Source organism: Marmota marmota, unplaced genomic scaffold (assembly GCF_001458135.2).
Source record: "Marmota marmota marmota unplaced genomic scaffold, marMar, whole genome shotgun sequence".
Taxonomy (NCBI): Eukaryota; Metazoa; Chordata; class Mammalia; order Rodentia; family Sciuridae; genus Marmota; species Marmota marmota.
The window spans coordinates 47,087,862-47,159,950 of record NW_025999853.1 but is presented as its reverse complement, the minus strand read 5'-3'; the positions used below and the strand labels follow the sequence as shown (position 1 = coordinate 47,159,950).

Genomic DNA, 72,089 nt, shown 5'->3' with positions numbered 1-72,089 from the left:
CTTTTATTCTATACTATTGGTCTACATGTTTATTTTGGTGTCAATACCCTGCTGTTTTTGTTACAATAGCTTTGTAGTATAGTTCAAACTCTGGTATTGTGATGCCTCCTGCTTCACTCTTTTTGCTAAGTATTGCTTTTGCTCTTCTAGGTCTATTATTTTTCCAAATGTATTTCATGATTGCATTTTCTATTTCTATAAGGAATGATGTTTTGATTTTAATTGGAATCACATTGAATCTGTATAGAGCTTTGGATAGTATGGCTATTTGATAATATTGATTCTGCCTATCCAAGAGCGTGGGAGATCTTTCCATCTTCTAAGGTCTTCTTCAATTTCTTTCTTTAGTGTTCTGTAGTTTTCACTGTAGAGTTCTTTCACCTCTCTTATTAGATTGATTCCCAAGTATTTTATTTATTTATTTTTTGAGGCTATTATCACCAGCCCTCTTTGTTCCCTTAGTTCTCTCAGAGTCAGAGAGTAAAATTTCCCTTCTTGTATTTAAGACTCAACTCTTTATCTTAACCAGATTCCATTTTTCCACGATATTGTTCTCCATCTGCTAGAATCCCATCTCCATTTGCTTCACTCATGGATTTTTAACTGGCTCCTTCCTTTGAGCTTTACACAGTTGAGCAGAACAGAACATTCATCAACCATTGTTTCTCTCCTTCCCTTCACAGACAGTCCTTCTTATAGTGGATCATTTTCTGTCCCTTGGCTCATGGTGTTTCCTTGTCTAGAATAGCTTTCCTTGTGCCTTCATTTTCACCTGGATAGCACCTAAATATCCTGCATTGTCAACGCTTCTGGGAATTTTTCCACTGAATCTTTTACACTTCAGGCCTAAGTCCTCTGTTTTCTTCTCTCCAGTTTTCTCATCCCACATTGTCTTGAAGTTGGCTTATTATGAGATTGTCTCGAGGTTATGAACTTTGTACCCATAGATAAACTACATCGGTACCACAGTAAACATTTTTTTTGTGTAAATAATATAGCTTTATAATTCATAAAACATATATAAAGTAAAATATTTATTATGATCCATTTATAGAAATGTAAATTATCCTTGGATAAGTTGTTTTTTTTTTAAGCACTTCAAGAGACTGTTGTATACTTTAGGAATACCAATCTCCAGGATGATGTGCAGTATATCTTGTGGGATTGTTGGTTTTTAAAAGTTACATTATACAGATTAGCTAGGTTGTGTAGAATTCTTGAGTACACATGGTTTTTACTGTACATATTGTGTCTTACAGTCATATCAAACACATTTCACAATATTTCAATACATATTTTATCATTGGATTTTTAATAGTACTGTAACAAGGCTAAGTACTGGTTGCCATGTTATAATGTTGTGTTTGCCTGCCACTGGAGGCACTAAGTTGAGGCTAGATGACAGATTGTTTCCACAGGGCCATTCTCCATGTTCAAAAAATACAAATTGACCACATAAAAGTCAGTGCTCTCTTGGCTATTGACAGTGACCTTCTAGGAAAAGTTATTTTTCTGATATAGGTAACATGTAACATAAAACTGAAAGCTTTCATTTTTATTCCTTAAAATTACGAGTAATGATTATGTACAAAGAAGCCAGATTTCGCCAGGCATGTTTAAAGAAATTATTGCTTCATAATTCATGATTTTCCTTAGTAATTTAAAAAGATGTACCTCAGTTGTGTTTTCATATACTCTCCTCACGTCTTTAATGATTTGTTATTTAAATGGGCATGAATTAAAATACTGTGATGTGATCTGCCAATAAACTTGACAACCAAATGTCCCTAGTATTAGATGTTCTGTACTATGAAGGGCAGGCAGGTGTCTCTCTGTCATAGAAATGCTATTATTTATCGCTCACATTGTTGACACAGGCCTGAATCCGCAGATAGCACCAATGAGCATCTCCTGAACAACAGGTGTCACTCTTCCTCCTGAATCTGAATCATATTTGCTTTAGAAGAGCTAAGGAGTTTAGTTTTACCATTCGCTATAAATATTGTCTTTCTAAGTCAAGTCTTTTATTAACATAAACAGAAAATAGTTTCTCCCTTGTCACTTATAGACTATAATCACCCACTTCACAAACTGCTGATTGAAAAGATCATGGCCATTAACATTTGTTGAGCAGCCCCTGGGTACAATGGACTATAACAGAAAGAATAGAAAGGAGAAATGAATGGTAAAGTGAAGGGCAGGTTCCAGAGAAAGTTTTTTTTAATATTTATTTTTTAGGTGTAGATGGACACAACACAATACCTTTATTTTTATGTGGTGCTGAGGGTCGAACCTGGGCCCCACCCGTGCTAGGTGAACGCTCTACCACTGAGACACAATCCCAGCCCCCAGAGAAAGTTTTAAAGCTGCCACTCAGACATACTATATGTGCTAGGAAGGCAAGTAAATTAAGCAACTATTTATTTAGCATTGATTGAGGCACTGATATGGTTTAAATAATGATTTTGAAAGGCACAGATTTAGTATATCCCTTTAAAACGCTAATAGTCTCAGCTATATTAACAGAACATAAATAGATGAAAAGTAACCAATAATACCATTCAGTAAATTAGCATCAAATGAGCAATGAAAACCATAGCAATTATAGATGTGAATAGTTGTGCAAAGAAGCACCTAACTTAGAAGAAACAGGTTTAGGGCTGGAGGTGTAGCTCAATGGTGGAGTGCATGCACAAGGCCTTGGTCAATATCCCAGTACCAAAGGTGGGGGGTGGGAAGGAGGGGTAAGATGAAATAGATTTTGAATGCGTGTTTAAAAATGAACAATATTTGATGCATGGAAGAAAGACAGAGTGAAGCTATATAATCAGTGATAGGCTCCTACAACTTCTGTTCATGAGCTGAGACAAAGATGGTAGAAGTTACTGCAGAAAAATGGGAAGAAACCACCAGAAGATGGTTTGGGATATGACTATGGAAAAACTTGAATAAGAATAAATAGATTTTTCTTTAATGGATTCTTCAAGACACAATTGTAATGATGACAAAATATGTTTTTATTTTTCTTTCTGTGCTTGGAGATTTTATTTCTTCTGGATTTTAAAGAACTTTCCGATCACACTGACTTTTACATCAACCAACTCCCATATATTGTATTACTACTCTATGAAAAACATTGGGTAAAATGATATTAAAGAGTCTACTCTGGGTACATAGAGCACAAATAACTCTACTCATCTAGGACAGCATATACCTATCTACATAAAAGAGGTTTCAGGTGAGATGAGATTCAGATAAAGAAAAATCTGCATCTGGGTGAAAACATAACAATCATACAACCTAAACTCATTTTTTTTTTAATCATTGTGCCTAAAATGGTACTGCCTCTTAGGTTTGAGGGCCCTTCCAAAGTTTCCTTGTGCAACCATTAAGAGCTGTCGAAACCGAGGAGGTGGTACGATTTCAGGCTCTCTGGCCAAAACCTTGGGAGACATGTCAGGTCAGGATTATCTTCCAGACGCATTTCTCATCTGTTGATTGCCACCTGTGCAACTAGGCTGACTGGAGTGCTAGGAGTCCTTACATTATTTACTGTAAACAGTGGGTGCAGCAATTTGAGAAAACTCATGAGGTCATGCCCGCATGTGTCAAAGGGTCTGCCTTCTTTACCAAAAAAAAAAAAAAATATATCGATCATATTTAGAACTAAAAGGATTGATAAAATAATTTATTTTATTAAAGTTTATTTAAGTTAGCAAATTATTTTCTACCATTAATGTTTTTTTTAAATAATGGGTTAGTACCTATTATATTATGGCAACTGAAATTATCTGCATGGTGGTTTTGGTTGAACACTTTTTCAAAAAACTCATTTTTCCTGCACAATAACTTTACCTATACATTGGACAAATAGTCTCTATTTTAAAAAGTAAAAAGGACCAAAGAAATTGCTTACATACCATTATAGATATATATGTTTATACATGTGTAATTCTCTATATATAGTAATTCTAAAACCCATGCTCTTTCCAAACCATAACACTAAGGATCCATATAGTACGATGAAATATTATTTCCCAAAATTAAGGTTGATTAAAAACCTAAAAACTTACCTGCGTAGACATAAAAAATTAGTATTTTTTATGTCAGTGAAAAATGAAGGATTGGTTTAATAAATGGCTTCAAAATGTTGCCAAATAATCTGAAAAAAATAAAATAAAAATCAGGTCTCTTCTTCATATCAAAATACATTCCAAATGGAACAATAATTTAACTTCAGAAGTGAACCTCTGAAAGAGACACAAGAAAATAGACGTAGCCTATTTGTATACCTATGGTATGTAGATGACTTACTAAATATTACAGCAAAGCAGAAGTCATGAAAGAAGCAAGTGATATGTTTCATTACATAAACTATTAAACTTCTTTTAGCCAAATTGCTATGAACATAATTAAGATAAGCAATACACTTGAGAAACATTTACAAACTATATTATTAAATATTTTTCTAAGTAATACATAAATATTACTAACATATCAATAAAAAATGAACATTCTAAAAGACCAGTGAGAAAATATCTTGAATAATGTTTTGTGCACAATAAAGAAAAACAATAAATATGTGAAAAACTGCAATCTTGTCACACAGGGTAAATAATTAGACTCAAAATTAACACAATGCACATTCAAATTCAGGCTTCGCAACACGATAAAAATTTTTTTGACCCTGGGTAAATTATTTAGTTCAACATTTTAGGCCATGAGAAAACATTTTTCTTCTATGTGTCTTATTATCTTTGCCTGTATATAATGGTATTACTAGGAATATCTCATAGTATTTATATCATAGGGTTATTGCAAAGATCAAATGATGTAATGTCTTTTAAGTATTTTGTGTCAAACACTAAGCACTGAAGAATTTTTAAGTAAATTAAAGTAACAATGAGACTCCCTTTTCACATCTCCGATTGTCAAAAAACTTGTGGGCATCACAATACTCCCATCAAGGGTTGAGGAATTAGTTCCCCATATACACTGATAGTTGAGTGTAAATTTATGGCATCTTTCAAAAAGACAAAAATATATCAAGCTCTAAAAATACATATCCTTTGACTATACTTACTCTGAGCAAATTAATAATATTTATTAATGTGTTGATTTCAGCTTGGTGTGGTGGTACATGCCTGTAATCCCAGCTACTTAGAAGTTTGAGGCAGAAAGATCACAAGTTTGAGGCCAGGCTCAGTCATTTAGTGAGACCCCAGCTTAAAATGGGGTTTTGAAGCTGAGACCTTAAGAACATGCAAGAACTACTGAATAGACAGGGGACTTATCTTCTTCAAGAGGAAATAGCGTAGGTGTTAAGACCAGAGGATGAGGAAAAGCACAGCCAACTTGTGACTAAAGCTGAGTGTAGTGTACAAAGAGCAAAGACTGGAACTGAGATTACAGGAATAGATGGCTGAAAAACTCGCTTGTCAGATCTTACATGTCATGGAATTGTATAGCTAATATATCTAAAATATTTAAAATAGTATTTTATATTATAAATATAAATATAAAATATATTATCACAACACAATATATTTTAAAAGTAAATAATAAATTTTCCTTAGTTATTGTTTGTTAATTGAGGGTTTGAGCATGCCTGATAACTGACAATCAAAATATGTGGTGAATTAGGGTTATTGAAGTGCACGTCAAAAGTTAAGAAATTTTTAAATTGTTGTGAAACCCAGACACACTGGAAATCACTGATGCCCCTAATGAAAGTCACAATTAGCTTTGTGAACAGAAAAGTAAGCATAACTGCAATTCACAAATATGAAAAGTATTCATCATTTCGCAGATAATAGACCACATTATCTTCAGCTCCTCCTTAATAGCTCTAAAGTTATTACATCAGAGAGGAATTTAATGATACATCTATAATACTTGGTATCTTTAGTAGAAATATCCTAAGACCATACTCAGAATTGCACAAACACTCATCTATTCACATATATAGATATCCATAACTTTTTCAAGGAAGCTAGATAAAATGGAAAATGAAAAAACATAAAAATAAAACCAATTACACTCTTGGCAATATGAGTTCTTTTACTCTACTTAGGCATCTCTCTGAAAATAAGACTCTCTAAAATAAGACTATGCATTAGCATCAATTCAGAGAGTACTGTTTTTCAATACTTATGTCTCTAGAAGGTTTCTATCCTTCCCGTAAATAATCAATATCCACTTGCATATGAGTTCATCTGAGACTTTGGAGAATTAAGAGCAAATTAGACAGAGTAATGATACTCTATTTTTTTAAAAAAAGTCTTATGAGGTATATTCAAATTTTAAGTCTTCATATAAACCTAGTAACGCTGTTTTATTTATTGTACGGGTCCTGAAATGTATCATTGAGGACACTTCTTGAATTTTTGTTCCTTCAATGTAGTGTCAGTGTATCGGTATGTTCTCAGAGTTATGCTAAAAACTATGGAAAGTCCAAAAGGTAGCACACTGCCTACCTTTGGGAGATTCTCAGAGACAGCTGTGAAAACCAGAATTCTCTCTCCAATCCTCACTCAACGAAGGCAACTGGCTTAAGTCGAATAGGCTTCCCCAGATGGAAGAGAGGTCTAGGAGAACAACATGAATCTTGAGTGCTTCCATCATTAGCTATTAAAACAGTGGAAATTTTAAGTCACTGCACGCACGATATGCTGTGGTCTGTGGAGAGGGCAGGGAAGTGGTATGGTATGCCTCTTTTAATTACTCCTATGGAACTGAGCACATGTCTAGCCATGGTCTTTTCTTTTACTATTTTCCAAATAATGAGTCTTCTAATTGCTTCAGCTGGAGCAGCCCATGCTGATTGGTATAGTTGGCTGCCAGGATTCTTTCCCTTTCTTCCTTCCCACCATTCTCTACACATATTCTCTCTCCTTCCTTTATCCTACCCCCTTTTTCTTGGCCTAAATTTGATGAAGGTCTGGTTTTTACTCTCTAAAAGTTTAAGTAGTTGGGTTGAATCACAACTTGCTTTAGTCAATCACCTAGGGAGCTCTTTAGGAATTGGGGAAACATTTTATTTATGACTCAGCTTTCCACCTGTGCTGACATGGCATGGAATTTACAGCTATATTGAAAGCGTTATAACCAGCACCTCAGAAATTCCACATTCTCTTGAGCTGCATTATTATGGAACATTTGTCAGGCAGCCAATTGCTGTGTCAGCCCCTAATTGATTTATATTAGCATCTGTAGGACCAAGGTGGGGTGAGGATGGAGGTGAGGAGGTGAGTTTGGGCCAAGTTCTGATTACCCAACTGCTGAGTTTCCTGTAAACATGGGAGGTTTGCAAACAGAATGGAATACAGACATTGTGGCTTTTTTTTTTTCCTGTTTTATTTTTATGCAATATGCTTAAAATTACAGATGTTAAGAAAGCTAGTATAAACTTTTATTATTTTGTGAAAAGAAAAGTGAGCTTATCCTCTCCTTGCAACTATCACTTAATTCCAAAGAACACCTGGCTCTAAAAGGTTGGCTTCATTTTTCCCTGGGGTGGAGAGGTAATGAAATCAAGAAACCCTTCAAAGATTTCTCTTCTGACAGCCTTCATTTACAAATAAGAAAAAATGGTAGTTAATTTTAATGGCTCATTTTATACTTGGACCCCACTCCTCCTGGATTAGAAATAGGAATCTATATTACTTATTTAGGAACACCTGGTTTGAGATTAGGTCCAACTTGACGGAGCCTGGGGAAATTAGCAAAAGAGATCATGGTTAGAATGCACAAGACGCTCATTCACTATAATTTTGGTTCTTGGCACAAATAGTTCATGCAAAAGTTAGAGCTCCCAGAGTGTCCTGGTCAATGTGGTCATACTTGTAGGCATCTTTGATGGACATTAAGGTCATTGACACCCTCTGATGTAGCATATTTCTGGCCAAGTTCTTGGTTACATTATGAATTTGGCCTGTCGCTATGTGAGTACAGTGTACAGTAATTTCCACGCTGCCATCTTGAAGTTGCTGTAAGAGCTACAGGGCAGGGATCTGGGGTAATAGGAGATATATATGCATGTATGGAGATTACAGAGCTGAAGAAACAAAGGAGATACATGAGTTTATTTGGGCCTCTGGCTATAGGGTAAACACAGCCAAGAATAATTCTGAGGCAGGATCCTGTCACCAGAGAACTACTGGTCGGTCAACAGAGGCCTTAGTGACAGGCCTGGGGTGCCAGGTTAGTGTTCCTTGATCTTCACGTGTGTTGGCTACAGTACATATTGTTCACAGCATGGTTGTGTCTCAGAACTTCTTGGGCACCATATTCTCTGGTCAAAACTTGCTTAGTTATAGATGTCTCTGACTTGGCATGCCTTGGTCAGAGTGTACATTGATTACTACATGCTTGAGTCACAGCACTCTTTGGTCCCCATGCACCTTGGTCTCAGTATATTGTTTACTGTGCCCCTTTGACATAATATACCTTTGCCATAGCACAAAGCCATGGTCATTGATTACCTTGTCCAAGTGTGCTTTGGTCACAAAGTGTCTTAACTATAGTAAGCTTGCTTTCCCATTCCTATGTTTATATGGATGGATGACAACAGCCTTTGGTCACTGTGGGCCTCTGACTTCATGTATTTGGGTTACAGAGTATACTGCATGCTTTGGTCATCACACGCATGATGGTCACATGTGCCCTGTCCTTTATGCCTGGGTGTCTGTTCTGGGATAATGGCTCATGTGGATTACAGCATGATTTGACTCTAATGTGACTTCTGTTTGCAATAATGGTAACTAGAAACAACCTCTTAGAGTTTTGGCATTCTCATAGGATATGGAAGAGAGGGATGATGAGATTCCAGAAGTAAAGCAAAAGAGACACATAGTCAGTGCCACAGATACTCAAAATCATGTTGATATGCCTGTGGTATAGTCTGGATATTAAATGTCTCCCCAAAGGCTTCTGGGCTCAAGGCTTGGTCCCCAGTCTGTGGTGCTATTAGGAAGTGGTGGAACCTTTAAGAGGAGGTACCTAGTGAAAGAAAGTTAAGTCACTGGGGATACACCCTTGGAACATTGGGACTATGGATCCTTCCTCTTTCTGTTTCCTTCTATGAGGTGAGCAGTTTTGCTCCCCAACATGTTCCTCACTATGATGTTCTGCCTTACTACAAGTCCCAAAGCAACAGAGTCAATTGACCATGGACTGAAACCTCTGAAACCCTAAGCCAACATAATCCTCTGCTCATTTTAAGTTGATTTTCTCAAGTGTTTTGTCATAGCAATGAAAGTCTGACTAATGCAATGTGGTAAAAAGAATTTGTGTTTCAAAATGTTAAACTGAACATTTTAGAATTATGTATACATACACACAGAAGATAGCCAAAGGACATACACCCAGATATTAGCAATTAGTTTCTCTGAGTAGTGGTACTATGACCTACTTTTTTTCTTTATTCTTTATGTTTCAAAGTTTTATGATTATTTTAGGGAAAGGTCCTTTTTTCTTCAAGGCTCACTTTCCACACACTGGAACATGTTGCCAAATGGTTCACAGTCAGAATTGCTCATTCGCCCCTCTGTCTTCTGGACACCATCCACTATGAACAGCATTAGATAGTGGTAGGGATGGGCAGAAATCTCTCTCTTCATCTTGTTCATCTTCATCTCTTTAAAAGCAAACTTTTCCTTTCCCAATAGAATGTGACTGCACATTTCTATGCATAAACAGCTCAGTGAATCTTTGTTGGATTATCTATGGCTGACTATACTCTCCCCAACTATGTGGAAATTTCATAAATATAGAAAGCAAATCTCTTTTTAAATAGTTTTCTATTTTTCTTGGCTACCTGTTGAAATGCAGCTATAAACTTCTAGAGGAGCAAATCACATTACCTGTTCTGAAAAACCTCTGCCAATCCCACAAAATCAAAGGCCAAATGTTTTCTCTAATATGTGGATGCTAATTCACATAAGGTGGGGGATACTAGGGAAAAATAGCATTACCTTAGATTAGGTAGAGGGAAGTGATGGAAGGGGAGGGGTGGGCATGTGGGCATAGAAAAGATAGTAGAATGAAACAGACATTATTACTATATGTATATATGTGACTGCATGACCAATATGATTCTGCAACATGTATACTCAGAAAAATGATAAATTATATTCCATCTATGTATGGTATGTCAAAGTGCATAAATGCATTCTATTGTCATGTATAACTAATTAAAAAATAAATTAAAAAAAGAACCTCTGGAAAAAGTGATTCTACAACATTTTTGGCCAACTGCATTTGATTAAGGGTTGTCTTTATAATCAATTCTCAAGTATTTTGTCATAGCGATGAAAGTCTGACTAATGCAACATGGTAAAAAGAATTTGTGTTTCAAAATGTTTAAGTGTTTCTTCAGTAAAGACCTATTCCTGATTCTGGGAGCAGTTAAAGGACTTGCCCCAAGAATCATTCATGAAGCATCAGCTCAGTCACTATAAGAACCTGGAAACCAGTTTCCATAGTGGGATTCCACTCAGCATTCATAACATGTCATTTTCCTTGTTCTACACAACATTCATGGGACAAAGACTGTACTTATTTTACTAAGCATGTTTCACAAGTGAGGAAACAAATAATTATGTCCAGAAATGCTCAAAGGGTAGCTTCAAGTTACATGAAGAGCCCATATCTTTGTCCTTTAACATGAGTATGAATTTGGCTTTTCATTTAAATACATACTATTAGAGGAAGATAAATAAAGTAAGTACAGCTACAAGCTTTACTGTTCCACAGCAAATAAAGAACTTGTCCAAGATGTTTTCTGGCCAAGAAAAAAAGAAGCAGCTTTCTGATTTTCCTATGTTATTCATTAATAATACAAATAAAGAGTAAAAGAAACTATCTTTATTGAATCCAGGTGCTGGGAAGCATACTATTTTGTATTAGTTATAAACCTTACAAAAACCCTGGAAAATAGGTGCTATCTTCCAATTCACATGGAGTGAAAGTGAGGCTTAGAGCTATCAAGTAATTCACATATTAGATGACTGGTCTCTGTCTCTCTGTCTCTCTGTCTCTCTCTCTCTCTCTAGATATATATATAGAGAGAGAGAGAGAGAGAGAGAGAGAGAGAGAGAGAGAGAGAGAGAGANCTTGAATCAAATGTTGAAATATGATATATGATATATCAAGAACTATGTAATGTTTTGAATAACCAACAATAAAGTTTTTAACTTTTGAAAAAAAAAACAAAACACATAGGGGATTCCTTTCCCAGAAGCTGTGATTTTGCCCATCAGCAGGAAGAGGGGGCTTTTAAAAAAATTTTAATTAGGTATATATAACAGCAAAATATGTTTTGATTCATTGTACACAATTGCAGCACAACTTTTCATTTCTCTGGCTGTATACGATGTAGCATCACACTCTTTGTGCAGTCTTACATGTATCTAGGGTAATGATGTCCATCTCATTCCACCATCTTTCTTGCCCCCATGCACCCTCTGCACCCTCTCTCCCCTTTGCCCAATCAAAGTTCCTCCATTTTCCCCATGCCTCCCCCTCCCCATTTTGGATCAGCATCCACTTATCAGAGAGAACATTGGGCCTTTGTTTCTTTGGCATTGGCTTCCTTCACTTAGCATGATATTTTCCAACTCCATCCATTTACCTGCAAACACCATGATTTTACTCTCTTTTAATGTGGAGCAATATTCCATTGTGTATATATACCACAGTTTCTTTATCCATTCATCTATTGAAGGACATCTAGGTTGCTTCCACAGTTTAGCTATTGTGAATTGAGCTGCTATGAACATTGATGTAGCTGCATTACTATAGTATGCTGATTTTAAGTATTTAGGTTTTAGACTGAGGAGTGGGATAGCTGGGTCAAATGGTGGCTCCATTTCAAGTTTTCTAAGGAATCTCTATACTACTTTCCAGATTGCTTGCATCAATTTTCAGTTCCACCAGAAATGTCTGAGTGTGCCCACATCCTCTCCAACATTCATTGTTGTCTGTATTCTTAATATCTGCCATTCTGACTGGCATGAGATGAAATCTTAGAGTAGTTTTGATTTGCATTTATCTAATTATTAGAGATGTTGAACATTTTTTCATATATTTGTTGATTCAGTGTATATCTTTTTCTAAAAAGTTTCTGTTCAACTCCTTAGCCCATTTATTGATTGGGTTTTTTTTTTTTAAGGAGGTTATTCAAAGCCTACATTCCAGGTGTCCTCTGATGGAGTTGTAATTCACTTGTAATTTGGGAGATAGTCATTTCTGAGATCTTCTGGTGCCATCCCCAAAATCTGGATTACTTCATTCCTGTGGTAAGTGCATACTCAAGGATAGATAAATCTGCCTAAAGTGGCAAACAAATGTAGGCCTGTTTTCCCCTGAGATTAAAGAGGGGAAGAGATTATGGAGGAGCAAGGAGAAAGGAAGAGAAAGAAACATGCCCATTGGAAAGAAAAGTTGCAGTGGCAGACCAGCAAGGGTTATATTCAAAGTACGAAGTAGACCACTGTTATATTTCCCCACTGTCAATTTCTACATTCCATTTCTATAGAAAACTGGGCCACAACATCTCCAAGCTACCTCTTGCTGAAATGGAACAAAGATGGAGGAAGCAATCCAAAGTCCTAGTTCTCTATTAGGTGGGGCATTGACAGTTCAAAGTATTCAGCATCAGATCAGTTCAGAGGTCTACGGTGGCTGATGGCATGTGACTGGACAAGGCATACATAGGGCAGGGAACATGCTAAGACAACAATAAAGACAGCACAAAAGCAATTAGTACTTCAGCCAGTCTCTGAAAACCATGAAGACAGTAACTAGTAATCATATGTGTGAAAAATAGATCAGGTTTATAAATGTAGGAGATTAGTAAGATTTGTAGATCTATGAGAAAAGGCTCAAATTGGCCCAGGACAAACTTGTGACTCTAGCGTCATTTGTGATCATTATTATTGGGCACTCCCACACACAACCTTCCTTTGTAGCCTCCAGATTTACTTTGGGTAGGGATGACACAAGTGTAAATTTAAGTTACATTAAAAATAAAACCATTGTTTTTCCTTTTAAATGTCCATGTAGGGCTATGCTTAGGCTATACTCTACTGCCAGGTATTTAAGATCAAGTTGGTCAAAACTAACCTTGTTCTTATCTACACCTAAGAATAAGCTGAGATTCCACAGGTATCACTCTTGAGGACATTTGCAAAATATTTTGGCTCCTTTATCTTTTCTCTACAGTGGTGCCATCTTCCAGGATGGGTCAGAGTTTTGCTGACCATACATGGCCTCTCTTGGAAGTATCAAAGACTTTACCCTCTCCAATGACCCTCCTTTTTTGCAGAATGTGTTCTGGTCAGCTTCCTGTTCTCTAGGGTCCTCTGTATCTCCCTGATCAGCAGATTGGGTGACTCACTGGGGTTTCCAGGCCTAGAGAGGGGTCCTGTCATTCTCTAGCTGGCTGACCTTAGAGGGCAAGGGCCAAAATATTGGTTTCTTTTTCCTTAACTTTGGTTTCCATGTTTTTGGTTTAAACATCCAGCAGTCAGTTTCACCAGTCATCTTAAAATGGGAGTAACAGGTTATAACTTTAACATCTATAATTTTACAGGTATCCCTTTCTTTTAATTGGAGTCAGTGTTAGTACTGGAAGCCAGATATCCTATCTGTCCTATAGGTGATGGCTTATTATCTCAAATTAATTCAGGTTGTTTTATTAGAAGCAGCACCTCTGTAAAACACTAACAGACAACAGTTATAAAGTTTACAAGGAAAATACAAAGTGAAACTAACAGAGCAAAAAAAAAATATTCAGTTTGTGTATAGCTATGAACAAAGAAACTTGATTTTTATAATCTGAAACCTTCACTTAGTTATGTATTATATCCCCTGTGTATTTTGAGATCATAGTAATCTTTATAACAAAAATCGACCTTTTGAACACAAGTTTAAATGAGCTCAAGTTTAACCCATTTTGGAGCCATTCTAACATGGAATAAAGTGAGAGCCAGAGCCTTTTCTTAGGTAAGACTGGGCTCTTGAGAAATAAAATACATTACATCTGAAACATTAAACGTACAAAGACTAAGAGAGCTCTCAACTTTTTTTTTTGTGTGTGTGTGTGTGTGTGTAAAAAGTGGCAAGATGTTTCCATATTTTACAATGTCACCTTTAAACAGATCAGGCTATCCTTATTACTTTAGAAAAATACATTTAAATGCCTATTCCAGTGTAAAGAGTAACACAAAATTGTTTATATAACTTATTGACAACAGATTACTTTATCCAGCTATAAAACATCAAATGACATGAATAAATACCAACCAAATTTGTTATTTCTATATAAATCTGAAGGAGACTATTGCTACATATAATTTTAGCTTGGAGAACACCAACTTGATAAAGTACTGTCCTCTAAGCTTTACATTTAACTCAGCTTAACTTTTAAAGTACAATTTAGAATCCATAGTGTATGGCGATAATAATCAAAGGTCTGCATGGGTTAGTAGTACTAGCAAAAATCAAAGGACAGCCTTAAATCTCTTACACATTTAGGAGACAGTGTTAATGATCAGAAATATACTTAGTCAAAGCAAAAGATATAAGACACATCTTCAAATGACAGTGTGGCCCTCTATGTCAGATCCAAAAAAGAGAGAGCATTTATTGGTTACCTAGCCAGTAAACCTAAATAAACTTTCATAAACTTTTACTTAATACTTAGACAAGGCTTTTATTTAACACTTAGACAAGGCTCAGATAGATATAGTTCTCAGACGTATACATATATCTAGTCACATATATTTAGGGTGTCAAGTATATTGGCATAACCTAAAATAATATTTGTTTATTTAACCAGTTACAAAGTAATCACTTAAGACTTTAAAATAGGTACAAACCCTAATTCCTTTAAGAGTTAGTTTCCCCAAGTAATAAAACCTAACAAATACAAGAAAATTATCTTGATAGATGAGAGCATATCATGTTTCAGGCTTTGCTTCATGTCAGTGCATTAAAGTTCAAATAAATTTGAATGACTGATAATTATAGCCAATTTAATCAGAAACACACACTTTTTGAGATTTACCTTTAGCAAATCTTCTGCAGCTTACTTAGGCATTCACAATTTGTTTACATCCTTAATTTTGTCCTCTTTTATCTTGGACTTTAGCACGAGAATATTTCTTAATCAGACAAAACTCTCTCTCATCCAGAAACATTTCTTTCACCTTCTAATTTTCTGTACTAAAATATATTTCCATACCTATAATTTTCTTTTATCTTTTCTAGTTTGGGACGCTTTCTTAAATTCACATTCTGAAACAATATTTATGAATGTTATCTGTGCATTTAATTTACCCAATAAATTTCATCTCAGAAGACAGACAACCCAGCATACACAAAAACTGTGCTTTAATCTTTTTTCTCCCAGGTTGCATTTAAGGGGTTGGATCACAGGATATTTTTGAGCCTGAACTGTCTCCCTTATTATTATCACAATGCCATCAACTTTAAGTGACTACCCCACTGTCAATTGTACACAGAGGCTCCTTTTGGGCATTTTTCTTATACTAGACATATTGATATGCAATGGAGGAGGCCCTTCCTTTTTTTCTTTTTTTTAATTTTTAATTTTTTATTTTTGGTTGTTCAAAACATTACAAAGCTCTTGACATATCATATTTCATACATTAGATTCAAGTGGGTTATGAACTCCCATTTTTACCCCAAATACAGATTGCAGAATCACATCGGTTACACATCCACATTTTTACATGATGCCATATTAGTGACTGTTGTATTCTGCTACCTTTCCTATCCTCTCCTATCCCCCCTCCCCTCCCCTCCCATCTTCTCTCTCTACCCCATCTACTGTAATTCATTTCTCTCCTTGTTTTTTTTCCCATTCCTCTCACAACCTCTTACATGTAATTTTGTATAACAATGAGGGTCTCCTTCCATTTCCATGCAATTTCTCTTCTCTCTCCCTTTCCCTCCCACCTCATGTCTCTGTTTAATGTTAATCTTTTCTTCCTGCTCTTCCTCCCTGCTCTGTTCTTAGTTGCTCTCCTTATATCAAAGAAGACATTTGGCATTTGTTTTTTAGGGATTGGCTAGTTTCACTTAGCAAAATCTGCTCTAAGGCATCCATTTCCCTGCAAATTCCATGATTTTGTCATTTTTTAGTGCTGCGTAATACTCCATTGTGTATAAATGCCACATTTTTTTTTTTTATCCATTCATCTATTGAAGGGCATCTGGGTTGGTTCCACAGTCTTGCTATTGTGAATTGTGCTGCTATGAACATCAATGTGGCAGTATCCCTGTAGTATGCTCTTTGAAGGTCTTCAGGGAATAGTCTGAGAAGGGCAATAGCTGGGTCAAATGGTGGTTCCATTCCCAGCTTTCCCAGGAATCTCCATACGGCTTTCCAAATTGGCCGTACCAGTTTGCAGTCCCACCAGCAATGTACAAGAGTACCCTTTTCGCCACATCCTCGCCAGCACTTGTTGTTGTTTGACTTCATAATGGCTGCCAATCTTACTGGAGTGAGATGGTATCTTAGGGTGGTTTTGATTTGCATTTCTCTGACTGCTAGAGATGGTGAGCATTTTTTCATGTACTTGTTAATTGATTGTATGTCCGGAGGAGGCCCTTTCCATCCTTTTCTTTAGGCTTCCTTGAAGATCCCTTTGCAGAGGCTGCCAACACACACACAAGTTGGCCTTAGTTGCTGTCTTTTTCTTTTCTAGGTGCAGTTATTTACCCTGCCAGTCTCCCCATGCATTCAGTTTCATGGGATACTCTTCTAGCAAGAATTTTTTTTCCTCAGTGATAAATATCCTCTAGCTAAATGGGCTATCCTGTCAGATGTTAAAAGGGGAGACTATTCCTGTCCCCAGGTGATAAACTGATAGTGATGGAACCTACTGCTACATCCATTGTGGCCAGCAGCTTACATCCAGCAGGGGCAAAAGGGGCTGGAAGGCAGGGTAGTGGCCAGGTTCTCTTTGGCTAATTTTTTCTACAGCCCAGGCTCTTTTTAGGGCTGGTATCATTGACCCACAATGTGATGATCTTTAGCTGCCTGGGGTCAGGCTGATACAGTGCTGGCAGTGCCAGCAGTGGGTTTAAAAATTTAAATCTTTTCTTGCCCCCTTTTCTGGTGTCCTGCTATCCTTGCACACAAGAGGCTGTGCCTTTTGGCACCTTCAGATTAGTTCCTGACTGTTCAGGCCCCATATCATGCAACTGCATAAATACCTGTACATACAGAATCTCTTTCACATACTTTACCCCTGATAGACAAACTTCAACTTCAGAATTGTATAATAATCCAGAATAACCATTCAAAGACCAGATTGTGTTACAGTAAACCATCTTTCTTTTAGACAGGCTTATGCCTATAGGTAGCTCATTCAGTCAAGATCTATGTGCTCAAGAGACTACTGGTAAGATCAACCCGGCCTGGCACATATCTTAAAGGTCCAGTAACATACAAAAACACAGACAAGAGAGCCTCACCCAAATCAGAGCTGAGAGATGGGAAAATTTAAAACAGGAAGACCTGCATATACAAATTTCTTCTACTTTCTTTACCTTTGAGAGATCCAACTCCAACTGTAAGATTGTATAATAATCCAGAAAGCTACTCAAAAGCCATATCGTTACAATAAAACATTCTTAGACAGGTTTATACCTATACATGGCCCTTTCTTTAACTTACTTTACCTCTGACAGACAAGCTCCACATACAAGATTGTACAAACAACAATAACAACAACAACAGAGAGAGGCAACCAGAGAGGAGCTCAAAACCATGGCTAACAGACGGGAACCTTTAAATTGACCAGCCAAGATCTTTCTCAAATCAGAGTCCCACTTAACCATGACTCCTATACCAGTGGTGCCACAGATGTCCCCACAAAGAGGGACCAGATGTTCCCACAGAGAGGAACCAGATGTGTAGAATCAAGGGTCTTGGTGTGCACACCGGGGAACTTACCAGATGGCCAAAGGTGTCGTGACTTTACTGAGTTCAATTTCCTTTTTCTCAAAGTGGGCCTCAATGAGGAATCTCTACCATTCAGGGAGAGAAGGCAGGAGTTCCCTGAAGCAAACGGAGCTTGGGCAGCAGCTGGTCCCTCAGTCCCTCCCTTTACTCACAGGAATAGCTCCTCTGGTTTGATTGGGGGCAAACTCACCTGTCTCTCCTAACTCTCCTGTATTCGGCTCTCCACATGTTTTCCATCACCATGAATCCTCAGAATGGAAACAGGATTCCTTAGAGAGCCAGGCTTGCTCAAGAAAGCTGGAGTGGGGGCTGCTCTTGGGTCCCATCTGGGGTGCCAGATTTGTTACGGAAAGCTCAGTCCTTGTCCTCAATGCCAATTCAGTAACAAGAACATGGTTTTGAGTAAAAGGAAAAAGATGATTTATTGCTTTGCTAGAAAAGGAGAAACACAGAGGCCTCCTGTCCCAGAGGCTGTGGTTCTTAATTCCAGATATATTTGACTTGTAATCTGGGATCTCATCATTAAACTGGAACCCCCTTATTATTAAATTGCAAACATTTTTTTCATCCACATAATGTCTTCATGCTCGGTTCCACGGTTAAGTAGAAAAGCATTAATGAGGTCTGATATAATTTGTTGTTAGTAGAGTTTCCCCTTATTCTCATCCTGTAACACACTTCTCTCAGTGGTAAACCACCTTAGAAATTTCCAAAAATATGACCTAAAAATAAATTCAATCATGTTAAAATATTAAGTAGATTGAGTTTATATGTTTCTTTTCAATTTTCCTCTGAGAAAGCTGATGAAACTTCTTGACAATGAAAAGATAAATACATAATTTGACTGCTTTTACCAGTAGCTTATTAGCAGGTCACAAAGTAGTAATTTAATCATACAGCACATCATTAAAGAGTTAGCTTACCCTTTCATACATTAATCTTTTAAATGTGATCAATAGGATTCCAGAGTCTATGAGCTATCTTTTGGGGTTCTCAGAAAGCATAGTGTTAATAGAAATGTGTTGTTTCAGTTTTATCTGGGCACAGGGTGGGGATCTAGTTTATGAAAAAAAAAAAGACATTAGAATTCACAAGCTCAAATCCTGAAAATTACTCAATTGAGGAATCAAAATTATAGCTTCCAGGCACAATATATCTACCATGACCTAAATTTCTTAAATAGGCTTTTATTTCACTGACTTGTAAAATCCATCTGACATACTATGGTTCTCAATTAGCTAAGGTAACTATATATTTGTAAGAATGATTTTCATTAGTTCTTTCTTTGGAGTTTACCAACTCACTCAATTCTACCCTTACCCTAAGAGTAAATTCTTTTAACCTTGTTCCTACTTCAAGATATAAATTCATCTTTCAACCTCCCTTCCTGCCATACTCCTTAGTAACATGGTCTGTGTTTATTGTCTTCACTTCAAAATCCCTATCTGCCTCACTATAACGTAGGTCCTACCACCAGTGCTCTTCTGATGTTGGTCTGACAGAAGCATATGAACACTCAAAATAAAGGCCATTTCTGTCCTGCATTCTGTTAGAGTTTTCCATGGTAATGGAATTGGAGAAATGTGTCTTCGACAATTAACTCAGAAATGTGTTTGTATCATGGATCCTCTAGCATTCACTGGCCTAGGGAAAGACTTGTGATTCTTACGAGTATCTGGTTTCTTATCTGTAAAATGAGAAAACTATTGTCAACACCGAAGGATAATAAACTTTGGCATGTGAGTGATTCTAAACCATGCAGGACACTTCCCATAAGACTTGGACTCCCTCCAGCAACACTTTCAACAACAGGATCTTCTTGAGGGTGAAATCTTTGCTCTCATTTCTTCTTCCCCAGGCAAATTCCATGGCCAACCTCTATAAGTACCCCTTACATATAATTCTATTTCTCCTTTGCTTCACTGTACTTGTGTGATACAGCTATAATCCCGAATAAATTCAAATCTTTGCTTTTCCTCTGCCTGCGCCTGCACAGCAGAACAAAACTGTAGCACATACCACAAGTATGCACTCAGTTGGGCTCAGAGGGCAACCTAGACGTCACTGTGGATGTCACTACCATATCTCTTCCACTCTGCTAGTATCAAATCCCTAACAATTCCCCTATTTTCAGTCTCATTGACTCCTAATCCTCAAGAAACTAGAAGATAAAAGAGAACTCCTACAAGTTCCTCCGACCATATGTCCTCACTCCCCAGTGTCAGTACTCAGGATGGTCTATTTGCTTGTCTGACACTTGCATGGAACTGTGTAGTCCATGCTCATTGTTGAGGCTGCCACTGGAACACTACCCTCTCTGACCCTGAAATTCTCTGTGTTCTCTCTCTCTCTCTCTCTCTCTCTCTTTCATTTGTGTGCATCAGCAGTTTTTAATTCTAGATCTTCCTCATTAACACACAAATATGCTGGGCTTTTATGTATCCTCTTATGCAAGAAAACAAACTGCTCTTTACCTAAATTTTCTCTTGCAGGGCTGCTCCTGTTCTCTCTTCTGTCACAGTAGAATGCCTTGAAAAGATTATTCATGCTTTCTGTATCTCATCTCTTTTCTTGCATTCTCTCCAACCCATCGTATTCAAGTTTTTGCACCCATGACTCCATCAAAAATACTGTCATGATCACCAATGATCTCTACATTAATAAATCAATTGATAAACCCTCAGTCCTCATCTTTCTTGTCCTCATATTTTTTGTCCCAGATTTGACGTAGTCAGCTATTCCCTTCTTCTTGACACATTTCTTTTTTAAACTTGGCTTCCAAGAACACTACCTGTGGTTCCTTCTCAATAAACTTAGATGAATGTGCTTTATCTCCCAGGCCTCTTATTGGTAGCGAGCCCTGCTCTCTCTGCTTGCTCCTTAGGTTAACTAATTTGGTCCAAAGACTATTTCTATGCTAATAAGTCCTGAGTTTGTAAATTCATCCCCAATTCACATATTTGACTGCCAACTTGTCATTTCCATTTAAATATCACTAAGAATTCGTGTATCTGTCTGAAACTAAGCTGACATTCTCGACTATAAACTTGGTCCTGCCACAGTGTTCCCATTTGAGATTAGACATCTGAGATTAATTCCATCATTCTCACACAAACCCTTGTGGTCATCCATAATTCCACTTTTTCTGTTGTACTCCACATCCCCATCATTCACATATCCAGTTCACTCTAAATTCAAAATATGTAAGCCATATATTTCTCAGTACCTCCACAGTCATACCCCCAATGAAAAGACTATCATGTCTTGCTTAGATAATAAAAATGGTTACATAATCAGTCTCTTTTTCTAACTTTGCCTTTTTCACTCCATTATCCACAGATGTAACATAAACCTGGTAAGGGACAGTGTGATGGCTTAGTGACAGAGTGAATGCTTAGCATTCATGAGGACCTGAGATCAATTCTCAGCCTTAAAATAAATCAATCAATAAATCTATTAACATGTCTCTCCTCCGACTGAAACCCTTCAAGGTCTATGCTTGTTCCACAGAGACAATGCCAGATGCTGATCACTTAAGGTCTCAGCATCTGACACCTGTTATTACCTGTCTGGATTCACCTCCTACCTCTTTCTGCCTTGGCCACTGCTTTCATGATCCTGCAACACCACCTGTGCACATGTGGTTTGTCCACTCCATGTGGAACGCGAACGCTTCCCCCCAGATACTATGTTGCTGGATCCGTCACTTTTTTATGACATAATAAAATGAGTACATTTTCTCTGGCCATTCTATCTAAAGTTTCAGTCCCTATACCTGATAATGCTACACCCATTTCTTTGCTTTACTTTTATTTTTAGCCTTTGTCACTATGAAACGTACCATACAGCATTTATTTGATTTATTATCTCCCTTTCATTATGAGATCCATGGCAGCACCAACTTTTACTTATTTCATCATCATATTTATGCGAGTGGAACATTCATGCTTTACATAAAAAGTAGGTGATACATGTTTGTTAAATGAATAATCTTACGTTATTTAATACATTTTAAAACTCTTTTATACCTTATTTTCTATTACCTTTCTGAAACCTTTTTTCAGACTTTAATTCTACTTCATCTGTGTATCTTCTGCCCATTTGGTTCTCTTATTTATTCTACAAACTCATAACCTCTCAGACTTAAGACTCTAAAGCTAATGATTCCCATCTCTTCACATTTATTTTTGCTCTTCTGAACTTCATGCTATTTCTAACAGTCTATTAAAATTTCCTTTGTTTTCTAATAAATCCCTCAAACTGTATAAAATAAATTATATCATCTTCTCTCTGTAAACCTATTATGTTCTCTATCTTGGTGAGCGGTACTACCATCCACTTAATCACAAAACTATAATTTTGGTATCTTTTTCATTTTTTCCCTTGCAGTTCCCTCCCTGGTTAGGATGATACTATGATTTCTTGTTCTAACCTTCCCCACAACCAAGACAAACATGCATGTCTATATGTATGTATGTATGCCTAAGTATGAGGCATAGCCACACTAAAAGATAAGATGGACATATCCATGGGTAGGACTTTAGCAACCCAACACAATAATAACAGCACTCTCTCTCTCTCTCTCTCTCTCTCTCTCTCTCACACACACACACACACACACACACACACACAGTATACAGCAGTAACAGAGGCTAAAGTTAGGGTTCTATCGACCTCTAAGTAAGAAAAGCGACAGCGAGATCTAGAAGTTGGCCAAGAGTTCCTCAGTGTTGCAGGAAATAGAGCCTGACTCATTGCAAGAGACTGAATAGTAGAGGAGGGTTCTCCACCCACAGAAAGCAATGGAAAAAAGCAGTGACCATTGACATATAGTCCATCAAGAAGAAAAATAAACCCAAAGTAATGAAACCGAATATTAAAACAAAAGTGATTGAATGAATGGTAAAATACGTTGGTCAATCTAATAAAAAATGTAGAAAAAAAATTAGAAACATCAGTGAAGATGGCAAGAGGTGGGAATTCAACATACAGGAAAAAATGTGTTAAGGAGGACAGAAGAGCATTATCTTTTATTAGAAAAAGATGAGGGAGGGAGGGGGAGGTGGGTAGGAGGAAGGGAGAAAGAGAGAGTGTGTGTTAAAATTTTATTAGCAACTTCCCAAATAATAAAAATACAACCTATAGGCTCCAAATTAGCAAGGAAAAAGAAAAGTGACCATGGAAAATTCTAACACTGTAACAGAAGTCAGTAAAGGGGGAAAATGAAGAAAGAAAAGGATGTGAGAAACGGGACAGATTGGCAGAAATAATCCCAATGTTAGTGATCCTCACAGGATAGTAGCATAAATTCACTGTGACAGCTAATTTTATGCATCAATTGGACTAGGTCAAGGGATACCCGATAACTGACGCTTTATTTCTCACCATACTTGTAAGACTGTTTCAGAAGAGATGAGGATTTGAATCAGCGGCCTGAGTAAAGAACATCCACCATCACCAATGTGGGCAGGCATCATCCAATTCATTGTGGGTCCAGATAAAAGAAAATGGTGGAGAAAGTGAATTCTGTCTCTTGTGGAGCTGGGATATACATCTCTTCCTCCTCTTGGACATCAGAGCTGCAGGTTCCAAAGCCTTCAGCTTTGGACTCTTATGCCACGGTCTCTTGTTTGTCAGGCCTTCAACGTCAAACTGTAGACTGTATCTTGTCACCATCTTCCTTGGTTCTCCAGCTTACAGGTAGTATATTGTGGGACTTTCTACCTTCCATAATCATGTTAGCCTATTTCCAATAAATCCCTCCCCACCTACATCTCTATTGGTTTTGTTTCTCTGGAATCTGACAAAACTGAAGACTTCCATGTTAGGAAAAAGTTTAGGTATAGTCTGATTATAACTTTTTTATTGTGGTAAAAATTACCAAAAAAAAATTACCATCTTAATGTTTTTTTTCCTAGTTAATTACTGTTAAGTATATGCACCCTGTTGTAGAACACAACCCCTGAATTTTTGTATTTTTAAATTTAGCACCCTATACCCATTAAGCAACAACTGTTTCTCGCACCCCCAGTACCAGTAAACACTATTCTAATTTCTGTTCCTATGAATTTGACTACTTAGATACCTCATAAACATGGAATCATATTCCAAAAATGGTAAAGATTGAAAGTGATCAGATCAGAAATCACATACTGACCAAATAAAAACCTTGGTAAAGGATCGACATCAGACTCCAAGAAAATTAAATTCTGAGCAACATTGCTTTTGAAATGGTTCATGTAAAAAGTATCAATAAAAGAGACCAAGAAACAATGATCAGTGGAACTTAAGTAGGATTAGAAGAATGTGGAGATTCATAATGGAGTATGCAACAACATATTAGTCCAGTAAATAAAGACTATAAACATGTTTACTGAGTTTGGAAGTTAGGAGTTTGGTGATTTTGACAAAGAAGTTTCAAGTAATTCAAGCAATTTCTCATCTCCCTAGGTGAAAAAGGAGCAATGCTTTTCAGAAGTACAAATGAAGCTGGGCATGGTGGCACACGCCTGTAATCCCAGTAGCTTGGGAGGCTAAGGCAGGAGGATCATGAGTTCAAAGCCAGCCTCAGCAAAATCGAGGTGCTAAGCAACTCAATGAGACTCTGTGTCTAAATAAAATACAAAATAGGGCTGGGGATGTGGCTCAATGATTAAGTGCTCCTGAGTTCAATCCCCAGTACCAATACAAAGCAAAAAAACAACAAGTACAAATGGGAGAATGGAGAATTCAGAGGTGAGGTTAAGGAATGAGATATATTGCTTTATAGAACTCTGATAACCATAGTTATGGATTAAGGACATTAGAAATCAAAGAGAGGGACAGCAACCTCTCTCTTCAGTGACATCTCAAGTTCCCACAGCGTCTATACTTTTTCATGTGGAATCAATCACTTGCTTTTCCTACAAAAAAAAAAGATGTCTTGACACACCTGACTACCATTTTACCTTTAGAACACTGCATATGAATTTGTTTTTCTGCTAAGTATTAGACCACATCATATACTGATTTTGTTTCAAAAAAACCACAGAAACTTTGACTTCTGTATTAGTCTGTTTTCCATTACTGTCATGAAATAACTGAAGCTGGGTACTTATAGAGTTTATTTTACTCAGTGTTGGAGATTCAAAGGCCTTGAGCCAGCTCTGTTGAGGACCACATAGTGATAGGATCACAATGACAGTAATACTTGTGGGAGATATCACACCAGAGCACATGGAGGGGCCAGGCTTGCTCTTCTATAACAACTCTCTCTGGAGGAACTAACCAGTGTCCTGCAAGGATTACTTACACTTTCCTGAGGATGATGACCCCAATGACTCAATCACCTTGTCCTGGGCCCCATCTCTTATAGGTACTGCCACTTAATATCACCACACTGGGAACCAAGCTTCCAACACATGAAATCTTGGGAACAAACTCCTTCCAAACCATTGCACTCTCTTTACTTCCTTCTAGAAAATTTCCTATTGACATACAGATTAACTGTTTTTATTATTTGCCATACAACATCATATCTGGCTTTGTAACCAACCACTTCCCTGATGTTCGCATGATACTTTCTATAGAGTCCTATGGGCCGGGGGCGGGGGCGTTTGCTGTGCTTGGAGTTAAAGTAAATAGAGGGGCGATGATTTTGTCGTCTAGGAGTTTCCTAAGGGAAGAATATTTATTTTAATAGTTATCACATCCATAGCATATGACAGCACCAAATACAGTAGCTACTCAATAAATGTTTACTGAACCAAAGATGAGATATTTAGCTTGTGCAAGGACATTGTGCATAGGGCTGATAAGGAGGACTGGATGGTTGAGACATTGGGAGTGGTGTGGAGGTAGATGAGGGCAGCAGGGCTTGAAGAGTGGGCTGGGTGGGATCAGAGTGTGAAAGGTCTTCTGTGCCTTAACTAGGACTTGAAATTAGCCACTGCACATTTTAAATAGGGAGGTGACCTGTTCGGATCTCTTTAAAAAAAATATCTCTGGAAACAGTGAAGACAATGAATGGAAGAAGTCAAGGGGTGAGAAGAGGCCTAATGACTCTGCTGTAAGAGGCAGATAAGGGTGTGAACTTCAGCTGCCGCAATGGGATAAGAGGAAGCCACCAACAGCCTGGAGAAAATTCAGGTGCAAAGTCAACAGGAATGGTGATTACTGATAATTAAACAAGGAAGTACGAGAACTGGAATTGTTTGGGATGCAGGTGGAGAAAACAGATAATCAGCTTAGTGTCAGACATGCTGGGTGAGGTGAAGTAAGGCTTCTAGGTAACTCAGTTAGGAAGCAAACATTTTAAATATGAAATTAGTGCCAGTTACAGTGGTCTACTAAGCTATGACATTATCAGTTATTTAATTATGAAGCTGCATCCTGTGCCACTGATAATTAGGACAAGGATCATTTTACTATTTTTTACATCACGCAGGCAAAAAACATGACCAAGCCTGTAAGAAACTGTTTGATAATTGTTACCAAATTTTAACCCTGAATTGTAGATATGTCAAAAAAGCCACGTGCAAAAGTTTGAAAATAACCACTGGAGATATTGGGGTTGGAGATGTTACTCAGCAGTAAGGTACTTGCCTAGCATGCTTAAGGAGGAGTCTGACCTCCACCAAAACCATGACAACAATCTTGTGAAGGTATTAGGTGTTGTATTCAAAACTAATTTTAAAAATACTTGTTAAAGTCAAACTCAACCGTAAAACCCAAGAAAAAATATATGAAAAGGAGAAAATACAGAAATCCAAAAATTTAAATTTTAACAATTGCGAATTACTTTATTCTTTAAAAAGTATTCTTACAAATTCTTTAATTTAAAAAAAATGTGATTTCATTAAAAAACAAAAAGCTGCACAAGAGCATTAGTTAAATTTTTTGTATGCTCATGGGTATCTAACCTATAGAAGGATAAGGAATCCGGCTTTGGAATTCAGATACTAAATATAATTGGAATGGATAATGAACTAGAAATCTTGCAGTAAGAACAGACTAGCCAGGCACATGCCTATAATCTCAGCCACTAGGGAGGTTAAGGCCAGAGGATTACAAGTCTGGGAAAAAATGAAATAAGGGCTAAGGATGTAGCTCAGTGGTGCAGCACTTGATAGCCTGTGCAAGGCCATGGGATCAATCTCTAGTCAGTCTCTCTCTCTCTCTCTCTCTCTCTCTCACACACACACATACACACACACACACACACACACACTATACTGTGTTAAATCAAACATTTTATCAAAAGAAATCTCACCCAGAACCAGGTGTGGTGGCACATGCCTGTAACCCCAGCAGTTCGGGAGGCTGAGGCAGGAGGATCACAAGTTCAAAGCCAGCCTCAGCAAAAGCAAGGTGCTAAGCAACTCAGTGAGACCCTGTCTCTAAATAAAATACAAAATAGGACTGGGGATGTGGCTCAGTGATTTAGTGAACCTGAGTTTAATCCCCAGTCCCACCCCCCTCAAAAAAAGGATATCTCACCCAGAATCAATTTCTTTAAACAAAAAGAGGGATACCTAAAATATTGAAATTGTTCCATGGATATACATGGACAAACCCTCTATACACCATTAAAATAAAATACCAACTAAAATGCCTCTGTGCCATTTTAGGTCAAATCTGAATTTCTCCAGACTGTAGAATACTCTCTTATTATACATAAAAGAAACTGCCTCATGGAAAAGATAAGTTTTGGTAACTGGATATTCTAGAGTATTGAAATGATTCAATTCAGAAGAAATTGTACTCTTCTTTGAAGACTAATAGTTTTTTTTGGCAAGACATTGTATAATCCAATGTGTCAATAGAACATTGTCTTAAAAAACAGCAAGTTCTAAATTATCCTCTTACACAAGGTCAATCTCTGCCGTTTCCCAGAGTGGGAAGGACAGAGCAGGTATTTTGCAATGACTTTGGTTCTTATTCTCTTTGAAATATATTAATGTAGCCCATCTATTGTAATACTGGTTATGAATTTCTTCTATCACATCATCATCAGGACTAAAACCCCTCAAGGATGTACAAATACCATATCACTTTCCTGTTTTATATCAATATTTTAAAAGTAGTGATTGGCTCTATTCTGAGAAATAACTTTGGCTTCCTTCTGTGGAATGGCTATGAAAATTAATTCTACATGTTCCAAAGATATTAACTTTTTTTTCTAAAATATTGCCACTATTAAGTGATATTTCTTCTCTAGTATTTTAAATGGGTGAGATTATACATAACTATCTTATTAGGGTCAATGATAGAATTCAGAAAAAAAAATCACAAAAGGTGTGAATATCTATTAAGATATGCTCTATGTTGAATGGTTTTCTATTAAGAAACATAGGAAAATTAAACTGAAAATTTAAAGCATCTTTTCTAACAAATAAACCAAGTGATTACAAAGTTGGGGACGTAGCTCAGTGGCAGAGTGCTTGCTTTGTATGTGCAAGAGACTGGGTTTGATTCCCAGCATCACAAAAATAAAATAAATACATAAACTACTGATCTAACATTTATCTATATTTGGTTGTTTCTCTTAAGTTCATACTGTTTTAGGATGTCTTAATACCTACTAGTTCATTTTGTTAATTCAACATGGAGTCTCATATTAAAGACTCACATATTATTTTCCTATAAACATCAAAGAAAAATCAAGCTCCCTTTCTTTCCAATTAAGATTATATTTAATTCTAAGTTTCAATACATAGGCAGAGTAAAAGGGTAAAATCATATTGATGAATTTTTGAATTTCAGGCATTGATTGAACTTTTGTGCTTATGTCTGGAAAAACGAAATCCTTTAAAAGCAGTTCGTAATCATTGTAAAACCCCAATCGCTGTCTGCCTCACATCTGGCAATAATGAAAACAAATTAACAATAAGATTTTGAAAATCTGGCAGTACGATAAAGCCAAGCACACAAAATTATTTCTCTGTTCTTAGTCACTGGTGGTCCAAGAAAGGATCAACTTCCTGTCTTGGACTCTGGCTTCTAAATTAAAGGAGGAAAATCTTAAGGCATTTGGGTTCAGACTTCTGGCTCACAAACAACTAAGGCCTAAACTCACTGAGCAGGAAACCTTTACCTCCAACGTATCCTCAGAGAAAAATCTGCTTTTCCAATTGCTGCTTTCAGTTTCGTTCAAAGAACTGCAAATGGCATAGATTCACCCCTTCAAGTTTAGGAGATTTTAAAGCTTAATATGCTATATTAAGTTCTTTCATGCCAATTTAATTTATCCTGGGAAAGAGGGCTTTCTTCAAACTACACATATGAACAAGGATTTACTTAAAGAAAAAAGTCCAGTTTTGTCACCCAAATTATTGAACTTAATAAGTTTACCTCATTTAATTACTTTAAACTAGGTCACCTAGTTTTGAAAATGTGACTATGCTCATTTTTCTGTGTGTATAGATAGGTCTGTCATATAAGATTTTTTACTTAATACTGTAAAACAAATTTTTGTGTGTTTAAGTAACAGATTTGATGTCTAGCTTTTAACCAATGGAGTAGCAATGACCAAATTAGGAAAATATTTTTAATTCTTAAAGAATGTTGCAGAGTAGCTTGAAAGTGCCATTTATATACAAACTGCTCATATAGCAGAAAAAAATAATAAGAACAGGAAAGAATTCTATCAGTATCCTATTATGACCTAGAATAGAGGATGGAATTTCATCTCTATTATAGCCCTTCAAGCTACTGAGAGGTGCCATAAACTACTCTTGTTACAATCCAAGGATGGTGGATATGAACTATTTGGATAACAGAAGGCATTTTTGTAATTAAGGAGACATGGGTTGAACAGTGATTTAAGTAATGGTGGTTGTTCTGTTTTACACCAGACGACAACAACAGTTCTTTATTTGTTTGTAGAGCTAAAAATAAATGGATTTTTCTCAAAGCTTTGTAGGTCTGTGTTGTTTACAGTGTGCTTTCAGGGGTACCAATGTGATTTGAACCTGTATTACAACAATCCTGAGAGGCAGGCAGAATGGTCATTTTTGTCTTGTCTTTAATGGGCTGGATATAATTTTCATCAATTTGTGATGCAATAATATGGACTAATTAAGTTTTAAGTGTGTTAAAAACCAGAAAAATTACTATGGTATAAATGGGGCGTGGCATCAAAATGACATGTTTTATTAAATGTAATGTGCAAAATAAAATGAAGTGACCTCTATTCAAAAAAGGTACAAGACAGGAATTATTTAAAAGGCTTTAGTACTCATTTTCAATAAAAAGAATTCTGGCATTATAAAAATACATAAAATAGTTGTGGATTTATACCATTAATTTACATAAGGGTTTTTTTGCATAAAACAAAGTTATAAAATACTTTAAAAGGTATTTTTATATGAAAGTTACTCCCAGTATAAAATTTTTATAACTTTTTGTAATTTTGGTTCATCTGTATAAATAAGGCATTCTGTCCTTTTAAAATTCATAACTCCATTTAAAAACATAGGATTCTTTCTCTTTTAAATAAAAGTCCACTTGAGGTAGTATGTTAAAGCTTTTCTTTGGTCCCATTCAGTCTATGTGTCCAAGTCATAAGACTGAAAATTTGGAGTCCTGTAGTTTTCTAAGGTCTGTTTATAAGTACAAGTGTGATTTTCTTCCTGAAAATCTGTCCTTTCTTTCTCTTCCTCTGACTCACAGTCCAAGTCAGGGGAAGAAGGAGCTTTCAAGCAAAAGGCTCTGGGCTGAAAATCCAATGGCTGTCCAAAGCTTGAAAAGGCATCTAGGTGAGGTCTCCTCAGAGGCTTTCCAAATGTACCTGAAAGAAAAACATCCCTTGAGCTCGCAGGTACTTTACTAGCATGTAAATCAACATGATACACAGCAAATGAAGAAGCATCTTGCTGCATCAACACGAATAAGCTCTGTATACATTCCACATCATGCTACTCAGGAGTTTGTGCATCTGTGCTATGGACAGATATAAGAATACATTAACATATAATGCAGAAGATGACATCAAAACTCCTTCTTATCCACTGAACAAGTGCATCTACTCTTTACCATTTTTTATGGCCTGTAGTAATATTAATTATTGCACAACAAAGTGCCTGAAGTATGCCAACACGCATTCCCCCAAATCCTCCCTTCAGTACTGAAGAGCCCACAATCTCCACACAAGTCACACGGATAGTAACGCATAAGCTAACTGTGCCTGAATATAGAAAGTTTCTTTTAAAATAACCCTGTGCCTTACCCTTTCTTCATTTTCATTTTTCCAAAAAGGAGAATAAACAATCACACCATGACAAAACACAAAAATTTCTTAAAAGCTGTGTAAAATAAAATTCTACTTTTTTCATCAAAAAACAAAAACACCAAGGCGAGTTGTGGCTCATTTTCCCACACTGCTCCTTTCAGTGAAAAGAGGATCTCAGTTCTTTCGTACCATTGTTCCCATGCACTGGACCAAAAAATCCACAAGCTTCTCTTGGTGCCAGCCAATGTCTACCACCACCAGCTTGGGCATTAAGGCTGGATGGCCTCCTTTGCCAAAGGTAGTTCAGCTTGTCTGACTAAGCAGCTGTTGCTAGGTAGGATGCTGTTTTCCACCCTTCTACCGTGGGTTCAGTTAGGAGCCACCAGACATACCAAACCACAATCATGAAGAGCACACAGCTCCACCCCAAAAGCTGCCAGAGCCCAAAACCACTTTTTCCACATGGCTGACAAGCTCAGCTCCTAAGTCATTCCCTAAACTCTTGTCTTCTAGTTGCCACACACAGAGTTACCCAGAAAGCTCCCAAGTCTTAGTTATAGATTAAATACAGAACCAAGTACAATCCCTACCTCTGACTCTACATTTAGAAACATTTATACTAGCTCTTTGGATATCATGGTAACATCATTAAGGAAAAAAAAAAACACACGCTGACATCAAAGCTCTTGCTACATGCAACTTGGAGTCTGGGCTGGAAACTAGGCATCTAATAATTTAATAAACTTACCCATGAAAGAATTACTTGAAGTTACTGACGCTGGCTCTGGATTTGTACTAAAATCTAAAGAGGACTTGTTCAGACACATGTTTTTCATTGCAGGCACTTCATTCTGAGAGTAGCCGGAGTGAATGACCTTCCTCATGTGAGAAGGCCACCCTAGGTTACTGAAGCTCCGCTCACAGGGTTCTTCTGAGGAATGTGAACACGGGTAGCACTCCTTTTTCTTTATGTAACCAGGCTCATAGTGGTCCATTAAAGCTGTTCTTGGGTCTGGACTGCAACCTTTTTAATTGGGCACGCATACCAGAAGGAGACATAGTTAGCGCTTCTAGAAATCTTTCTAGGAAACAGAAGAAATAAGGATGAATGCCACACACCTGCATGATAGGCTTCAAAGGGATCTGGGCCATACACGTTCCCCTTCAAATACACAGGGCCTGAAGATCCCAAAAAGGGACAGAGGAACGGATCTGTGGCAGCTTCCACGTCAGCTTCACTGCTGTTGTCAATGTGGCAGGTCCCTTTAAAACACAAATCCAAGTCACTGAGTCAATTTTACTCATAGTGCCATTCAAGGTTTTCTCCAATTTTAGCATTTTACATACTTTAAGATAGAAATTTGGATAGAACATGATATAAAAGAAAACCTGCATAAATGTATAGGTCCCCCCCATTTTCCCCAATTTATTGAAGCCTATGGATGATACCCAAGTAATTTTGGGGCAGCTCACTGAAGGAGGGTCCAATTGGCACTGAATAGGGCATCTGGTTTCTAAGGGAAACTGATCTGTGTTTGGATTCTGCAGCCAAAGCACTAAAGGTTTAAGCCACATCCTACAAAATATCACAGATGAACAGAACCAGGGATTGGCATTTGATTTATGACCTCCTAGCACCCAGCTCAAAGATGAGGCCTGGCCAAAAAAAAAAAAAATAAAATCACTTATAGGCAGTTGAACTAACAGCACAAAAAATGATATGTCAGTTAGTAAAAGATACAGAAGTCCAAGGATAAACAACAATGTCAAGGTTAAGGTTGTCATGACAGGCCACATGCCTGGGAGGCAGAAAGTGAGGGCTTAGAAGGTGGGTGAGGGTCTGAGAGAGCAGCAGACATGCAGAGTGACCCAGCAATGTTGGGTTTCTAGACCTCTCTTGGAACAGACCCATCTCCTGGCTACATCTGGGCAGCTTGACATTATGCTCCAATTCTGTCCTTCAGGTTTTCATACATGTCTCTTTAATTAACCTCATTATATTTGAATGAGTTTGGGGCTCTGCTTTTTGCTACCAAATGGGCCTAGCCAGAATATTCATGCCCAGATATTCTTTTATCTCTACAGTGCTAGTACCAACTTGCCAAGCGCCCTGTTATGCTTTATGTAATTGTTTGTCTCACCACTGACTAAACTGAAAAATTGAAAACAAATACTCTTCCCTCCTAACTAGGAAGTCTGGCATAGAGCAAATACTCAATAAATGCTTGTGGTTAAAAAAAAAAAAAAAAATGGTAAAATGTTTGAAATAACATCAATGATTCCACTTGCTGAGTCCTTGGTCTGTGCCAAGCACTGTGTAGTTTTCCATTTTCACAACCACCTCGCCAGTGAGCACTGTCACTGCCCAACCTACACAGGGAATGGGTGTGTGCCAAGACTACTCCTGTACCATCCTGCCTCCACCACGACCCTCAAAAACATGGAGCACCTAAAACAAGGGTCAGAATAGATATCTCTAACAGAAGGAATCTAAATCATTTGACTTTGGAGACCAGGTATGAAACTATTTAAGGAGAAAGGATATTCAGGGCCAAATATAAGGAAATATTACACTGCGTGGAGGACTTAAATTTTGCTTAAACTGCCTGTTTCCTTATATTGCCAGAAACAATGATTATTTTCTAGTATTTAAGAGGAGAATATAAAACCATATAATTTCAGTTTTGCTAGTGATCTTAGGCCATGTCCTAAATATCAGTGTTTCAATTTCTTATAAAAGTTAATATTACAGATGAGCCTCCTACCATATGATTTCAAACAACTACAGTCATGGTTATTTTAAACACTCACCAGAACTGTCATGTTGTGGTAGGAAAAACCCACCTCCTGACGAAGTGACGAACTGGTGGTGGCTTCCACTTTCTGAAGAGATGTACCCATCCTGTCTGTCGGCTAATGTTCCCTGAGATGACAAATAACTAGGGATATCTGCTGGCAAGTTGGTCTCATCTGTAAAAAAAAAAAAAAAGCATTCTGTCAACCAAAAATGAATGTCATTGTCCCCCAGGCTTTCCAGATGAACAGGAGATACTACTGCTTTGGTCGCTCCACAAATGAAGTAAGGGAAGATCAACTCTGGCAAAACTATCCAGATGTGTGGTATTCGGGAGATGCAAAGGAGGGCTTTTGGGCTCTGGGAAACATAAGCTGATGTTCTAGTTTATCACCTACTGGACGCAACTCCAAATTTCAAAACAAATATATAAAAAGATAAAAGACTCAAGAATTTTCATAGGATAGTAACTAAATCTTTGAATGATACTTGATTTGATATCTCAGTTTGCACAAATTAGTCAAGGTGGCCCCTTCCTGACTCACAATTACAGTCCCAGTGAATTCCCTTTACAATCCCCTTTACAAAAATGCTGTAAAGGGGAATCCTGGGAAGTCTAAGGTCACGCGTGGCTCTCCACCACCGTCCTGTGAGACTATTTTACTCTGATTTTATCTCACAGCCACCAGGATAGTCTAATGAGGTTTTAATAAAAAGTATTAATCTTTAAACATTAGCTTTATTCCAGGCTGAGTGTTACTTTTAGTTAACAATATTTCTGCAGCTTGAAACGAATGAGTCACCCTTCTGAAATGGGCTCAGACTGTAAGACACACACTCTAGAAAAAATGACTGCAGAACCACAAACACGTGACCACAGCATCCCGTGCCACACTTCTGCTGACGCACCTGTGTTGGTAATGCTGCAGTCCTCGTTCCTCCGCCGGGTGTGGTATATGATGACCACCCACACCAGCGACGTGCCCACCACACAGCAAACCACAGCTATGATCACCACGCCCACGGTGGCCCAGCCATCCTCGTCCAAAGACGGGGCGGTCATCTGAGGAGAGTCGCAGGTGGGAGTGGGGATCACACTAAGGCGCACGTTGCCCCTCTCAGTGCCAAGGGTATTGGACATTTCACACGTGTATTTTCCAGCATCGCTGACATCAGAGTCCACGATAATCAGCAGCTGATTGCCTGCTGCAAAAAAGTGCCTTTCAGTCACCAACAAAGGGCTGTCATCTTTGGTCCAGTTCAGTCTGGGTGGAGGGCTACCGCCAGCAATGCACTGCAGCACGGCCGTCTCGCCCTTGGTTACCGTTCGGTCTAACAGAGGCCGCAAGAAGGATGGCGTTTCTGAAAGGGCAAGTTACAGTTTTAATTTCCTAAGTGAAATCTGTTTCCCATATCACGACAACTAGCATTTTTATTCAAATTGCAGCCTAAAATCTTGAGCTCCCCAAAGAGGCTGGACATCTCTCTTAAAGAGCCTAAAAACAATGCAACCTTTGGGTTTTTGTTACTCTGCTTTCATTTACTCCTAACACCAGGTAAGGAAGATAATTACTACTTTCAGCTCAATCTCCTTCCTTCTTGCCAAGGTTAGAAAACTGGTAGTGGGGGGAAGTTGATAAAATAGTTTTTAAAAATAGAAAAAATATATTAAAATAATTTGAAGAATTAGAGTGTGTTGGCAGATTTATAAAAAAAAAACAAAAAACAAAAAAAACAACAACTCCAGAATGCTTATATTCTTAAGGTGAAACTTTGTATTGTCAAATGCGCTTAGGTCTAAATTAAAATTCTAAACATGATTTACTTTTATTATTTGATATCTTAATAGGTTACTTTAACTTTTTCAAAGATGTGTTATTACTATAATGTAATCACAGTTGTAAGAAGCATTTGTTTAGGTAAAAGATTAAACAAGAACCTTGGTTTCTAGAGTGGTATGGGAGGCTGAGAAGGGAGAACAGGTCCTTCCCAATATGTTCATACATTTATTTTTTGTTCTTTATAGTGTTAAAAGACTGTGGAGAATATGCAACATACCCAGTAGAAGGCAGTAATCCTGGCAAAAATGAAAGAGGTCAAAGCTTTTACTTGTTCCCTCTCCTAGGGACGGAAAAATTCACCTCCTGGGCCATTGATGTAGAGGTGCAAAGCTTTGCTGGTTTCAGAGCTTTGGGGAAGCCCTTTTTTCTTTCTAGCAACAGACAGTGCCCTATGGTTTTCTTCCCACCAAGGCTCTGGTGTGAGCCCATAATATTTGCAGGACTGATACAAACTGCAGAGTGGCCAGGAATCCTCTTACCCAGCACTGTCAGAGTTGCATTTGCAGAAATGCTTCCTGCACTGTTCTGAGCTGTGCAGCTGTACACCCCAATGTCCTCTATCTTCACGTCTACGATGAAGAATACGTCGTCCTCGGGCATCACGTGCATGCGTCTCTCCCTTGCGGCAGGAAAGTCAGTACCTCCGTCCTTCTGCCAGGCTATCTGAGGAGTAGGGTGTCCCACGGCTGCGCACTCCAAGCGTGCCATGGCCCCGGCTCGGATGGTGAGGTCCATGGGGGTTTTGGTGAATGAGGGAAGCACTGAAATCAAAAGGCAGCGCAGGCATGAGTGTCAGGGCCTTGGGAGGGTCCGCCTGCATCCACCCTGATTCCTTCGTATTCCAAATGCCCCTGACAAAGGTAGGACAGGCTTAGTGCTGACTTCAGGACAGGGAAACTGAGACAGATGCAGTAACCTGCTCAGGATTACACAGGGATAGAAGTGAGGGAGTCAGGATGAAAGACAGGTCATGTGATCCTCAGACTGAAGGGCTCCCTGCTATAATTCTGGGCACTTTTAGTTTAATCAATAACTAAGATCTTCAGCAAGTCAATTGATCTCTTTCTACTATGACTATTCATTTCATCTAGTTTTTAAATTTTTTCTTAAGTCCATCTTAGAGGCCCTAACATTTTAAGACTTTAGATATGTTCTATACTATGATTTTAATTCAAAATATTCTATGTGCCAGGCCTCAACAATTATTTGTTGAATGAATGTGTTAATGAATCACACAAAAAGCTTCTGTCATGCAGATACTAAAGGTTAAATGATAAAGTAAGGGTCCTCTTATAAAACTATGCCTGGGGTTGGGGTTGTGGCTCAGCGGTAGAGTACTTGCCTAGCATGTGTGAGGCACTGGGTTCAATCCTCAGCACCACATAAAAATAAAATAAAAGTTAGTGTGTCCACCTACAACTAAAAAACATTTATATATATATATACACACACACACACACATATATGTATATGTGTGTATATATATATATATGTATACCTAAAACACATAGGAAATACTGATATAACTTTATTAACAGTAGCTGACATTAACTGTATTTATAGGTACTAACTAGATTCTAATGCATTCTGCTAAGTACTTTATACACAATATTTTACTTAGTGATCATAATACCTATGAGGTGGGCACTATTATCCTTAATTAGAAGACTGGAAACAGAGGTACAGAGACGTTGAGTAATTTGCTGAAAGCAACACAGCTTTAGCCTGGAGTGGCAGGATTCACATTCAGATCTCTGAGTTAAAGGCAGTGTGTTTTGATGATACACTTGGTGGCCTCTCCAATCAGGGTGGTAGATTGTGAACTCCCACACACCAAAACATGTCTGCTACAGTTCTGAGTCTGATTCATCCTATCATATTGAGTGAGGTGTCAACAGCGTAATAACTGCTGGCTTAGATAGAAATAATTGAGAATCTTAATTTTGTGGAGTAAGAGATAGGGAAAGGAAGAGTCAGGTGGGAAACTATGAGACAGCAAAGACAGGGTTAGGAATGAGAGAGGGAGAAAGAAAACCATGTGTTTTCTGTTTCTACAAGTTGTCTTCCAATGCAAAAAGGAAAAGTAGGATTACATACTATTCACTGTAAGCTTGGCTTTGACAGAGTAGGAGGAACCAAAGTGATTGGAGATGACACACTGGTATTTCCCTTCGCTAGCAAATTCCACGTTGCGCAGCCGAAGAATGGTGGTGTATTCCATCACCTCACCACCCTGGGCCCGGAGGTGTGCATAATTTTCCATCTCAGCATCGTGCAGTAGTTCATTGTCTTTTTTCCAGGCGAAAGTCATTGGGGAATCACTGCTGCTGGCAGCTGAGCAGATAAAACTCAGATTGGAGCCTTTTATTGCTGACTGCGTTTCTGGCTGAACCGTGATCTGGGGTTTGGGAAAATCATCTGTTTGAAATGGAGAGGAGGAAACAACAATGTGAAGGCTCCAGAGTCTGAACACTGCTCAAACGTGAGCACCAAGGAGTGCAAAACCAAAAGCATCTTAGGCTCAACCTCTGTGTGTGTTTTACAGACAGCCCAGCAGATGCGGCTGAAGCAATAGCCTGGGACAATGTTTGTAAAGCAATCTATTCATGTCACCTGGAGACAGACTGATCTGCCCGCTGTGGTTACCTGGGAAAAGACTGCTGTCTTGAAACTATCAGAAAACCCAGTTTTTTTCCAGATGCCTTGTGCTTTGTATAAATGTAAGAAGAAAGCAGTTAAGAAGTCACAAGGGAAATGAGACAATATTTAAAACTGAGCAATGTGGTAGGATCACAATGGTTGACAGCAATTAAGTGATTATTTCTAAAGAGCCAGCAGAGAGGATTTTCAATGTTCCCACCACCAAGAACTGGTGCATGTCTGAGGTGACAGATACACGTCACCCTGATCATGACAGTGTGTATATGTATTGAAGCATCACACTGTGCTCCATAAAGATGTACCATTAACATGTGTTAATTAAACTATTTTAAAAAGAACAAGGTTAGGAAACTTCCAAGTTCATGAACCATCTTTGAATGCTACTATCAGGAACTATAATTTGTCCTGTATTCTCCACAAATAAGGAACAGCAAAATTAAGAGAGAAAATATCAATCGTAATAATCAGTATCACCAAAGAGAGTAATTAACACCCCATCTACCAAAAACAGAGCCAATATTAAAAACAAGTAATTCAGGTAGAGCCAAAAAAAAAAAAAAACCAACCAGAAAAAGAAAAGAAAATCCTGTAGTAAACGAGAAGCATCTCCAAGTCTAACAGTGAGACACTAGTTCTGGCCTGGAGTTCAGAGCAGCCAATCAATCACGCTGCTGTTCTACCCTGTCAAAGCTACATTATAATTACAGCTGAGCAAGTCTTTCATTCTAAGCCGTTATTTTTAGTTCTCTGTTACTTTTTGGAAAAGTCACCTTTTTTGAACTTCAGTTTCTAAGAGATGGTCTAAACCCAGAAGGAAACTGATCTCCCAATATGTATTATTTGGGTGATCTGAAATAGATAACCTTTTATGTGTGTGAATGAAACATGGAGGATACCCTGATAAAGCCAGTGCTGCCAATTTTCAATGCTATACTGCATGCTGTAAACAAGATTTTCCTAGAATTCTCATCTGATAAATCAGGGTTCAGACTCATAATAATGTATAGGTTAATGTATAGGTATTTGTTTCAAACTAATAAGGAGCTTATTCTTAAGATTAAAGAACTGAGAAATAAGGACCATGGGAAAGGAGTAACTCAGGCCTTTACAGATGAATGCCAAAAGCTTATTTGGATCCAAGAGCTACATCAGAGATTTTATTTCCAGAAACTACTGATACTATTTAATGCTGCAACCAAATATATATATATATATATATATTAGGCAAAGCAGTGTTGAGTAGATATGTAAATGCTACTGTAAAATATAGTTCTGAAGTATCTTCACACACATGCTTAAATTTAAGCAAATTTGGACTGCACGTTTTATACACACATTTATTTTTATAAAGATTTCCCTAGTAGCTAACAGTGAACAGCAGTGTAGTGTTATATAGTAGATAGAATATGCATCAGAGATGGAAACCTCAGTTTTTAATTGCAATCTGCTACTGACTAGCAATGTGAACTTTGGATAAGCAGACTTGTAATGCAGCTATTCTCAAGTGCTAGAACAATGGACCTTAAAATCATTACCATGAATTCAAATTTGCTATTACTTGTAATGCTTTACTCACCAACAGTTAATTTTAAAGCACCCTAAAAATCCTTAGCTACAAAATTTTCTCTTTTCTACAAGTTTTACAATAAACCCTAGAGTTGAGAAGAGCAGAAAGCAGTTAAGAAACTTCTAGGCTCCTGGTCTATCTTTGAATGCTACTATCAGGAACTGCAATTTCTCCCATGTTCTCCATAAATGAGGAACAGCAAAATTAAGAACGCAAACATCAATCATAATAATCAGTGTCACCAAAGACAGTAACACACATCTACCAAAAACAGAGCCAATATGAAAAAGCAGTAACAGAGCCTTCACTTCATAGATGCAGAGACTAAAAAGGGCTGGGACTATCATTCAGTGCTCTCAAGATCCAATTTCATTGCCTTTCTACCAAACTACCCTGATGCCAAAACAAAGATGAAGAAATTTTAGAAAACTCTCTTTCCCATCTGTAAAATCAGAATAATCAGCAAACTAAAGATCCATTTTCGTTAACCTCAGCAGAAATAAAAGCTTTATTAAGAGAATGCAAATCTATTCAGAACCATTATTTGAACAAATGGGAAGAAAAAAAAAAGAATGAATAAAAATCAAGGGCAATATTTATACTCACCACACACAAAGCCATCTGGGCTAACAGCAAAAATACTTCTTCCTTTTAGCAGCTGAGGATGGGCGCAACTGGCATTTACAAAGCTCTGAAAGTTGTTCTCTGCCACCCACTGTGGGAGCCATTTTAGTTGGCAATCACACAAAAGACTTGATGTATTTAGATGCCTGAGGAGAGTAATTACATTCAATTTGTTTTGTATGAAATGCAGATTTCTACAAGTAAATTACATTCAAGTAAATATTAACAAAGCAATGAATTTGGAAACCAAATACATATATCCCATGTTATAAATATTCCATAGTCTATCTTAAAATGGAAGAAGTTTACCTATCCTGTTTTTAGTTTTTTCCTGTCTCTATTCTTCTTATTGTCTGACTGAAGCAGAAGTGCTGATGTATCAAAATTCCTTACTACTAAAACACTGCCGCTATATTTAAGCACCGTACTCCATTTGGTACCACAAATTTAAGTTGCAAATTCAAAACAGAAAGAAAAAGAAATTCCTCACTGCAACAAAGAAAGCAAAAAATAATTCCTTTTCCAGTATAAAAATGAAGTCACGTTAGGAAAGAGCTAGTCACTTTATAGACACATCAGCTGGGATGACACATCACAGGACAGCTGTCCCTGCTATGATTTACTTGAGGCTCTTGGAAGGAAGAGAAAAGCTTACAGTTGTTGAAGTTTCTTCATTTGTGAAAATGCATTTCCTTGTAATGACATAATCGCGTTGTCACTCAGGTCTCTGAAAGAACCAAATCAAACACATCATGGTCATTTTGGGTCATCAGGCAACACACTGCCCATCCCATTCTCCAAGCAAATCCTCTATACTGAAATGCAAGAAGGGGACGATCCTAGAAGAATCCATTACAAAGCATGGGACTGAGGAAGAGGACATGTGTGTTATAAGGCTCTGTGATGGTAAGAGGTACTTTCTGTCACCATCAGGTTATTTGGCTCCTGAGGGCCTGAGATGTTCTGCTATATTATTTTATTGTACTTTTCATTATTCTAATTAGTAACCAGAACTTTTTAAATACACAAACAAAACTCCTCATAATTATGTGTTCTAAAACCATCATTTACAGAACATTTTCTATGACCTGTACTCTGTTTAGTGATGCACATATATTATCGTTTTCAATTCTAGAATAACTCAGAAGAGGGAGGTATTTGCCCCCACCAGCCCAATTCTGCCAAACACAGCTCACTCACATAAGAGCAGTAAGCTATTCAGACAAGATGTACTTGTTAAAACAAACACTCCAGGTAGGACATTGAAAACATAAAAAGAATCTTCTGGGCTGATTTTATTTTTAACTAGCACTTATAAATAGTTTGAATTAACATATCGGCCACAATGATTGCTACTGTTTTTCTTTACGGAGGTCAGAGTATACAGAAGGCATTTTGAATGAGACGAGTGGCAAAAGAAGACAAAGAATCAAGGTGCCAGACATGGCTAGGGAAAGAGGCTGGGAGAGTCAAAGAAGGTTAAAAAAAATTGAAGCAGAGGTTAATACTCCACTGATCCACTAATTCCACTTTCCCAGAAATGGAATGGGCCAAATGACAAACCCTTTTGGCTAGTTTTCCTTTGAAAATAATCTGTTTCAATAAGTTCAGCAATACTAGCCCAACCTTCCAGAACTCAGCTTTGCAGAATCATTCTTCTACAGTTTTCTCTGCTGCACTGGCAGCAGGTCTAGCAATCCAAATCTCTCTCAAATTAACTGGTAGAGTCAAAAAATGACTAAAAGGTGGTGTAGAAATAACACTGAAATCTTTGCTTTTTACATATGGTCTGAATGAGTATATAAGCCAAATGCATATTTTAAACATAACTTATTTTGTTCAAGTTCACAGATATTAAAAATTTTGGTTATAAGCATTTCTTAATAGACACATTATATATTATGTTATCATTTTACTGTACAATTGTAAAATGTATATACCCCTGGGTATGAGCAGTTGGTCGGTTCAGTTAGTAATAACACAGTATACAGGCAGGTTTGGATTCCTCCCAACACCGGCCAACTTTCCTTTCCTCATGGCTGAAAATTCTGAACCCCTAAATCTTATTTCAAAAATGTGTGCTGGGAGGTTCCTGAAGAGAGGTAGAGATTAGGCAGGCAAAGGCAGAGGGAGGCAGGGACTCCGTGAAGGAGGAAAGAGCCCTGCCTTGAGTCCTACCTTTGCCAGTTGCTAAGTTATGGGTCAATAATGAAGGAGAATCGGGAATGGGGAGATGGCTACACATTTTATACTAAACAAAACCAACAAAAAAATTTTTCAACATGTGTTAAGATCTCCTATGCTATTCTTGGGGATTAAGGAGAACTGGATTTTTGCTCTTCAAAATGCAGTTCATTCTCTTAATTGTCCAGTGGAATTAATGAACTTCTAGGACTTCTGTTGAACTTAAAGATAATAGGAACTACTGAATAATATTCTCATAAGGGTTAAATGAGACCATATACAAATACCTCTCACCATGTCCAGCATGTATTAACCACACAATAGATAGGTTTTTTTTTTAATTAAATGTATCATTACTTAAGAAAAGTGAAGAAAATCCAAAAATGAAGTAGAGCAATGTCCTTAAATGTATAGGAAAACACAGATATGCACACCAGCAGACAGATCAATAGGCAAGCAAATAGGCAGGTATAAAGATAGATATATATAAACACATTTGTGGTCCTGGGAGAATGACAACAAAATTGCACTCTAGTTAGTTTTATCTTTCAAGAAACACCTCAGACTACCTTTAAGGTAACTTAATTCCATCTACTCACAGATGTTCTAATGCATCCAGGCCAGTGAAGGCTTTTTTGGTAATAGACCGGATCCGGTTCCCCTGGAGTATTCTGGGAGGGTAGGTAGGCAGGAATAATCAGAGAACAGAACAGTTAATTACAAAAAGCCACTCTGCTGGTGGAACTCTCATAAAAACAATTGCTCTTTCAATCATTTGTGAGCAAGTATATTTTCATCAATTCAACAATATATCTTAAAAACTATATCCATTGTACAATATGATTGTCAAAACATTCAACAGTAAACCTAAAAGTAAGAAGTTACTCTGATGGTGACATTAAAGCACTGCTTTTTGGTCTTTTTAGGAATAGGAAGGAACTTTATTTCAAGGAAATTCTTTCAGATAAAGCACATAATAGTGGAAGTTTTCTTCTTCCCCTCCTCTTTGGATATCTTCATAGTCAGCTTAGAACAAAATTTGGTCATCTGTAAGAACGTTTTATGGCTAAATGTGTTTTCATCCTGTATTCTGGGGACCTTCTGCAGTATTAATCACTGGATCACTTTGTTTGAAAATTCATGTGAGTAGAATGCAACACATAGGGTTTCAAAATGTTCACGTTAGCGTTATGGTTTGGCCATGAGATGTCCTCTGAATTGCTCAGGTGGCAATGCAGTGTTGTTCACAGGTGAAATGACTGGATCTTCATCAGTGGATTAATCTGCTTGACGAATTAATAATTTGAATATTGGGTAAAAACTGTAGGCAGGTCACTGAGGAAGTACGCTTGGGGATTAAACCCTATCCCTGGCTCCTTCCGCTCCTGCATGCCCTCTCTGTTTCCTGATTGCCATGAGCTGGGCAGCACTCCTCCACCACTCCATTCCTCCACGATGCTCTGCATCTTCTCAGGCCCAGAGCAATGGAGTTGGCCACCCATGGACTCAACCTCTGAAACCCTGCACCCCAAATAATCTTTCCCTACTCTGAATTGCTCGTCAGGTTATTTTGGTCACAGCAATAAAAAGCTGACTAACAGTAAGTATGCCTACTTTTACCCAATGATAATTCCCAAAGTCTAAGCAGTGCAAATAATTAAAAATGTAGTTATATATTAGTAGACACTGAGATCAGTTGTACACCTTAAATGTTAAATTTTTTCCCCTTTTATCCAAGGAACAAAAGCTAATTATTATATACACATCTTGTAGAACACTCATTTGGGGGAAATGATACAGGGTAGCAACAGGATTACACATCAACTTATAATCTCTTTACAGTGTTAATTTGTGGAACTGACTTCAATTAAGACAAAAATTTTAAGTCAAAGACTGAGCCAAATTATGAGGCAAATAATACTCACAGGCGTCTCAGTTTGTCAAGCCCAGAGAAAGCACCATTCATGTCTTCAATAGTCCATGAAATCTCATTGTTCTTCAGGTCCCTAATTAAAAAGAGCATTATCTTTAGAGAGATGCTTCAGAAACCTAAGATCACCACCCAGGTGGCATGCCATTTGTAACAAACTCCTCCTAATTCCCCCTATCATCTCCACCCCTTTCAAAATCATAAACTCTTCGCTTCCCAAGGCACCTCTCATAGTCTATACTCTTCCCTCAAACTACATTTTAAGTTTCTGCCCCAAATCCAGATAGCTGACTCTGGCCTTGTTAATTCCTGTATCAAGATGACTAAATTCTGAAGACTTGAAGAGTCTGAAAACTGCATTAAACTTTAAAACCACAGTTCCAACCACACAAGCAGGAGTTCGCCAAAGCATACAGCGTCTTTCAATTATGTAATGCTTCAAACAGGGAACAGAGCACAAATTTCTGACAGCGCAAAAATCAAGGGCCCATTGCACAATGTTAAATTAATATCTGAGAGATTTTTTCAAAGGTCAATTAATTCAACTCTCTTTTCTTTCTCTTAGGACAGCGATCAGGTTGTAGATGTAACTGGCATGAGAAGTAGGCATCATCCTCCACTGCCCTTTGTCTATCTTTTTGCTCTGGGTAATTTTTAATCTGCATTTTCTAAAGAAAAGTTAGTGGATTTAAAACTGCGTCCCTCTTGGGCAGTTATCAACTTCCTGGAGATCCTGAGAAGGCTAACCATAATCACCCAAAAAATCTGATCACTGTCCTTTGAATCCCTTTATGAAACACATGTGGATAAAATGGATCCATTTTAATCAAACTGTTCTGGGAAAGATTAAGATGCTACTTTTGAGGCTGTACACATTTCCTTGACAACAAAGGAAATCTGCTGGGAGAAAAGTGGGCGCATTTAGGAACCAATTAGGTTCATGTACCGAAAGCAGAAAGTGTAACTTACAAAGTCTTTAAACTGGAAAGCCCCCGGAAGGCACAGTCAGCGATGTAGCTGACTTTGTTGTTCCCAATGTGCAATGTGTTTAGTAGGCTGAGGCCAAGGAAGCTTGAATCATCTAACCTTGATAAGTGGTTGAAAGTTAGGTCCCTATAAAGATAAAAAGGAATTTTAGAAAACGGCTTTGACTTTTCCATTCAACATGACGATTTGCTTCCTGACGGACAGGCAATAAATGTAACTATGACAATCCTTATTTTAAAATCTGACCTCAACAATACTCAGGGTAAACATTATTTTTATTCCCAATAATTTAAAAAAACCCCAAAATAACCATGATTGCTTTTGCCCATGCACCACGAAACAGCAGAGTTGGCTTCAACTTATCACAACAATAAATATAAGGACGAGGTTGCATGTGAAAAAAAAAATCTGTCACCTTGGAAACTTTGTTATGAAAATTTCACAGATCAGTGGTAAGAAGCTCATGCTCTGGCATGATCCCTGCTCTCAAACCTGAGAATAAAAGGCAACTCACAGCTCACTGAGTTTCTGGCAGAACTCCCAGGCATCAGGGCTGATCCTGTTGATGGCATTCTGGCTGAGATGAAGTTCCTGCAGCATCAGCAAGCCATAAAGCCAGCCTTTGGTAATCTCTGTTAGGTTGTTGTGGTCCAGCTGCCTACATTTATAAGAAGAATCAAAGGCAGAATCCAAAGTTCATTATTGAGTCTCTTCAAAGGGGACATGTGATTCCATCTGAGGACACATTCCGATTGTTTAATAGATATTTAGCTCTTGCTATCAGAAGATATTGGCAGAAAATACTCTAAAATCTTTCTTATAAGTTTATGTGCTTAGGAATTTTCAACCAGATTACCTGAAACAAAACTCAATAGTAAATTATAAATAAGATTGTGCACTATGAGATTTTAACAGTATTTCAAGTGGGAACTACTGGGTGTTCTACCTTCTTGCTCGCTGAGTGGGAACTGTGAGAACCCACACTTACAAGATTTCCATGTTGCTGAGGCCCCAAAAAGCTCCATCCATAAGTTTTGTTACTCCGTTCCTTTGCATTTTCAGAGACTTCAGAGCACTAAGCCCTTGGAATGAGAGTCCATCTACATTTTTAATCTTGTTTCGGTTCAGTTCACTGCATTGGATATGACAAATTAAACAGTTAGCTTATATGACAATTAAATTCTGGAGGGAGTAATAAAATGTGTCATTACGACAATATATTTAACCCAGTCAGTGTTAAATTACATAGAACGTTTTAAATTTCTAAACATTTTTATTGAGAAGAATTTCAGTTTATTAGCAGTGAGTGAATTTCTGTCTGAAATATGTGATGTATTTTTGGAATAATAAAATATTGAAACCAGACTGCACTTGAGTTTCTAAACCACAGTCCACTCAGCATAGAAGCATATCAATTAATATTTGTTTTTAAATGATCCAGAATGAGGACATTAAACATTCCACTAAAACGTGAGGTCTTTTCAGGATCAGGGCCTTCAAGAGTATCCTGCTCCGTCTGCTTACAAAATTGGTTACTCTCTTCCCTGACTCGTTTTAGGTTTAATTATTTCTTTTAAGGCTGTATGTAGTTTTTAATCTTGGCTGCACACTGGAACCACCTGGGGAGTTTTAAAAGTTACTGAAGCCTGGCTCTTACTCCCAGAGGTTTTAATGTAATTGGTCTAGGGCGTGGCCTGGGTGCTGGGATTTTTAAAAGCTCCCCAAGTCTCTGTAATGTGCAGCCAAGGCTGAAAACCACTACTGCAGGAGCCTGTTCACAGATCATTCTCCCATTATTAACAAGACAGTTCTTTACAGCCTCTTAAGCTATCGGGGCCACCTGGAGTTGTCGGCATTATTCTCATAAACCGCAGCTGTTGAGAGCCCCATGATTTCTTTGGTGCCACAATGGCACCTTTGTAAGGAGGCCATTCAATGATAACACTGTTACCTCTTTCAGTATCAATCTACAGTGTCTTGTCAGGCAGCAGCTGGTAGTGGGTGATGACTAAGGATCCTCCCAATTCAAAGATTCTACAACCCCAGCTCTCAGAAGAAAGGTGGCCATGTGCTTGCTTCCAAATGCCTTTTACCAGAGTGTGAAGTTTGGAATACAGACATCAGGATTTGGAGGAGGTGAGGGAAACAGTATCCAAGAGGACACTGGACTTACAGGTGTTGCAGTTGGGGCAGTTTAAACATCTTGGGTGGGATAGTTGAGATTCGGTTCCTGTTCAGCTTTAACACCAAGAGTGTGTTGGCCAAATTGTCAAAATACCCAGGTTCCATGGATGTGACTCTGTTGCTGTTGATGTACCTGTTGAACATTTGAGGATGAGCTGCTCTTTCTAGTTTCTCTGGGAAGTTTAAGTGCATGCAACCTCTGCATTATAAAGAATCTCCAGAGAGCCTAACATTCAATGGATATTTACAATAATTACCCTTAGGTCCTTGTGGACAAATGTTGATGTGAAGATTCACACACATGGGCTGGGGGGTATAGCTCAGGGGGAAATGCATGCATGGCATTTGTGAGGCCTTGGGTTCAATCCCAACACTCAAATCCATAAGCAAATAACAAGAATATCACACGTATTTCTGGGGAAAGAGTGGGAGGCTTGAAGTTTACAAAAATCTGTTAAGATAAGCCTCTACTTTTGTGACATTCATTTTTCATCCAGGCACAGTGGCACAAGCCTATAATCCAAGCAGCTTGGGAGGCTGAGGCAGGAGGATCGCAAGTTCAAAGCCAACCTCAGCAACTTGTGAAACCCTGTGTCAAAATAAAATATAAAAAGGACTGGGGATGTGGCTTAGTGTTTAAGTGGCCCTGGATTTAATCCCCAGTACCAAAATAAACAAACAAACAACCCCCCCCCCAAAAAAAAAAAAAAAACCAATAACAAAAAACACAAAACAAAATGGGGGAAAAAAAAACACAGCAAAGTTAACTTTGATTTTTTTTTTAAAGAAACATTTTAACACAATTTTTTATATAGTCAAAGATAATCCCAAAGTGTCAGAATAAAATGGAGATTGAGGTTACCACACATTTCAAATCAATAAGAAAGTTATATTTTTTGATCCATCAGTAGTTAGGCAGTGTTTGTTGTATCTTTTTTTTTTTTTTCGTTATAACATGATATTTTCATTGGAGATAAAAACTTTTGGTAGAGAAAACTTCACTTACAGATATTTGAGTTGAAGGGGTGGAAATGCAGTTTTAAGTTCTGAAATATTGTTGCTGCTTAGATCCAAAGTTTCAAGGGACTGAAATTGTTTCAGATGTTCAGGTAATATCTCTGCAATCCTATTTCCAGCTCTGGAATTAAAAGAAAACACAGATAACTGGTTGAATGGTACAAAAAAATGAAAGGAGAAAAATATTTCCTATTCCTGCTGAAAAAAGAAGAATCTTCTCTGTTCCTAACTTTTTCTTAAAAAATATGCAATGGTGATTAAAACAGTACTTTTCAAAGTTAAGCAGTAATTCCACAACCACTTTGATTTATTCACTGAATCTTAAATCATATCATATTAGAACATATGAAACACATTCCTATAAGTCTGATACTATTTGGCAGTAGCTGTCTAAGCACTATCCACTTAAGACAACATGCTATTTTTCAAAATAGTTCTTCCTCATCTTATTACACGGTAAGTGAAAGTCCTAGTATCAAGAGGGATATAAGCACTGATGAAATTATTTCCCATTTCTTCTCCCTGATTTATAATCTAATTCTTCTCTTGCAAAGTACCCACACTACAGGTGCCAATGAACTTCAAATACTCACGAGAATGGGGCCTTTTTTTAAAAAAAAATTCTGGAAAGATTTTTTTTTTTTTCCTTTTAGCAACAGCAAGTTTCAATGCATTGCCAAAGTTTCAATGCCAGTACAGATGCTCCAGGGCTTTCAATACTATAAAAATATTATGTAAGATCATACTAGTCTAATCCCTGGGCAGTTAGGTTAAGACAGGTTTGACATTAACAGTCTAAATCAAGATGCACAACACAGGAGCCACTAGTCACATATGGCTCTTTAAATTTTAATCAATTAAATGTTAGAATTTAGTTCCTTGGTTACAGTAGGCAGTAGCTATCAAAAAGGACAAAACACACAGTTCTGTCCCAGTTCTGATAATGTTACTGGACTTCACATGGCAGGAAAAACAAGAAAACAAACCAACAAAATCAAAAGAGGCCAAGTCAAACTTCTTAAAAGGACATCAATACTACCGGTCCCAACGGGAAATTCAGCTAAGTGACAATTTTGTTAGAAAACAGGAATCGAACAGACATGCAAGTCATCTCCACTGCCATATTAGATCAGGTAGCTTGGTCTTTTTAGACCATCATTTGGTGGGGGAAATTAACATGTCGGAGCAGAAAAGTTGGGAAGATAAGAGCCCTTCTACAAATCATGAGAAGGTCTTCTCTTTACAACCCAAGGAATGGTGAAACAATCTGTATGTTGAAGGCAGAGCTGTTACAAAGATCACACCTTGCATTTCTTTGGTCTGAAGTTAATTTTCACTTAACAAGAAAACTTAGAAGATATATCTCATATCTGTATCTCCTTTATCAATAGCTGGATTCTGTAACCCTCTGAGTTTGTTAAGTTCTTCTGTATTAGTATATGTCTCAGGCATCTCCCAACCTCAGAAGTTTCCTGAGTTAGGTGTAGCCTGTACTTATATTCCCCAAATCCTACACTGCATTCTGACATAGTATATACAATGCTGGTCTTCTTTGCCATATTGCAAGTTTATTAGAAGCAGACATATATCTTTATCTCTACCCTGGAATGTGTATGAAATCTAGTAGTGTTGAGCAAAGAATAGGGGCCAAGCCCTATGCCAAACACTTCTCATATACTATGCTATTTAATCTTAAAATAATTTCTCTGATAGAGATACAATAGATGGTTTTAAAATTAAAAAATCAGGGCTTTTCATGTAACAAGCTGAGTATTTCTAAGCCATCGCAGAGCATAAGTCTAAATTGGTCCCAAAGCAATTCCTGAAGGTTTGTCTCAAAGAACTCAGAGTATCAAAGATATTTTGGCAATTAAATTCTTACTGGAGATGTACCTTCAGAAAGATCTAAAATGCTTCACCTTGCAAAACTGCTCAACAGAAGTTGAAGCCAGAAGGCTTGAAGTGAACATAGGACTCCACCTGGTTCACTAAGTCTTCACCATGCCAACACTCACAAATGCCCTAGGACAGGACCTCTCCCATTTACACTTGACCCTCTGGAGTTACAAGGTTGTATTCCTGATTATGTGCAAATGTCAGGTGCTGTTTTCTCCACAATAAAGAACAATAAGGAGGAGAAAACAGGCCCCAAGTTATGTATTTAAACAAAAAACTAATACAACTTCTCAAATATTGCTAAACCCCACAGCAAATGACTTTTATGTCATTTTTGATCTTTAAAAATCCAAGCCAACAGAGAATTTAACTCCATTTTTTTAAAGTAATCCTATACAAGCCTAGAAAATACATATTTTAAGAGCTGAACTTGGCAATTAACAACAAAGTTAAAAACAAAAAGTATTAGCAGTTCTGTGTACAAATCACAAATTAGCAAACCCCTCAGATTCCCATAAAGTCTTCCAGAATTTGTTTAGAATCAAGTCAGCCATGACCTCTGATTTTGACCATTTCCCACATCTGGATTCGCCAGTGCGTAAACTCCTTGATCTAGCTGTGAGGTAAAGGGTAATGCAAGAAAGACAATTAGTCAATTTCTAGGTCCCGGAGATGGAATCAATCCAAGGGACAAGCCACAGGCCTTCAGGGTCAGGGTGTGTGGGTTAAACAAAACCACACTTTGGGGCACACAAATTTTTTCTAAAATACATAAACCAATGTTTGCATTATCAGGATGTCCTCCCACCAAGAGTGCAGTAACCCTGAAATGTCCAAGTGCCCCTTCTTTCCAGACCTTGCTCTGTCCCTAGCTACATCTCCTTTCATAAATCTGCATCTGGTTTTGGCTCCCAGGCTGTCTGGGTCTAGTATAGCTACACTTACACTTTAAAAACAACAGAAAGAAAACACTTAGCCAGAGATTTTTGCAATAAATGGAGCAAATTAGGGTTTCAGGGGAGGGAGAGCGAGACTCACAGGTGTCTATCACCCTGGTCAAACAAGGCTACAAGATAACAGACCATACAATCTTTGGTTTATATATTCATTTGTTTATAAGGCAATTATGAACAAGGTATTAAAACTGCCAATTACTTGAGTGACGAATAAAATTTTCCTTGCAGTAAAAGTATACTCCAGCCAAAGCCAGCAATTTCCTGAGCTGCACACCTCCTAAATTGCAGTGTGAAAGTGCTCAGTTATAGATGGAGCATGCACAGTACAGTCTTTGTCAGCTCTGCGCCCCAGCACAAAAATCCCTTACAACTGCCAGGATAATAGCCCCTGTATCACAAAAATTTAAATCTGTCCTAATGGAACTGAATTAAATCCAAATGCCAGTTTCTTATTAGCGCTTAAAGTAACTGGCAAATAACCACCTGATATGTACCAGTTTAAAACACAAAACAAATCCCCTCCTAAAAAAAAACTTGCTTTATATCATGAAAGAAAGGTAAAAAAACAAGATTATAGTTAAAAAAAAAAATCTCTATCATCTGAAACTTCCAAAATAAGTTCATATCACAGAGTGGGTCAAAATAGCCACTTCTAGGAGACAAAGATTCAATTCAGCTCCACCTTTCATTTTTCTTCAAATATGGATAAATGCCAAAGTCGATCGACATAGTAAAAAGCATTGCAGTTAATTAATATTTTTGGCAGGATGTGTGCAACACCTGAACAAAAATAAAACTGGGTCAATACTTTTTATGTTATTTAAGCCACGTAGAAATACCATCTTTCCATTGTTCAAAAATCAGAACATGGTACTATAAGCACTGAAAGGTGCTTTAGGTTCATGCAAACCCACCTAAGAGACTAGAAATATTTTGGTCTTCTCTGTTTAGAGTACAGGGAGTTCCACAGTCAAATCATTACTGAGATGAAGTATAATTAATCCCTGTGGACAAACAGAACTGGGAGCATGGTTGGGGGGGGGTGGGGGGCAGAAGGTTCCTTCAGGCTTCTAAGACCACGGGAAAAAGAGGAGTCCCAGATATTTCAGCCTTGGCTTCTTAGGTTCAATAATAATGGCTTCATTCTGTTGCCAATTCCATCTTTTGACCAACTTTGCCAAATACCTTTTTAAAATGCAGAGGCAGATGTGGGTACCCACTGCTGTCTGATGATGTAGGGCTACAGGGAGACCTACCCATTAACCAGGATGGAGATGCCTTGACCCCACCAAGCCTGAAGTCTAGGGGAGAGAACAGGCAAAAGGAAAGGTCAATAGTGTGGTAAGCGCTGTGAAAGGAAGAGGGAGCAGAGCACGTAGAGAGGGCAGACTCCTCAAGAACAGTGGGAACAGTGAGGGTGGGCATGGGTCACAAAACTTGCCAGGGGAACTACGTTAAGACCTGAAGGATGAGGGGTTAGCCTGGCGGCAGTGAAAGTGAAGCAAGGCATCTTTTCTTTGAGGAAATGAAAAAATGTCTTGATGGCTGGAGTTTGGAGTTCCCGGCTAGATACTGGAGAAATATGAAGCTCAAGAATGAGTTGGCTGAGAAGAGAAGAAAGAGTAGATCAAGCAGGGCCCTGGAAACCATGTCAGGCATTTAGCCTCTATCTCAAGATCAGCTGTGAGGAGAAGCCAAAGCATTTCTAATAGTGGGGTCACATGTGTACACAGTGGCTGCTCTGGCAGTCATGGGTATAAAGACTGGATGAAGGGCAGACAAGAACAGGCACAGGGGCACCATGTAGGAGGCTCCTAATTTTTGTGGGGTTTTTTGGTCGGGGGATTGAACCCAGAGGTGCTTTAACCACTGGGCCACATCCCTAGCCCTTAATATTTATTTTTTATTTTGAGATAAGGCCTCGCTAAGTTTCTTACAGCCTCACGAAATTGTTAAGGCTGGCTTTGAACTTGTGATCCTCCTGAGGAGGCTCCTAACTTGATGTGGTGGACACAGAGACTATGCTAGCACCAGGGTGGTGGCCTAACTAGACACAGGCTCTGGGGTGGGGACCACTCTTCCAGTTTCCAGAGCATAGGCTGAGCTCTTCTCCCCTGCACATAGGCCTAGTTTGTTTTTTTTAAAGATCTGTAACTCTGTCCTTGGGACTAAGGTCCAGAGTTGCCATTAACTCTATTCTTTACCATTGTGTTCTACGTTATTAGTTGTTTCTGTTGTTTTGGTTTGAGGCCTTCTAAGGCATGTGGGGCAGACTAGCATCCCCCTCTTGCTCAGGTATGAGATGCTACTGATCAGACCAGCCCAATTCCAGCATTACAATCTGTCTGTGATCATTAGGAAAATGAATTGTGTTATTCTCACATATTAGAAATGCACTCATTTCACTAGCTCTGAATGCAAACCTGGACTAAACTAATAAAGGTAAAATATAACTGAAGAAGTTAGTAACAGGACCACTTTTTGACTCACTGTAATCATCAGGAAGCAGAAGTGTCTCAAAAGCACTTGTACAGACTTAAGTGAATATAAATAAATAGTGCTATTTTATTTCTGAAGCTTAAAAGGAGACCCCCAGGAGGAGATACTTTTTGTTGGTGAGGAAGCAGAATATCAGATTTTTTCACACTGAATTTTCTGAATCAATCAAGCTCTAGCTTCTTGACGAGTTTCATCAGTCTCCCACCTATTGCACAGACAGCTCAAGGTCTTGCAGTTGTGAGGTGTATAGACATACCATCTTGTATGAAGAAGGTATGGGCCAGCTTGGTGGTGCACGCCTGTAATCCCAACAGCTCAGGAGGTTAAGGAAGGAGAATCAAGAATTCAAAGCCAGCCTCAACGATTTAGCGAGGCGTGAAGCAACTCAGACCCTGTCTCTAAAAAATACAAACAGGGGCTGGAGATATGGCTCAGTGGTTAAATGCCCCTGAGTTCAATTCCCAGTACCCCGCCCCCCAAAAAAAAGAAAAAGAAAAAAAAAGAAGGTATATACATATGTACACTATGGCATTTTCCACTTGGAGCGGATGTGTGCATGGAGTTAATTTGAAATCAATTTTTATACATTTGCAATGCTCTCACTTCTTATAATGTACCAATCTAACCCTACCCCTTAATTCCAATTTAATTATTGCAACTAAGAATTGCTTAACCTCATCCATTCCATACAAATAACTATCATGTAAGCATATTAAATGTATTGACTGGTATGGTCTGGCTGAGTCAAGGAAATCCTGATTTCTACGTATAATTTGCAAGTAACAGGCTCAGCACCATTTATAAAGAAGTTATAAGTTGTTAAAGAAAATACCACATTTTGCAAATACATTAAGGTCTAACACTACAGCACGCCCCCCCACACACACACACACACACTCCCATTAAAAAAAAATGGTATCCTTAAGGCTCCCTGAAAACTACTTTGGCTGGAATAACTAACATCCCATAATACCAGGCTTCTTTTAACAGAAAAATTTGGCAAGCAAAGAACCTTTCCCATACAGATAAAAATAAACTGTCTCTGCTCATCTCTTTTCTAAAAAGATAATTAAGAAGTTTCATTAAAAGAACACATGTTTGGACTGGTTCACCAGTAGTGTGGCATCAAAGAATAAAGCCAACTGAGGAAACTTCTGCAAGGAGACAGATTCTTGATTAAGGACTAATGATGCTAACCAGCAACTGAGCCATGGTGTAAGGAGCAAAGACTCAGTTCTTTCAGCTCAAAGCCAGGTCAACATGAAATGTAATTATCTCTTGGATCACAAACAGGATAAAGATGGCTACAACACAGTATTTTAATACTCAGGTCCTACAAAATCAGGACCCTATTCATGTGCCAGTTAGAACACATGTTAAAAATGGAAAAAAAAAAATCATACCACATACAAAATAACCCTTCTTTGATCAACAAATGTAAATTCAACTTAGTCCTCTGTGTAAACAGAAATTTACAAGTAAATCCTAGAAGACAACAGGATGATAAAGAAGATAATTACCAAAGGCATTTTAATCTGAAATAATTTATGTGCAATAAGAAGCTCTCCTTTGATTAAAAAAAATTTTTTTTAAGTTCTCCCTATTTTGAGGCAGAGGCCTTCCACAGCCATTTTCACATGACAGACCACTGGTATGGTTCACCTGTTTGAGTGTCTCCACAATCTCTGATTTACTTGTGGGTGGAGAGAACCTCTAGTTCATTTTTAGAGCTCCAAAACTCAGGATAAAATGAATGGGTTCAAGACCCTGAAGGAGACAATCCTGACTAGTCCAAAAACTTCAGATTGGCTTTAGATTGGCCCATAGGCATTGATGCATACATCCATATGTTCAAGATGCATATGTACATCAGGAAATATTATGTCCACTATAGCTGCCAGTCAAAAAAGTAAACACAAAAACCATGGTCCCCTACATGAATCTAACTATTAAAAGTAAGATCTCCAGTACAGTTACCTAGAGAGGGCATTTTGATTCGATTCTCAGTTTCATGTCTTGACCTACTATATTCTCTGAATCTTGATTTTCTCCTCTGTTAAAAGGAAGGAAATGGAATGATCTCTTCCACACCGAATGACCTGAGATTCTAAATAAGCACTGGATATGACCAGATTTACTTGACACAACTGCATGATGTAAAAACTGTAGCCTCTTCTAGAGCCTACCCTCCCTTTGGGAGGATTTATCTCACCTCTCCCCTACACTGGTGTTCCATCACTTGAAGGCTATTTCTCATCTTTATTGGTTTAATCCCTCATTTTCCTGGGTCACATCTTCCAGTAGTTTCCTCAGAAACCAAGTATACAAGTTTTTTGGTACCCCCACCACACACACACAATTCTTTATAGGCTGACAGTTCAGGTGTGCACTGAGATTAAATCAGCAACCCTTTTCTTTTAGTACAGAGAAGGCACCATGTTGTTCTATCACAGCACTCCTAGATGCAGTTTGATGAGCCAGGGGCCTCAAAGGGTAGTACACATCAGAACTGGAGGGGCTTCTTGAAGCACAAGTTGTTGAGCAGCCAACACTTCTGGGGTTTCTGTTTCACTGAGTGTGGGGAGGGGCTCAAGAGTCTGCATTTCTTTTAAGTTCCCAGGGGATGCAGATGCTGCCAAGAGAACATTTACAGAACCTCTGTCAATCCTAGAGATCTGCATATATGCTTCCCACACCCCATCCCAGAACCTGTTTTACCCCAAGTATTCTGAAAACATAGCTTACTGTAGGTTTTTTCCTTCTTTTCACAGTGCTGGCACTTAGCAGACCCTTTCAATCTAGACACATGACCCCTCCAGTATGGGAAACTTTTTTCTCTCTTGGAAAATTTCTTCCCTTCCATTTCTATCAATGTCTCCTTGTAGACTTTGATCTAGGGAGGTGTGAAGACTTCCTTTGTCTTCTAATCCTCCCACTTGCTCGCTTTCTCTTCTCCTGTTTTCCATCCCTTGGTCCTTGGGTTCTTCTTTCTGACAAGATTTTTTCAACTTTCTCCTGACACTTCTATTACCTTACTAAATTGTTTTTTATTGCATTCTTAACTTCTATTTTCAGCTAACTTGCTGAATATTCCTTTTTTTTAATGTTTTTTTTTTTTTTTTTTTTTTTTTTTTTTTTTTTTTGCCATGCTTCTGGTTTTGTGGATTTAGCATCTTCTCTTCTCGCTCCAAAGATATCACATTTGTTCTCAAGTACCCTTTTCCTTCCACTGCCTCTGACTCCATTTTGCTGTTTCAGACTCTGACTTTGTTGTTAGAAACCTCTTCGGATGTCTGCTGACCAATGGCCATTCACTCAGATTTGATAAAAAGGAGCACTAAGCAGCTTAGTGAGGGCTTCATGTGACATGGGCTTGCTAAACAGTGAATCTCTGCACAGGTGACTGTGGTATGGTCACATGTCAGTTTCTGTGGGTCTTCTCTCTTGAATCCTCAGTCTTCAGTGGGGTGGATGGGGGTGGGGGAGCACATCTCTTGTCATCTGGGAAGGCTATCTGGGAACTAAGTTGAGAGCAGGGGTGTCACCTTCAGTATTCAGGAGTGACTTAATGTTGCTGATTTCCAAAGATGGTGTCCACAACCCCTACCTGAATTCCAGAGACTTTCTTTCTATTCCAGTTCTCATGAAAGTAAACTTCCAGTCTTCTGTGCTAGGGAAAGGGCTCTGAGTTCTGGAGTAGGAATGTGAAGGGAAGTCTGAATACTTCTTGTAAAAGACTATTAACTAATTCTCTATTTTCAATTCTGTTCTGCACCTCACCTTTATAGGTTCTGAATTCCAGAATCATTCTGAGGATCTGCAGTATACTCAAAAATAAATAAATAAATAAATAAATAAATAAAAAGCCGGCCTTTTGGGGAAGTCAGCTGCTTTCTCCTTCTTCTAAGTCAGTTGTAATTGATCCATCTGCTTGCAACATTTTTATGGCATTTTTTTATTTCAACTGTGTCCTCTCTTTGTTCTCTATTTTCTCTTTGTTCCTGTTGGTATAACCCTTCTTTTTCAAATCTTTTACTTTCATTTTAATGGGGTGCAGGAAGGAGCAGAGTAACATGAATGCACTCAGCCCACCATGCTTAACAGGAAGTCTTTACCAGCAAGCAATTCAATCCATCAATAACATCAGTTTCACTTTAAATCCCCAAAAAGCAAACTCTTCCCTCAAAAAATTTACTGTAATTTGTTTCTCACTGAAAAGTCATTCGACTCAGACTTTTACAAGGTAATTTAACAAAAAAATTTAGTCTATATAAAGAACATTCACTTAAGATGATAGTACAAATGAGAAAATATTACATCACTATTCTGAACCTCAAATTAATAAACAGGCATATAGAGCATTAACTCTGTATGAACACATCAAGCTAAATTCATTTCATTTTATTTTCCAATATGGCTCACAGAACAATGAACCAGAAACATCACTGGCATAGATTATCTTAATTTCACCCAAGTATTTAACTTGTCTTTGTAAATAGGACAGAAAGTGTGGTGGTATGATCATACAGGCTGGTGAGCTCACAGTGATCCCTTGTCTTCATCTTCAGAGAGGGGCACGAAGCTCTAGGGATTTCCACCACCACAGAAAGTGCTAATAGACAGGGCCAGTTGAGACCCCATGCTACGCAAGAAATGGCCTGAGAATTTGAGCCAAGAGAAAGGGCTTTGAGAAAACCTTGTATTTTAAGATATGTAAGTACTATGATGCCAAAAATAGAAGGAAATTTGCTAAGAGCCAAGTATATGATGCATGGCATTTTTTGGTCGAAAGGTGACACCAGCTAGCCATTGAGATGATATGATTATGTTAAGATTTGCATTCATATGGATATTGGACTCCTGCTGTTCACCTAGGCCGGCTATGGGACTCCTGGAGAGTTCCCATTGGTTGGGGAAGTACAGTAGGAGGGAGTTCCAGGGGAGGAGCTCTCTCTGCGGTCCGGGAGGAGGCCGCGTGGGTGGAAAAAATCTTCCCGGGCGGTACCAAACACTGGCGGCAGTTTCAAAAAATAAACTTTGTTCCTGCTTGAGTGGCTCGTGATTTTGTGCCCAGCCAGACTGCGGCAGAAATTGTTTTCCCCACCACACAGAGCTTAGGAGAGCAGTCAGAATCTGCACAAGAGCAGAGCTCAGCTTAATGTACAAAAGTCCTGGCAATTAGAGCTACAGAATCAGCCAATGGGAAAGGCGCCTCATCAGGAATGAGCTTTGTCCCCTCAGGGGAGGGAGGTCCTATAACCTCTCTTCCAGGGATTTCTCCACAGAGATAAATGTCTCTTCTAATTCCAAGTTACAAGACTGCCCATAGACACTTTGAACCAATGAAAATGGGGTTGTAACAGTTTTATCATTTAGCAAACTCTAATTCCTTCCACCTTTTCTTTGATACTTACATGTTCATAGCAAAAGACAAAGACAGATTTACACAATTAGTTGACAATTACCTTGAGTCCATCAGCAACCTTTTATCTTTGAAGAGTACAAGGCCACTGCCCTTTGGGGGATCAGACAGTGATCAGTGATCAAATTCAAAAGCATCATATTTTAAAAAAAAAAGTGCCCATTTTTGATGCTATTCCATAATGTATTTATTTGCTATTAAAATGGTCAAACTTGTTCATGCACAATAAAATTGACAGTCCACAAATGTGTACCAGACTTATCCTACGTTTTACAGTACTTGCAGCAGGAATTCTACCCTACTATGTCAATTTATCTTCCACCTTACTCTAGAGGCTGCTCTATCTGCCTGAGAAAGCTACACAAAGAGGGAGGGAGACAGCAGACAAGGGCTGGTAAGTGCTAGAAAGGAGGTGTTTATATTTACAATTGCCTTTCCTTTCATGTTTTGAATTTAGTACTTAAGGAACTTTCAGCCAAAGAAAGTAGAGATGGTATTGGTTAGAAGTCTGATTGTTTTGGTCTCTACCCAACCAGAGCCCCAAACCTCTGGCCTGTGGAAGCCAGCAGAGAAACTATAATAAGGAAAAGAAGGAAAAGTAACTAGACCAGAATAGAGACACATGTTGAATCTTGCCACCCCAATCATGAAAAGCTACTGCCTCTCACTTTATTGTTGTGTCTGTCTTGGCAGAACAAGCCTCATTCGGCAAAGAGGGAAGTCTCTTAGAAGAAGCTGTACCTGATACTTCAAAGCAGCAATGTAAATGGCTGGTACAAAGGTGGGGGAGAGACTGAGAAAATGATTCAGATTCAGGATAAACACTGATAATACAGAAGTTTCTGAGGCAAGATATACTGGAAGGTTAAGTTCAAGGAGTAGGGGTCAATTTTATGGCCTTCAAGAAGCAACACTGGAAAAACAAAAAGAAGCTGATCAGTGAGTCATTCCATCCATCTAGAATTGATGGTACTTTGGAAAAACCAAGTTTTATGAATGAAAAAAAATTGGGGGTACATGGAAAAGTTGGAATAGAAAAGCTTACTATGTATATGAATTTGGACTAGGTCATCCATTCATTCACCCATCTAACCAAAAAACATATACTGAGTGTCTATGTGTGCCAGGCACTGTGCTACATGCCAGGGTAGTAATGGGGACAAAAACAGATGGGATATCAACTTTTGTGAAGTTCCATTTTGGTGAGGGAAAGACATTTAAAGACTCCACAAATACATAACTGAAAATATGATTATTTATACAATAACAAGGTATATTGTTATAACAGAGAAGATATAAAAATGCAAAAGTGACACAAGTCTTATCTATGAAGGGTGGAGGGAGGGTGGGTACTCTAGACAGGAGAAAAAAGCATACCACAGGAACCTGGGGCAGCACAACCTGGCCTGCCTGGGACACAGCAATGACTCTAGAGAAGGTTCAAAGGGAAAAAAGGATGCATAGTATTCTATATCTTGAGAAGCACTGTGCTGACTTAAGAGCAGTGGGGGACCACTGAAGGATCTAGAGAGCCATGTAAGGATCACGAATTTATGTTTCAAATACAGCTGTTTTCAAAAACCTAGTAAGTTTGTATTCTGGGGACCAGTTTGAGATTAAATGTGAAGATAAACTGAAGAGTGTTTGTCACAAATACAACTCGGTGAACAGTAAACTCTCTTTTAAGTGCAAGTTAGACATAAACACTTTAAAATTCAATGAAAGAATACTACTTATCGTATTAAGATCCTTATGTGTTTATTTTGTAAGACCTGCATTCCGTGAGCTTATTTCCATTAAGCACAACAGTACGTGGCTTCTCTGAGCTAGTGAAGGCTGTAGCCCTAAGAGGCAGAGTCTGACAAGCAAAGAAGACTCCGCCCATTCATCCACAACAGGGCAGCATATACTTGGGGATGAAATCCGGGTTCCTCTTACCCAGATGTGGGCAAGGACAGGATATGGTTTGTGTCCACTTACTCAAAACAAAGTACTTTGACTCCCTCAGAACCATAAGTTCTAATTCTAGCAAATCTGCTCCCCAACTTCCTGAATTAACACAACAAACTGGTGAACTCTTTCCAAATATTGACTTGAAAAGTACTGGATAAAACAACTATTTGGGCTGTACTGCCTAGTCACAAAATTACTCAAATATATATCCTTACTTGAAAGTGTTATCATGCTTGCAGCCTTCCCTATATACAACTTTATCTCTGAGCTATGAACCCATTAAAATAATCAATATTGTTTGAAAAGTTACAAAGAGAGTTTGGTGAATAATTTAAATAAACTCAGTGCCACAAACCAAGCAACCATTTCTTATATCAGTGTCCCCCAAACCAATTTCTTTAACAGTCTGATTTTTGGAGTGTAATGAGAAATGCTTACTTTTAGATGAAATTCTCACTTAACATGGTGCTGGGCTGAGTAGGTAACTAACTATGGAGATGCTCCTCCACCTAAGATGCAGTTACATCCCAACAAACATGTAAGCTGACAATATCATAAGTCAAAAATGTATATAGTACACCTAACCTACTGAACACTATGGCTCATCCTGGCCTGCCTTACATGTGCTCAGAACATGCACACGAGCCTACAGAGAGGCAAAACCATCTTGCACAAAGGTGTTTATAATAAAATGTTGATTACCTCATAATTTATTACACTGTACTGAAAATGAAAAACAGAATAGTCATATGGGTATACTTTCACACCATCACAAAGATGAAATATCAAAAGTTCCTAAGTTGAACCATCCTAAGTCGGGGGTGGTCTGTATTGCAGTCTGATTTCTATCACTTGTTCAACTTGTACCCTCCCCGCTCACTTAGAAGTCAATATTCATATGACTCCCACCCCATGGCCAATTTCCCTTTGTGGGGGAAAAAAAGGTATGTGGCCCAGCACATTACAGGGCTCAAGGTACAGAACAACTCTAGGGATTTATAGGTAACAAGCATTTGGCAAGTCATAATTGTTAATTCTCAAAGGCACATTATGGCACTTGATTTTGTAAACGAACACTCCTTAATGCTATCTCCATAAAAGAAGAAAATCAGATTCTGTGATAAACTGTGTAAATTCATTGCCCTGCTAAAAAAAAAAAAAAACATAAAAATTCAATGATTCCTCCAAACTGCAAATCACCTAAGCATGGCAGAAGCCTCATGAGCTGATCCTAGTAACTTCCTAGGTCTCCTTCTTCCTCCAGACCTTCCCTGCCCTCCCATCCATACATTCTAAAACCTTATGCATTGTTACACCCCTGGGAATCCTTCGTCATCCTAGACCTCACCTCACTTGGACAAGAATGTCTTTATCATCTGTCTTCTCACTATTCAGAGCCCCACAAGAGCAGAGATCAAGACCTATTTTCCTTTGTTCTCTAGTGCATATAGTTAATGCTATTGTTGGGCACTTGAGCAACTCAAAATATACCTTACAGATACAAGACTTAGGCTACAAATATTGCTATTATTAATTATAATTTTGTGCTCCCCCTTTTTTGTTTTTTAACCAATTAAAGAAAGCAAAAGTTTTCCTGTTAATTCATCTACTGCTGCCAGGATGATTTCTAAATCCTGTCTTCCTCCTGTGACCTTTCCACTCAAGAATCCACTTTGGCCCCCTGCCCCAATCCTTTGCTCCTCTGCCAAGCCCACCACACTGCAACTGGAGCAGCTGCGGCTGCTCACACCCTTCAGAGCCCTTTCATGTACACGTGCCATTTGATCCTCTGCCGGAACCATGGGAGATAGATGGGCAGACATCTCAGACAGTACAGATAAACAAAGAAGAGTTAATTAAGTCTGCCTAAGGTCAGACAGGTCATTAGTGTGAGACAAGACCAAAACCTGTGTGCACAATTCCCAGCTCAGGTCCCTCTCCTGTTGCATAAGGGCCCACAATTACTCTGGTCCACTCTTCTGAATAAACCTCACTCTCATTTCTTAATGGGTACCTTTTTTTGTGCCTGGGACTCTACTGGGCTGCTGAGAGGACAGAGAGCTCAGTCAGATGTGAGTCCTACACTGGAACAAGCTGTGACAAATGCCATTAGAAACTACACGCACTACACCTGTAGACCTTTCAAAACTGAAAGAAAAATCCCCATGATTCTACAAACAAGTTCACACCACACAGAATACCATTCCCCACCACCACAGCCACCCAGTGTTGTTCTCAGTAGTGTACAAACTGCCTGAGACCTGAGGGAAGAGCATCACTTTTATACTTTCCTGCCTCCCCAAAGCATCTCCATTTGAGAAGACACATGATGTGACAGAATCACATCTCACATGCATTAGGTTCCAAGGTCAGCAGACAGGGGGAAACATCTATCATCAGCGTGCCCTTGAAGTCCTCAGGACACAGCCAAGCACTTTTCGACACTCTCCCTCCCACGCTCCATGAATCCAACGTGGCCAGCTGCCTTCAGAGTGGGAGCAGATCAATTTTGTAGGGAAAGACTATGTGTTTTATCATTGTTTATTATATTCTGAATTTTTAAGTTCAGGACCTGATGAAGAAGTCCACAAGCGTGAAGGGCACATGTGCTATGAAAGCCGTATTTCTGAATACCAAAGTCACCCTTAGTGAGCTGAGCCATTCAAACTTACAAAGACAAATGAGAAAAGGGGTTCTGATTTCCCACCTCCCACATACTCCAGAGCAGGTTTCTCTCTTGCTCAAGTGGTGAAGTGCATCCTTGAGCTACTGAAATTACTTCTCTTGTTCTCATTTTTTTCTTTCAACCAGTATTATTGTAATAATTTATAATTATTATTATTGTACCAAGTATGCACAGTTGAACAGTCTCCAATAGTAAATCTGTAGTCACAGGTTTAGACTAAATGTACATGGATCTCTCTGAATTATGCTAAATGCATATGAATATTTATAACTATTCCTTAATTCATGCATTAAGCATTAACTAACTATGCCACACACCTGCATTAAGGAAAGGAACTTCGACCACAGAGGCCTCACAATGCAGCAGAGGAGAAAAGCAGCAGCAATATCATTTTTTGCCTATATATGAGTTGGTCTACAAGGCAAAGTGTGGGCCTCAGTGGAGCAGGGCGGTCAACTGGGGAGTCCTCTGTGACCACACACAGTCCTCACACTTCCTGGTTTGATGATATCACACCAGGTGTTTTCTGCCTTCCTCCTTCCAACAGGTCAGCTCTCTGGGGGCAGGGATTTTCGTCTGTTCTGTTCACTACTCCTCTGATCCTAGAACTATGCCCAGCACAAGGTGGAACTCGGTCAGCATTCAGTATTCACCTTCACTGACCACATCAAAGGACAACTGCCACAGCATTCTAATCCCTTTTCACGGCCTTTATCATGGACTGAAGTCATCTTTCCTTTTAAAGTCTGTTTGCCTATCTGTTTTTCTCTCTCTCCTCGATAGAAGGGAAATTTCACAGTTTTTCATTACTGCTCTTCACTTAAAACAGAGCCCGGCACACAACAGGGAGTCAACACATTTTAGTTGAATGAATCGTCTCCATCACCACCTTCATGGCTCAGTCGCTGAGCACTCAGTGAGTGCCAAATGGCTTTACTGTATCCTCTCTCTGAATCTTCGAAATAATCCTGTGAGATAGGCACTATTACTATTCTCCTTTTAAAGCTGAGGAAAAACAAAAAGAAAGTAACTTGCCCAGGGTCACAAAACTAACAATGGGTGGAGCCAGCAATTAATACCAGGCTGTCTGACTTGAGCTCTGCTTTAATTACTCTTCTATGTGACCAAAACAGCACTGTAGAACGGGGCCAACACCACTCTTGTTGCATAGGTTCAATCCTCTGCCCCATTCTCCCCGCTCCTGCCACCTCCAGGCCATTCTCCATACCAAGGCCAGAGTGACACTGTCAAATACCAGATCCGTTGGTCTCACAGCTTAAAATCTCTACAATGGCTTTCCACTGAATGAGCCCATTTTGGAGGGCTACCAGCAAAGGTAATCAGCATTTATAATGACCCCCCCTAAAAGGGTAACAATGTCATCTCTGGACAAATGACAGGCTATAAAGAAAACGACAGACTTGGAGGAAATGTTCTACCTGTAAGATAAGAGATAAGGATAAAACGGTTATTTGTGATACTGACCTTATCAGTAATTTCAGAAATACTTATGGAATAGCTGATCAGACTGATCAGGCAAATACTTTAAAATGAATAAACCTGGGCCCTACCCAAACCCACTGATTTAGAATCTCTAAGAGAGAATCTACTAATCTACATTTTTTTCCCCTTCTTCTGTGAGTGTGTGTGTGTGTATGTGTGTGTGTATGTGTGTGTGTGTGTGTTTGGTTGTAATAGGGACTGAACCCAGGAGTGCTCTACCTACATCCCCAGCTCCTCCCACTTTTTTTTTCTTTTGAGACAGGTATCACTAAGTTGCCCAGGTTGGTCTTAAACTCTTGATTCTACTGTTTCAGTCTCCCAAGTCACTGGGACTCACCAGTGTAGGCCACAGTGCCCAGCTACATTTTTAACAAGCACTCCAGATAAAACTTGGACAGCTACTGACCTAAACACTTTTCAAAACCAGACAAGTGTCTGCAAGTTGGGCAGTACTATATAAACCATCAGCATCACAACTAAGACCCAACTCACCTATTTAATAACCAACAAGGCCTCTTTCATTCAACAATCATGTTGCACAAGTCACAAACTCAAACTTCCCTAACCCAGGTCCACATGTTTCAAAACTGCCCAATGCTTGAGCAGGTCATGTCACAATGGCTTTCCACTGAATGAGCACATTTGGAGGGCCACCAGAGCCAAAACTAGCACATCAGTAAAATTGGCTCACTTATGCCAGGTCAACTGTTTCACTGTATGTTCATTCCCAAGACTGTTCCATTTCTTTACCTAAAAAAAACCATCCCGCCACAGTCATGAAATTGTGAGAGAAAAACAAGGACACACACAAGTCACGCCTTGCCCCTATCACAGGGGCTGACTTCTGAGGCAACTCTGTGTGGGATTCAAAGGAAAGCAGGTCTATTCAGGTCTTTTATATTCTCAAAGATCCCTGAAAAGGTTAGAGATGAGTTTTGTACATGAGCATGTTCAACCAGCATCCCAGGTGCCTGACATTTTACTAGGCTTCCCCAATGTTACCAGAACCAGTCCCTAACTGAATGTCTCTGGACATTAGTATCATTTGATAAAATATGAGCTCCTGGCTCCTACGACTAAGAGGGAGATCTTACCAGGTACAGTCTTCTCTGTATCCAGGCCCTCCAGCTGAGAGAACACAAGGCAGCAATGGAATGAAGCCTGGATATTAAATCTTATGCTGAAAACTCAGCTAATTTTTCCTTTTAACACAAGTTTTCAAATTATTTAACCTGTGTAAATAACCCAGAAAAAAGTTTTCCTCTAGACAACAGAAAGTAAAAAAAAATTTAAAACTTGATAACACAGGGGTCCAACAGTCTCAGAAACTCCTTTGAAAAATATGGGTTTTAATTGTGACACTACACCAAGTATCTAATCTGACTCATGTCATGTGGTTTAGTAGATTTTTTTTTTCCCTAAAATTTCAGAGATGTATTTAGATACTGATAGCCAGCTCTGATTATTTTCAAGTTCTTCTTTAAAAAAGAAAATGTTTCAGCCTAAGCAATAGAACATGGAAACGATTAGTGTTTTAGAAACAGTGGTTGTGCTCTGCAATATCCAAGAGACTGCAGGAGAAAACAAAATATTGGTAGAAGGAAACAATCAGAAGTAAAATTCCTCAAGATATTTCATATGTATGAAAATAAATTTTCACTCTCCACATTGCCTGAGTAAGCCCATCCTACAAATTACTCTTGGAGAGTCTACATAATCTAGTTAGTAATTGGTTCTATCATTATATGAGAACAAAGCAATCACTGGTCAGATGTACTGCAGCAGATTAAGGGGAAAAAGAGTGAGATTATTCAGGCTCATTTGACATAGCTCTTGCTAAAGCCAAACACAAATAAAAACAATATGGAGAAAAATCCAAATTTTGACGATTTCTAACTTTTTAGATACTCTTCTGGCTTTCTATTTCCAAATTACAGCCTTAAAGGGTACAGCCGCTGTTATTTATTTCCAATAGAATTTTCTAATTTCCTCCCAAGCTCTATGCTTCCGACTCTATGCCAGGCCAAAGTACACACTATTTTCCTCAACCCATCCAGGCTACAAACTGGCCCCAAAGACCCCTCGGCAATGAAGTGTACCATGACCCTCAAGGCCTTCTTGAGCATGCTGACAGAACCTGCCAAAACACAAGACCAGGAAAGCAAGTGAGGTTTAAAAAGCTCCCTTGGCCAAAGAAGAATACCTAGTGAGATAACAAAACCAAGATTCCATTTTAGACTCCAATATTTTAAGCAATGGTAAAAGACAAAGAAAATGGGTATTAATGCTAGCATAAAAATATTTTTTAGACTCAGTGTTTATTTGTCAAATACCAACTGCTTTTTCTTTCATTCCTTTCTGTTTCTGATCTTCGCTAAAACCACATCAGTATCAAATGTCACTTAGTTCTTATTCAAACAGAAGAAAGCAGACACAGCGGCTGCACCATGACTTGGCTGACCTGGGCCCTCAGTAAAAACAAACCTCTATAAATCACCAGATGTAAGCAATTGGGTAGTGATCACTTTAATTAATTGAACAGCTTTCCTGAAATTTACTGTATAATTTCAACCCTCCCAACACCTTCACCAGAAGCAACTAACAATGGTGATTTTTCTCTTCAGTTGTTTAAAGAAGGAACATGTTTTTAGCTTCAATGGCACAAATATATTTTTTAATTATTCAAGATTAAGATGGTAAATTACTTAATTTAAGAAATTAAATCAGGAGCATTTTAAATGCTACTTTTAAATGCTCAAAAATCAAAAATTATTCTATAGTCTACCTCAATACATGAATATAAATATGTTTATACTCTACAAAAATGCAAAAACCACAATTTTAATTGTATTTGAAAACTCTTATTTGCAAAATAACATGTGATGATGTTTCTAACTTCAATTACATATTTAATTCTCACTGCCTCAGTTGATATTTCGAGTTGAGGTTTCTAAACCCTGACCTTTCACTGCAGCTGCCTCACTTTAAAACGGGAACCTCAATGCCTTACCACCAACTCTCAAGTATCCTCACAAAACAATTCTAATCATTCTCCACTAGGAGATATGTAATCCACAATCCACGGATTCCATGCCAACCACTGAGCCACACCAGAATTAAAATCCTAACATAGAGAATGTCATCAAACATACATCTCTATGGGGCTCCTTTGTATGTTGAAGACCAACTAGTTTGACAATGACAGCAAAACATAAAGTATGTTGTTAGAAGGTACATGGACACTTGAGATTCAGAAGTGGCACTATAGGTTGAAAAATAAGTTAACCAAGTTAAAGAATCCTTCTTTATTATATCCTAGAGGAAATATTCATACTTTGCTCTTAAGAGCTTTACACTAGCCCACATGAACCATGGAACATCTAATACCCATGGCTCTTACAAACATACACATGAAATTTTGTTGATATTTACTTACAAGGAAAGAAGTGTGATATTTGCTGAAACTGGTCCCAGATTTGGAATGGTCTCCAATTCATTGTTGTTCAGTTTCCTATAAATGTGAGAAAAGGTGGTGGGGCTAATTAGGTTATCTGTAATTTAGATATGAAAACTTCATAAATTATTTAAAAATTCCTTCCAAGTTCAAAGTTTTAAATAATTTATTATAATCCAAATGTTCATACAGTGAAAAGGTAATATAGTTTATGCAAATCTCAAACAAAAAGTAACTAGGACTCACACTTCTCGAAGGCTTTGAAGGTGGTTCATGGAACTTGCCTTGATGGATGATAATCTGTTGTGACTTAGGTCCCTTTAAGAAAATGAAAATTATTAGTTTCTAAAAACCAAAATTAGGATCAACAACATGCAAGACAGAGTGGGCTTATGAACTAGTGGCACTATCAACCCGAGGAACAACTGAAGAAATAATTGGTCCACTCTGGCCACAAACTAGATGGCACCCAAAATGCCAAACTCAAAAATACAAACTCTAGAGGACAAAATTAGTTTAAGAACTGGCAGATTCAAATACTTTAAACCCACAAATGTTTTAAGAGATGTTTTTGGCACATGGTGAACAGATCTTTTGTGAACTGCTAGTTTTGCTTTACCCCCCCAAGTCCCCACTCCCAACTCGATATGGTGACATCATGGCTCATGAAAAATGGCTAATTAGGCAGGTTGCTGAAACTACAGCTTCTATACAAACTTTTTTATTATCATGAAATTAAGTATCAATGTTTTTATTACAGTCAGACAAAACAGAAATTGCTTTTCACCCAAAACTGTTTGTTTTGGTTAAGGCACTAAATTGTATTAAAATTTTGTGGTATGTGTGTGTGTGTGTGTGTGTGTGTGCACTCACGCCTGTGTGTTAAAAGGGTACAAAACCACCTGAACCCTCTGCTTTCTGGAGCTCCCCAATCTAAATATCTGGTAATTTAACATATAATTTAAACCACATCGACCATCTTTTAACAAAGTTAAGCAGACTGTACAAGCACCTGTGAATAGATTCAATCACTAAAATGAATGTGTTTCTCACTCAAACTTAGTGTTTCCCAGTCTAACTTAGTAACAATTTCACAGAATACCAATCCTAATATAAAAACAACAAATTCCTACATACATGATGGTCCAAGGAATTCATCTTGTCGCTTAAGATTCAAAATTCGAAAAGAAATCTGGCAAATTGCTTGACTACAGTCCCTGTACGTTCCAACAATACACTGACTATGTGCCTTCAAAATGGTGTAATGAAAATAAAATGGCTGAGCTGATACCACAAATGGGGCTGATTAGCAGTATGGCTTACAAGGGGCCCACTCTAAGAGGTAAATTGGCTCTTCCTAAATTAATTCTTTGTGTTTAAAATTTAAGATTTTTTAAATAAGGAAAGTTTTCCAACAACTAAAGTCCACTGAACAAAAAGCATGAACTATGTTACATGCATAAGTATGTTCTCCCAAAATAAATAACTAAAAACAGAGAGAAGAAAAGTGTTACCCGGTGCCTAGTTAACAATTAGAAATCAGAGATCCTTTCAGTCTCCAAGTTTTTATTTTGAGTAACCCTGGATTTCTCTATTTCACCTTTAAAAGAAAAAAAAAACACTGCAAAGGTTTTATTCCAAGTATGTTTGCCTAAAGACCTACCAGACAGTAACAGACATGAGTAGATTTGTTCTGGTAGAGTTATAACATGAAAAAAAAAAAAAAATCTGGCACAGTCTTTAAACTATAAAAATCCTGCAATTACAACCACTGCTGTGCATGCTCACCACCGGCTGGAGCCAGACACTTTCCCTCACAGTCCGGCCCAAGTCCATCTGGAGTTCATCAAGGAAACCGTGAGCCCAACAACTCACGTTAGGATTCAAACAAAACCTGTGTGCTTTTAGCACCCCAGACAGTCCCAGATTCCCCACATGGCTTAAAAAACAACCAAGGAAAGGAGTCCTTCACCTGGGAGGCAGCCAGAATCCTCAGAGAGTCTCATTTGAAATGACTTAACTCAGGAACATTGAACCTGCATTCCCCCATTGTTTCCCGTTTTAAAAGCAAAGGGGGAACCAATCTGGCATTTACATTTAATACAGGTGATTTTTCCTTTTAATTAAAAAAACTGCAACTGCACTCTCCACTTCATTGTTAGGATTATTCCACAGGGCAATCCTGTGAGAAATGAGATTGAGTGCTTAACTTTTTTCTACCAGTAATGGGATGAGATCCTCAAACAAAAGACCTTTAAAATGAGAAACTACCTTCAGAGACCAGGGCACATGCAGGGAACCACTCATTTCTGATCCAGAAGCAGGAGCTGGCAAACTTAAATATTTCAGTTATTGCAACACACTTGCATGCTTGAGTTTTGTGTGCTATTAAAACCACATTATATGTGGGAGAAGAAAAAAAGCGCCCTGTAAGTGACTTTTACTGCTAAATACTTAAAGCCATGAAACTTTTAATGTACCTAAATTTAGATTTAATATAGTTTACATTTCAGCAATGATTACTTTCCAGTTAAAGGATGTCACATTTTCCTAAATCTTCCTTACATTGTTTTTATGGCTACATCACTCAGGAGAGATTCACAATTGTACAGTTCTTGTGTTTTGTTAAACTCAGAACATAAAGCATTCAAAAAGGAGGGTAGATTTATCGTTTTTAGAATTCCACTAATGAACATCTTCCCCAAGAAACTTTTTTAAAAAAA

General features: G+C 38.2%; 1 protein-coding gene across 1 annotated transcript; it reads right to left on the bottom strand.

Annotated features, from left to right (window-relative positions):
* Window positions 1-30,109: 30,109 nt before the first annotated feature.
* Lrig3 (leucine rich repeats and immunoglobulin like domains 3) lies at window positions 30,110-61,674 on the bottom strand. The gene is made up of 17 exons (XM_048806037.1): window positions 61,634-61,674; window positions 48,987-49,118; window positions 47,970-48,113; window positions 46,785-46,928; window positions 46,311-46,454; window positions 45,779-45,922; window positions 44,805-44,885; window positions 43,479-43,550; window positions 41,351-41,422; window positions 40,678-40,841; window positions 37,941-38,261; window positions 36,323-36,604; window positions 34,912-35,364; window positions 34,020-34,178; window positions 32,328-32,471; window positions 31,957-32,232; window positions 30,110-30,767 (listed from the first exon to the last, which is right to left on the bottom strand). The coding sequence occupies exons 1-17, from the start codon at window positions 61,657-61,659 to the stop codon at window positions 30,526-30,528; spliced, it is 3,000 nt and encodes a 999-aa protein (XP_048661994.1). The 5' UTR covers window positions 61,660-61,674; the 3' UTR covers window positions 30,110-30,525.
* Between the last annotated feature and the right edge of the window lie 10,415 nt (window positions 61,675-72,089).

What these genes read in the sequence shown, in the direction of transcription:
- Lrig3 (XM_048806037.1), bottom strand. Translation starts at nt 61,659, where the DNA reads ATGAATGGGCGGAGTCTTCTTTGCTT. An exon ending in CTGCCCCAACTGCAACACCT is followed by an intron (nt 46,929 to 47,969) that starts GTAAGTCCAGTG and finishes TATCCAATGCAG; the next exon opens with TGAACTGAACCGAAACAAGA. An exon ending in CTTGACAAACTGAGACGCCT is followed by an intron (nt 43,551 to 44,804) that starts GTGAGTATTATT and finishes CTACCCTCCCAG; the next exon opens with AATACTCCAGGGGAACCGGA.